Here is a 72,089-nt window from a genome sequence, read left to right on the forward strand (position 1 = left end):
TGAATCACCGGCGGGATGGCACTCGGATTGCTCTGGGTTTCCGAAGTCGCCCGAAGTTTCCTTTTTGATTTGCCTGAAGAGGAGGCGATATGTTGCTGGGTGACTAATCTCGCCAAGTAGCATCTTGTGCCACCACCCTAAAGCTGTAATGGTATTGCCTTAAAAATGGTCACATTGTTTTGCACTGTTGGAATAAAGACACAGAAAACAGTAGTTGCACACAAACACATTTAATTAAGGTAGGTATGAAAGACTTATACACAGAAGATATTTAATGAAATCTTAGAGACACAAAATAGTTTTCGGGTATACAGCTGTATTGTATAACACTGCCGATATATTAACCCGTCATGAGAGTGGGCCCCAAAGGCAGTGAAAAGGTTACCGGGAGTGAGTAAGACAGCTGCCCTGTAGTCCCCCTCTTGGGGGATCTTCAGCTGTGCAAGGAATACAGGCTGTCCCAGTCTAAGTGAGTCAGAGAGCTAAGGGGCTGCCTCACCCTCTAAATCAGGACAGTGACATCTTGAGCATCTGACTGAGACACTGCAGTAACTGCAGCTTAAAAATAAGAACATTTGTCCCTAGAGTACTGTGGAACACTGAACCTTTGCAGGTACTATCAGTTCTTGGAAATCTGCAGAGAATCAAATGTAAGAAACAATTAAGATTTGCCACTAATTGTTTCAAAATATTCCCAGTTACACGCTGTAATCTGCCACTTTATGTCAGCTCAATGTTCACTTTTAACAAGGCACTAAATTCAATAACATGGTGGTTTGTGTATGCTTTTGTACTTTGCATCCTGTCCTGCACTTTTCTTTTTCTTTATTTTCAATTCAACCTGTGTAACTGCACTGCAGTCTTTCTCACACTATCTGTGAATAAGTTATTTTTTCTGAAAATATATCAACAGGCAGCTAGATAGACACAAGTTACACAAATTCTGACATTAATATTGATATATTTATATAGAGAGACAGCTAGTTAGATGCCACAAGTCAAACACAAGATGGTTATTTCTGAAATACACAGGCCCGGATTTGTGGCGAGGCTGCGTAGGCCCGGGCCTAGGGTGGCATCAATTAAGGGGTGGCATGCTGCCCAGCCACACAATTGATTTTCTTGCCAGAGCACTAGCGCTGAATGGCTAGTGCTCCGGAATCAAGGTGACAGGAGGCGCATGCGCATGCACAATCTTTGAAATGGCAGGATGTGCATGCGTGTGCACCATCTTCAAGCTTGACGCGATGCGCAGAATCTTCTGAGAGGGAGTTCAAATCCGGCCCTGGAAATACAAGACAAGTATAAAAAAAAGCATGCAAACTCAACTTTAGTTGGATTAACATAGGTCTATGTGCTTTATATTTGAGCACAGAGCCCAGTGGTTACCCTCACTAAATATAGTGTTGCCTTCATTTTGTTCACATTGGCCTTTTAAATCCACTTGTATACCTATATCTGTATTTAAAGGGATGGTTTACCTTTAAGTTAACTTTAAGTTTGTTATAGAATGGCCAGTTCTAAACAACTTTTCAATTGGTCTTCATTAATTATGTTTTATTGCTTTTTAATAATTTGCCTTTTGCTTCTGACTCTTGCCAGCTTTCAAACGGGGATTACTGAACCCATCTAAAAAACAAATGCTCTGCTCTGAATTGTTACTGCAACTTTTTATTATTCATCTTTCCATCCAGGCCATCTCCTATTCATATTCCAGTCTCTTAATCAAATCAATGCATGGTTGCTAGGGTAATTTGGACCATAGAAACCAGATTACTGAAATTGTAAACAAAAGAACTACTAATAATAACTCAAAATCTGCAAACAATAATAAAAATGAAAACCAATTGCAAATTGTCTCAAAATACTATTCTTGATGTCTCTATATCTTCTAGAGTAGGCTGAACATGAGACAAGGAGTAAAGTTTTGCTGTTGCATTTTCAGAATGGGAATAGCATGTGATGATGCCTGTGTTGAGGTATTGTGTTGAAAAGTCACAGCACATCAACAGAAGGTAAAATTGTCTGGCACTATTAATAAAACACACAGCATGGGACTGGAATGTACACGTTCAGAGGAGAAAGTTGATACCCTTAGGTGAGTCCATTGTTAGGGACATTGATATGGACTGGGAGAAAGTGTATCTCTGGAACTAAAAGAAAGAAAGTACTTTATTAAACAGGGAGTTATAATTTTACTTTTCTGTACCATAAACCCCCAGTATTGTCAGGTGCAGCCACACTACTGCAAGTCAGGCATAAAAAGGCATACTCCAAATGTCACATGTACCCTAGGCTCCGTTTCTGTTCCATGCCCAGGATTTTCCGTGTAATGTTTTTCAGACTTGAGCGTATGCCCCACTGAACCCCTAGATTCTATGCACAATAAAAAGGCAACGTTTTTCTTCAGAAGAGACAGAAGCAGCATGCTAGAAGTACTATTTTAAAGGGGTACTTCACCTAGCCCTAAGGTAATTTTTATTACTGTATGTTCAATACCTAGCCGCTTAGCAATTGTACTTGATTTTTGTATTAAGTATTTGTATTTTGTATGTCAACCCCAAGTCCCAAGCATTCCAGATAATAAATCATATACCTGTACTACTACTGCATAATTTGTTATGATTTATTTATTTATTTTATTATATCATAAATATGTGGGGTACTGTCCTATGCGTAAATGTAGAAAAAGGGTAGGTGCACTCTCATTTTGTAGTGAAAAATATAAAATAGGTTTAGAAACAAAAAATGTTTCCTGCAACACATTACTGACCTGCTTAACTGTCATGCACAAACTAAACTAATGTTTATTCTACAGTGTTTCTTTGACCAAAGGACTAAGCAAAAATATAGGGTGCATGACCATTTTGATACTATTAAAATCTAACTAATAAGATTTTTAATTAATATTGTATATGACCCTCTGTGTCAGTAATTATGTGTCTTTACCCTCCCACCCCACTAAAAAGAAATCTTAATCAGGTGCAGTGGTGGTGATCGATACTAGTCTGTGTAATTATACCACTTCATTATGAGTTTATTTTTGGTCCAGTTAAAATTCTTTGTGGTTTTAGTAACAACTGCCCACTTGTCTAGAGGAGCTGGGATCAAATAACACCACTTGCATGTGAATGTTCCAGCTTCAGGGATTTCCTGTCTTTCACCTTCTACATCCTTTCTTGGAACCAGTATCTTTTAGGGCATTATTATACTCCACCATACACTGTGGATCTGCCTACTGGTGATCAGTGAAACCTGGGAGCCATGGGTAGTATCGCTTAGAGACACTGAAATCTTAGCTCACTAACACATTTTGAATAAGACCCCATTACACCATAGGCAAATGGGCAGGTTGCTGCAGGGCTGTGCAAATGGGGAATAAATACTGTACACTTAAATAAGTAAACATTTAAATTAGTTCAATATAGCAAAAAAAAAAAAAAAAATAGTCACCCAAGGGACATAATATTTACTCTTGATAAATGTGATGGCACTTGTCTTTCTTTCATCAATTTGAGTATAGTTATTAAGGATCGAAAGAGACTAAAGAACAATATTCATTTTGGAACTCCACTCCGACTAAATCCACACAGACTTTTGCCCCTATTTATCATGAAATTTTCATTGTCTCGATAAGATCGACTTTTTTTTTAAATTTGATGCCCAAATACAGTGACTTTTTCAGATTTGACACCTGAATACAGCAACTTTTTCAGAAACCCAGCACAAATCAGGGTATCTTGGGGACATCTTCCATTGATTTCTACATGATCTTGGCAGCTCTGAGTTGGCGTACTTTTTTTATTCGAACTTTTAACACCATTGGACTTAAATAAATCATGAAAAATGACGTTTTCCCCTTTAAAAGTCAGACTAGAAAAAATCAGACTTTAATAAATAGCCCCCAAGTATTTCATTGGCAATATTTCTAATATACCAGCTAGGCCAGCGTCGGACTGGGGGGCCCAGGGCCCACCGGGCCTGCAGCCTCAGGGGCCCGCCCACACCATCCGCCATGCCTTCCAGCCACAAAGTTGCCTCTGCACTATCCACGTCCCACCCCTGGAGCATTATCTCTTGTAGGGAGCGGGTCTGGGTTGGCGGGGCCAAAAACAGCCAGGGACCACCGTGTTTTTTCCCGGTGTCCTGCCGGCCCAGTCCAACCCTTAGCTAGGCTGTCAAATGTTGACAATATCTAGTGAAGCTTTACATCTAATTATTTTCCCTCCTAGCTGCATATATGAGACATCCCCTCAGAGACCAAAATATCACCAGAACACTCAATGCATTCATGCACGACTTCTTGTTTAAGCTCCCAGACAGTCATCATCATCTTCATCATCATTTATTTATATAGCGCCGTCAAGATACGCAGTGCTTTACTGCAGTTATAGCAAACAGGGAATAAATGGTGGATAACAAACAAGGATTACAGAGTACAATAGGGTTAGAAGGACCTAGAGATTAGAGTTTACAAACTAAAGGTTAGGGTACAATTGAGACATTAGGATTATATAAACACTTTGTCATTTTTGATACAGCAATGATTAATTAAGGTATATCGAATAAGCCTCTTTAAACAGGTGGGTCTTTAAGGAGGGCTTGAAAGTTTGGAAAGAAGGAGAAAGTCTGACAGCTTGTGGCAGAGAGTTCCAGAGAAAAGCAGAAGCCCGAGAGAAGACTTGTAGATGAGAATGGGCAGAAGTGATCAGAGAAGTGAGGCGAAGATCAGAAGCAGAGCGAAGGTTTCGTGAAGGAGTGTATTTGGACGAGATGAAATATAGGGAGGGGTTTCATTATTAAGGGCCTTGAATGTGAGTATAAGTAATTTGAATTTGATTCTAGAGTCATCTAGAGTCATCTAGAGTCGGTGGCCTGGACAGAATGTAATTTGTTTGCTGGCTTATTCTTCAACCTCCCCTTGAGTATCCTGGGATCAGAATTCCTTTTTATAAGATGTTGAAGGCAATTTAATTCTCTCGCCATTACATCGTACTAGCAGACAGGGTGAGTAGCCCTTTGCTCTAAATAACCAGAATACATCACTGCTCTTTTGACACATTGCTTGTCTTGCACAAGTTGGGTTCCAACCAAGATGACACCTCTGTCTGCACTGTGGTAACCTAATGTCCAAAGCCCCTCTGAATAACATCATTTTCCAGAAAAATCCAGGGTCATCATTAGATACAGGGAATATGCTTTGTAATGTAAATAACTACATTTTTAAATTTAAAGCAAGTCTGGTTCAGTATAGAGTAAACAAAAAAAAGTTATCAATAGTACCTAACAGCCTTTAGCTTTTATTAAGGTAAAATACAAAGGCAAATGGTAAAATAAAACCAGAGCATTGTCACTTCCTTGTGCAAACAGCAACTGTCCTTGGCAGAAAGTGCTATATCACATCTACCTGAGATAACATCACTTCCTGCTGTGCAGTTTAAATGTGTATCTAAAACATTTGTATGTCCACATTACAGAAGTGATTTCCTGTGCAAGTTTCAGACTCTAAAATTCCTGACAGCTGCATACTGGAGATTCTTTGTATCCTTTCCTACAAAAGTGTTGAGCTGTTTTCATAAACCACATTAGCGTGTTGCCTTATATACAGTATAAGAATGCAACAGTCTTTTGTCAAAAAACTAAGCAATAGCTGATAAAATTATCTGTCAGGAATGTTGTTTGGCAGAACTTGGCCCACCAAATAGCACCAACCAACAAAAACTGAATTAGGGGGTGGATTTATGAAAATGTGAGATAAGAGCTCATCACAGAAAAACTTACTCATTTTCTATATATTCCTATGCGATTTTTTAGAATCATATTTATCAATGGAGTTCACCATTTTATAAATATGCTTTTGAAATTCCCAAAGGAATGAATAGAAAGTTAGTTTTTCTGCGGTGCGTTCTAAATTCACACTTTGATAAATCTGCCCCTAGGTGTCAAGTAGGCTTGTTATTAATACCAGCATATTCTCTCCCCCTCTTTAGCCTATATTTATTTTTCTTACTTTTAATCCTAACAAGTCTCTTGATTTTAAAAACTGCGGATTCAGTACTGTGCAAAATATAAAGGTTCTGTTCATAATCATAGGCAAAATCATCAAAGCTTACCAAATAACATCAGATTTCAGCTTTCATCACTGCGGCTAACTGCTATTTAGTTGCCATAAGCTACTGGATGCAGCACAATGTGCATGTGATTCTACATAAACCCCCTATTGTACTTACACCAGTGCCAAACAGAAGCAAATTCTCACTCAGAATAGTTACTAGCAGAAAAATTGAAAAACATCAAATTCCTACTACTGGATGTACTACTTTATTAATGGATTATGTTTCTGGACACGTCATTATGATACACTAGGGGGCTTATTTATCAAAATCGGAAAAAATTCTCACAATTTCCCCCCCCTATTTATCAATAAATTTGGCAGAAAATTTCATGTGAGGGAAAAAACTTGATAAAATCATGAAAAAATCCAAATCATACTAATATTGATTGGGGATGCCCATATCGATCGGGAAAGCCCATTGGAGGGTCTCTCACACGGGCCAATAAGCCGTGTATGGCCAGATGCAGAGGCAAAGGAGAACTAACTCCCAAAGAAAAAATTCCCATCCACTACCCTCCATTGTCCCCCTTTCCTACTTTCTCTCAGCATAGTCCATTACCGCAAAAAGTGTCCCTGAATGTCACGCTGACTTATTCATACAGAGTAGCATAGAGGCGCTCATGGGCACCATTTTTCTGCATCTTTGGCTTCTCTTCCTTCACTTTGGCACTTTACGGAGTTCAGTGTCGATGGTCCCTTACCAAAGAAATCTAAAGATGCAGAAGATTGCGTTCATGAGCTCCGCTGCATGGATAAGTCAGAGCGACATTCAGGGATATTCATGCTAAATAAAGAGAAAAGCAGGTATGGTCTGTCTCCCCCCAAAGATAACACTTTATTTTTTTCACTTAGGATAGGATTGACACATGGACACTGCCTTGACGGGGCGTGTCAGTTTATGCATGCTTTGTACAAACTTTATGACTAAAAGTGTCTTTTTTAAGTAAGTTACAGTTCAGTTGTGCAAGAACATTTTTTTTTCAGGAGGTTATATATTGAGAGTGCTGGGGCTACCTTGTTAAGTATGTAAATTAAGCCTTGCCCACGTGCACCCAATAGGAAAGGTGAGGAGCGGCATTTCAGTTTGTTTGTTTAAAAATTATATATATATCAGTGAAACATGCTTGTATTGTATCAGTAATCTAGCCAACTGATTGTATATTAATTAATTGATTGGTATTAATCCATTGCATTCTAGGATATATAGTACATGCTATGTTAATAGAATGGTTTGTTTTATACTGACAATGAAATGACATACACCACCTGCAAATTCCCGTGCCTATTCGGCATGAGGAGTGCTTCCTTCTGTTAGCTGCTAAAACTACTTTATGAATTTCTCTGTATTACTTTTCAATTGCAGCTACTTTCCAGATTGTGTGAGGTTAGTTGTTGAATAATTCTCTTATTGTTTGGGAAGGGAAAATAGCAGAGCTCTGAGAAATCAGTACAATACACAAAAGGCAACCTATGCCATTTGCCAGATGTTTCACACTTGTTTCAGCATTAAATTTTGGCCCAGGATTACCACATTACACTGTGTCTGCATATTCCAATGCACTACTGTTATGCAAACCTGCTGGAAAACCCCTTTGCTTTGTCCTCTATCCCATATGGGATATATGGCTATTTCCTATAGAAATCACTTACATTTTTTTTTATTGAAAAGAGCGGCTGATTTGGTACTTTTTGATTCCAGTGAAAGCACCCTTTACAATGTTTTTAGAAATATGCATACTGCCTACACTTCTGCTACAATTCATATGTATTGACTGCCCTCTGGTGGGAGTATGCAAGATTGAACTTTTTTTTTAATTTTAGATAAATGTAGGTTAATATGCAGGATAATATGGGTACAATGAGAGAGAAAAAAAAAATCAAACCGTGATTTTACAGGGAAAAAGCAGAGAAGTAATAGGTAAAATGTACTAACGATGCCATAGAAAATTTTGTGCTTAACTTGAGATGTGTTTTTGTTACCCTTGTTGTGACTTTGTTTCCTGCCCTTTATTATTATAATGTCGTTATACAATACCAACATATTCTGCAGCACTGTACAGTGCACTAGGAAGGAGACAGACACGCATTATACAGAGCATCGTACAGAAATAAAACAATAACAAGAATATAACAAGTATCAAAACATGACATCAGAGGGTCCTGCCAGTGACATCTTACAATATAGCATGTTTATGGAACACTGCAGAAGGGAGGTGGCCTTGAGAGTTGTTTGGATGGATCATGACAGACTACTCTGAAAGCATGGGTTTTAAGGGACTACTTGAAGGCAAGTAAGAACCATGATCTGGAGTAGCTGATCACGGCTAAAGCTGGCCATAGATGCAAAGATCCGATCATACGAATCAAAGTCTTACCAGTCAGATTAGTTAAAGAACAGATCAGCAATGTTCTGCCCCTGACAGCAATCGTACGATATCTATGCCCAACCAAAGCTAGTGACAGTCTCCCACTGAAAATCGTACGATCGGCAATACACGCAGAGATATTATCGGCAGCCGACAGAAATTTTCTAACCTGTCCGATCGACCAAACGACCGATCTCCGCTGAACGAAAAATGTCGGGACTCTCCACACACGGTTCGAAAATCATACGAATCCTCGATTCGTACGATCAGATCTTTGCGTCTATGGCCAGCTTTAGACAAAGTGGGGCATTGTTCTAAGACTATTGTGAATCAAGAGAAAAGTACAGAGGATCTAGGTTCTGGAGTGCTTTGAATGTAAGCAGTATATTCCAGACATTTTACTCTACTGTGCATGTGCATTCCTAAGTCTGAAAGGTAAGTAAAATGGTGGAACAGCTGGTGCATTTTCATTTCTAAAAGGAGCACTGGCTCAGGGAAGAAACATATTGGCTTCCCTCAGTAAATCATTGGAGGTGCCTGCCATCTATAGTGTAATGAAGACATTGATATTCAGAGGTTGCAATTGGTCTTAACGTTTTCACGTGCCTTTTTTTTTTTAATTTCAGATTTTGTTCAGCAGCCCTCTACTCACAGAAGCTAACTGGTTACTAGGATTTAATTTATACTAGCAACCAGGCAAATTAACACTAACAATAAAATTGTAGCCTCACATAGTGTTTAGCTAATATTGACCCCCATTAGCTGGAATAAAAAAAACAGAAAACATGGGGAAAACTTTAATTGGGTGTTTTTGTGCCCTAAAAAGTATTTTATTGCCAAAGATTTGCAGTTTGGTAGCTTGGAATAGAAAGATATAATTACCCATTTTGATTTTATCAAAATGTCTTCTTTCTACAAATATATTGCAGTTTCTCTTAAACATAAAATGTAGACAGCCTGCTGCTTTAAATATTTATATGCATACTAGCTTGAGCTTGTCACACTCCATGTGAGCTGCATGTATGCCCTTCACTAGAATAACAAGCATTAAGATGAAGGGAGCACTTTTTATCTACTGCTGTCCTCTCCTTGAGGCAGATGTAGAGAAAATAACCTGTGTGTCAAGGGCCTAAATATCAAGGGCCTAAATAACAGTGGAATAATAAAAAATTTAGAGATGTAAAAAATGCTCAGTTACTGCATCATCTTATTGAACCTTTTCAGTGCCCCATGATATTTACACTTTGTTGGCATTAATTGTCAGACATATTTTTTAATATTAAGTGCTTTTTCACACACATATGAATTTATGTGCAATGGAAATGACTCAGTCTCAGTTTTCCACTTACCCATTTCTCTTCCTACAGTTCACTTTGTGGATTTGGTGATTTTAAAGGAATTGTTCAGTGTAAAAATAAAAACTGGGTAAATAGATAGGCTATGCAAAATAAAAAATGTTTCTAATATAGTTAGTTAGCCAAAAATGTAATGTATGAAGGCTGGAGTGATTTGATGTATAACTTGTCAGTCAGACACTACTTCCTGCTTTTCAGCTCTCTTGGTTTACACTGACTGCTTACCCTGGCTACCAGGCAGTAACCAATCAGAGACTTGAAGGGGGGCCACATGGGTCATATCTGTTGCTTTTGAATCTGAGCTGAATGCTGAGGATCAATTACAAACTCACTGAACAGAAATGTACGATGTGGCCCCCCTTCAAGTCGCTGACTAACTCAGAGTTATAGAGCTGAAAAGCAGGAAGTTGGATTCTGGCTGTTTTATTAGACATCCAGTCACTCCAGCCTTTATATATTACATTTTTGCCTAACTAACTATATTAGAAACATTTTTTATTTTGCACAGCCTATGTATTTATCCAGTTTTTCTTTTCACACTGAACTATTCCTTTAAGCGGTAGCAGGTTTATTGAGTGGTATTGTGGCCTTCAGGGGTAGACTAATGCACTTTTTTTCTTTACAATAGATCTTCACACACAAACTGATTGTCTCGATGCAGAGGAAATAAATGCAGTTTTATTAGCATGTTAATTATACAAACAGTTCTTAACACTGTTATTTGAAAAAGGTCAAAGATAAAGCAGAACTGTTTCACATTTAGACAGTTAAAGCAGAAATGTCAGAGAAAAGATCCATCACACATTAAGCTCCAGTCCATTACCCAGCCTCATTTTATCATTGCCTTTTGATACCAAGAGGCAGAAAAATCAATCAACTTTATTCATATACAATAGTTAAAAATGACCTACCTTTACCATAAAAAAACATAGCATTAGGGAAGAAGAGCCCCTCCAGTATATAGCATTCAATAACATCCAAAGGCCTCCATGGAATGTTGGGAGGGGCTTCTCCTTCAACGTGAAGGCACTCATCTTCCTGATGCTTCTTTCTTCAAATTTCCCAGGGCAGAAGTATGCGCAGTAGAACAAAATAGCCGGCTTTTCCGTTAAAGTCCGACTTTTCGCTCTACAGCACATGCAAACCCACGAGAAGAAAGAAGAATCAGGAAGGTGTTCACTCCGTGGTGCTCGCTGGAGGAACCCTGGGCCATTGCAGTTCCGGTGCAGGCCAGTACTTGAAGGTGTCAAGAGTTAGGCATCCACAAGTGATTGTTTTTACTTGCCTGAACAGTCCTGGGGTTTCAGGTAAGTAAATACAATCACTCCTGGGTGCCTAACTTTTGACACCTTCAAGTATAACATGACTTTTCTTCTCCTTTAAGGTAAATTACACAACTAAGCTCCAGCCTACAAAAGTCTAGAAGGCATTCTTTTCAATACATTGGACATTTAGTTGATATTTCTAGTTTAGCTCTGTTCAACAAACTTAAAGGGATACTGTCATGGGAAAAATGAATCAGTTAATAGTGCTGCTCCAGCAGAATTCTGCACTGAAATCCATTTCTCAAAAGAGCAAACAGATTTTTCTATATTCAATTTTGAAATCTGACATGGGGCTAGACATATTGTCAATTTCCCAGCTGCCCCAAGTCATGTGACTTGTGCTCTGATAAACTTCAATCACTCTTTACTGCTGTACTGCAAGTTGGAGTGATATCACCCCCTCCTTTTCCCTCCCCAGCAGCCAAACAAAAGAACAATGGGAAGGTAACCAGATAACAGCTCCCTAACACAAGATAACAGCTGCCTGGTAGATCTAAGAACAACACTCAATAGTAAAAACCGATGTCCCACTGAGACACATTCAGTTACATTGAGAAGGAAAAACAGCAGCCTGCCAGAAAGCATTTCTCTCCTAAAGTGCAGGCACAAGTCATATGACCAGGGGGCAGCTGGGAAATTGACAATGTCTAGCCCCACGTCAGATTTCAAAATTGAATATAAAAAAATCTGTTTGCTCTTTTGAGAAATGGATTTCAGTGCAGAATTCTGCTGGAGTAGCACTATCAACTGGTGCATTTTGAAAAAAACATGTTTTCTGATGACAGGATCCCTTTAAGGCAGGTGAACAGAACCATTTTCAATAAATCCAAAAGGCCAGGGAAAGCGTTCATATTTGCTATAGGAATGGCATATATTTGCACTACTTTCCCAGAAAAAGTGGTTGGAGCTATAATTATCCCATTTTCATACTTAGGTGGTTTCTGGCTGCTGATGTGCATTTACACCCAAGCTAAAGTGTACCATGTTTGTACTCCAGGCTGGGTCATGGACTGAAAATATACTACAAAGAAATATACATAACATTGCAGATCAACAGGATTAGCTCTGTTAATATGGCTCATGTTAGTCTCCCACAGTAGATATTATGCAGCACTTATTGTAACTTTTCTTCATAAACCTTTATCAGGGCAGATTCGCAGAAATTACAAATGCTGGATATCTCTGAAACATACATCATACACATATATATGTATATATACATAAACGTTATCAAAACCCATCTGCTAAAATAGAAGTATAGCATTTACCATGTTTTTGTTACTTACATTTTACATTTATTTTTAAGAAAGATTAGCAAAATTTGGATGGTTTGCTCAGAGGAATATAAAAGAGGAGAAAATCATTGATCACTAAGTGCTGTTTTGTGCAAAGGATGAATGTTTTTGGAAAGCTTATCAAAATATGCAGGGGAACATTTTATTTAAAACTCTACAACAAAGCACCAATCATTTTAAATAAATATGTTTTATATATATTCACCACTTTGTAATGCATAAATTCTAAAAAATCTAAAACTCGTCTATTTGTTTTATTTTGGAACATGAAACACAGAATTGGGTGGTTTCCAAAATTTATTTTTTAGAATTCTGGTCCTTTCCATTTTCTTTTACATTGACAGATTTCCAAATCATCAATTACTATAGGGGATTCTTTGTTACTTTGCTGACTGTTTTATAGGTGGTTCCATTCATCCTGATAGTCCCATGAAAATCACTGTGCTATTTTCAGCATGTAGGTGTTATATTTCCATTATATATCATTCATTTTCAGGAAACCTTGAGGATGCCTCAGTTCCCCAGTGTCGCCTACCTGAAAATCATTACATTAGAGCATGAACTTAAGCTTGAAAATCAGACCTGATAACCAGCATCGCATACAGCACCTTTTGGTTAGATGGTTTCCCTTTTTTTTCAACTAGGTTATCCATGTTCTGCTATAGAATTAAACAAAGGGGCTTCAGATAGAAGACAATATGTATAATAAATATGTGAAGTTGTTGGTAAAGTAAGAAGCAGTATCACATTAGTGTAGAACCACACAGTATGTAAGGAATACCACCTAGCATAGATCTGAGCTTTATGGATTTAGAACTACACAGTTTGTGATGATATTAGAAAGCACCATAATTTGGTTGCTTATGAGAAGAATGTTTAGAAGGGTTTGTACCATTTTGCTCTGGATATTGTGGGAATGAAATCTCCAGAATTTAAACATTATAGCACCAGTTCTAAACTGTTACCTGATGATTTTAATTGTTGGGGATTAGTCTGGAATTCTTTTGGCCCTCACTGTGTACCACATAAATCTGGGCCATGATGTTGTAAACTGCCCAAGCACCTTATTCAAGAAAAGGAAAAAAATGAAGGTGTGGTCCAGCTTATTAAATAAACAGAATCTGCAATATGACACATATATATATTAATTAATAACAATATATACAATATAAATAAATCAGTCAAGAAAAATTGCCAAGGTTTTAAATATGTAATAACCTACTAAAAGCAAGGTAATATTCCAACAGAATTAAGTGAGCTCCTATATGCACAAACCAGACCTAACAACTATTCTCTTCATTGTGCTGTTACTGTCATTGTATATGAGAGAAAATACTGTATGATACAAGCTCTCATATCCAACCATTATACACAGGCATGGAACCTGTTATCCAGAATGCTTAGGGCCAGGGGATTTCCGGATAAGGGGTCATTCCGTTATTTGGATCCCTATCCCTTAAGTCTATTAAACGTTGAAACATTAAATTAAACCCAATAGGCTTGTGTTACCTCCAATTACATCTTAGTTAGGATCAAGTACAATGTATTGTTTTATTATCACAGAGAAAAAAGATATTGCTTTAAAAAAAATGTGAATTCATTAAAATGGCGTCTGTGTTAAAATATTAATAATGCTGAGGATAGTGGATATTGTGGTTCTGGTAATTACCCTATTCAGAAATAGCCTACCTGAGACCAAATGTCTGAATTATTAACTTTATCTGCAAGGATGCCACTATAAAATAAAGGAAAGCTGCCATACACAGAAAAAAGATTTCTAGGTTATGAAAGTATAAAATAAATTAATAAGAATGGTTTGCTACTTTATAGATACAGGTATGGGATTGATTATCTATAAAGCCATCTCCAATAGACTCCATTTTATTCAAATAATGACTATAAAACTAAAACCAAAAACTATATACTTTTAATCTGTAAAATTAAAACAGTGCCTTGTACTTGATCCCTGATTAGATATATTGAATTCTTATTGGAAGCAAACATCCTAGTGTTTGAATGATTTCTAGTAGACTTAAGGTGTGGTGATCCAATTTACACAAAGATCCCTTATATGGACAACCCTCCTGAGCATTCTGGATCCCAGGTTCCATGTTTGTACTTTCTATCATGGTTTTTGGGAAGCAGCTTACGTCCTGATGATCGGGTAATATAACTATACATTTTATATATATCCATACATTTTGCTTTAGCATCACCATTTAGAAAGGGAAGTAGACAAAGATCCTTCTTCGAGTACAGAAATGTTCAGTGGATTTTTCTGTGTAGGTATATTCCAGACAGATTTTCAGTGTAATCTTTTAGCATTTCCCTCAGATACAGTATAGTTAATACATAAATTGTATAACTTCAGATGTTGCATAATATTTGCATATATGCTCATAAGGATTGCTTAAGATAGTGTTTACCAGTAAGTAGTTGTGCGATCTAGTATTCAAGCAATGCAGTGCTGATAAAGGCCATTTTCTAATTTATGAAATGGAGACGTAATTGTGCCTTTACAATAAAAAAAAATCAAACAAATCATCCACCTCACAATCACCAACAGTGTTCTCTTTGGATCTCACACGCTTAGCATTGCTTCTTCTCTTATTTCATGTTTCATGTGTCTCTCGTCACTTTAAAAGTATGTTCATAAAAGGTTATGCATTTTAAAGATGTAGGGAAGGGAAATAAAATCCTGCACAAGAGTGAGGAGGAGGGGCCTACTAAGATTTTTGCCAAAGCAAAGGGATTAAGATATACACTGAAACCTCCTATATTTGTGTGTTTGAATGACAATATCTTGAACAATAATGAGTGTATTTCTTTGTTTGCACAGCATAAAGGCTAAGGTATGAATTGAAGGACTCATTAAAATATGCATTAGTTTAGGCAGGATGAGCAAGAACTGCAGAATTCAGAAGTCTTCAGAGGGATTAGATTTAACAAGCACAAAAGCAGATAAACTACAATTCATAATCAGAATTGTTTGTACTCAGATGACATTCTAAAAGAAAATACACCACTATTTTACCTGCAAAAATGTACATGGAAAAAGTGATTTTATGCAAATAAACATTTCACCTCTCCTAGAATTGTAGGACACATAAAATACTTTAAATCTACAAACTACAATTTAAATATGTATTTACCATATGACAATAATGTCACAAAATACAATAGTGAATTCCATGCTTATATACAGACATTGAATGGAGAGTAGTAAGCAAACCCTGTACAAGTACAATGAGTGCATGACCAATACCTCAATGTTTTTTCTAATGTTCCCAAGCAAGGCCAGCTATAAGAGTTGACATTTATACAATTTGGGGATGAAAAAGAATTTAGGTTCCCAATGTCCAGAGTCAGAGTTTCCTTGAATAAATTCACCGTGGAAAATGTCACCAAAACTAAACCTATTTCAATGATTAAATGTACAAAGCATCCCCAGTATATATGATAAAGCCTGGGCCTTAAGAACTGTACATTAAAAATTCAAAGTTTAGCACCTCTTAATTTAGACAAATGACAATCACAGAGATTGGCACATATTGCACAGTACAGGACCATTAAATTATGGCCTTATAACAACAAAATATAGCAGACATGTAGACAAAGAGCCTGCTACTTCTACAACTGGACAAATTAAGCAAAACAACCTGACAATTCAAGGACAGGACAGATAAATTGCACCATGCCTAAACGTTCTACAGTGCTACTGAGAGAGGAATACACCTGCCACCACCACAAATTGACCTCTGTCAATCAGAGAGGGTTTAGGTATTGCTAAACTAAGACACTATAAAGTCTATGGTCATGCCAATATGTCTAAATGCATACATATTTTTGCTTAGATCTGCCACAATGATGAACTGGCTGTAGTCACCTAAGTTATTTGTAGTATCTTGCTTATTGTGTACTGTACTATCCTACAGCATGTAATATAATTTTGGCTCAGGGGGTTTCATTGTGGAGAAAGTGTGTGTATGTTATGAAGTACATAAAGTCAGTCTGCTATGGTAAATGGGATGTACAAATGGGATGCTGTCTTGCGGCTGTCCTCCCTCAGTCAGGCCCCCTCCTCAGGCTGGGACACAGTAACACAACAGCTACAGCCACTGCCAGGAACAGAAGAGGATTCCATAGAGCAGCCTGAGAGAGAGAAAGATAGAGCATAAAAGGGTGACATACTGTCTGCATTATTGCTGTTATAGTATTCATCAAGACACAAGCACAGTGCCGTGTTCCCAGTGTCTCCTGAAAACGATGAAACCTAATGAGCAAAAACTTTGAAATTAATATAACTGTGGTTACTGCCAACACATGCTCCCTCTTAAAGTAATGTATTACTAGGTATTCAGTGGTAAATCTGTGAAGGTAATGTGGTATACAATTAGGTAGGCATATGTAATTACAGCTGATGCTGTTTTATAGACTTGCAACTTGTAAATTTTATAACAGTAAACATCACGTGTAACAATATCGCAAATTCAGAACAACACATGGCAAAAAGCAGATCACACCACATGTGTTTTGATCTGGCACCATCATGTGTATGTTTGGTGTACAAATTCATTTAAGCATTTTGTAAATGATAAATTCAGTCTACTCTCAGTCTACTCTGTCTTCAATATATATATAGAGAGAGAGAGTAAACACATGATGATGTTGATTCACAGATAATCTTACCAGAATATTTCTCCTTATTGTCATAATTACCTTCTTTCTTATTATCATTCCATCAAATTAACTACCTTCATTATCTTTCCTTGTCACTATTCAATCTAAAGACTTCTGTCTTTCTCTGTTTCTACTTTCTATATACTACCATCTTTCCTTCACCTATATTTTTCTTCTATTATTATTTTAATAATTTGTCTTCTTAGCTCCACGTTTAGCATTATTGCTCACTGTCCAATACAGTGCCATTCCAAACTTCTATCCTGGAGGTTCAAGCACTGAATCAGTTTTGACACAGAGGCTTGCATTCAAAGCTGAATCACCCCCAGTGCATGAAATCAGATAGCAGCCTGTACCAAGTAATATTGGGGAAAGCACCATGCCTAAAACATTAATTTTATTATTGAGTTTGATGCATTGTCATTGATTAATTCTATAATGCTAGGAGACTAGGCAACGAAAAATAATAGAATGAGTTTGAAACAAGTAGAGTGCAAAAAGGGAAATTGTGTAGCTGAAGAGAGAGCAAAGCACAGTACGGTATTGAAAAAGCAACACGAAAGAACCTGAACAAAAGACCATAGGGATCATTTACTATTGGGACAAAACACCACAAAAAGCTCCCAAATACAGAAAATCCTTTTAAACAAGCAGTAGCTAAATATCTAGAATGAGCCAAATGTCATGATAATATGAAGAAATAGATCAATATAGAGTAATGTTCTTTGAAATGATGCAATCTTTGGAAACTGTAAAGAGGGGAGAGTATTTGATAATTAGTTACATTATCTGTACATCTCAGTCATCAACAGTCATTGCAAATGTTAACATATGACTTTGCTGAGCATCTAGTTATATGTACCAAAAAGCAGTGGCGTAACTAGATATTACTAGGCCCTACAGTAAAATTATTTTTCAGGCCCCCAAAATGTCTAGATGACCTGCTTTACCAATATTTATTGAATTAGGGCCTCATGGGGCCCATATACCTCCTGCCCCCCCCCCCCGCTTCCTCTGAGTTACGCCCTTGCCAAAAAGTATATAAAGGTGATTAGGATAAGAAACAGATTAATAAAACGGAATGTGAAACCACAACAATCATACAGGTTTGACAAATATATAAGAAAATAAAGTTATGGGGAACAGAAGTTTGACAGCGTAAACTATGTTACCAAGAACATTCAGGTATATATTTCATGGACCCAGGGAATAATTAAAATTATTAGTAATTTGAAGTAATTCACAAATGACTGGATATATGTTTGATAACCAGAATTATTTTCATAGATTGTAATTAAATGTAACTATAATAAAGAAATATTTTACAACACTGCAGATTTCTGATGAAATTACCAGGAACCAAATGAAAATTGTTAAGAGCCACAAACTCCGTAAGATTCAGTAAGAAAATTACCAGAAATCATTCATTTACATATTTAAAAATTAATGGTTGAGCACAACTTTCCTTTTTTTGTTATAATTTGTACAGGAGCAGTAGCCAGCTCTATGTTGTACTTCCCACCTTTTCCAGCTATAGTCAGGTGATCCCAGTGGTGGCGAGTAAATGCTAACCGTGTTTGGGAGTTTTAACATTGAAAGCAAGTAAGATGCAAGTAAAACTTGTTTAAAATGTATGATGAAGTAGTATATTTCTTAATGAATCAGAGGAAAGTTGAGTGTAGGTCTGGCCAGACCAGGGATACATTTGACTTAGTTGGCCAACTTAAATATTCTGATATACAATCCCTGTTGTTTTTTTTTTAAAAGGGAGGGAATTTTTTGTAGCTCCAGGTACAAAATGTCTCAATGTCCTTAATATATTGGGTTTAGTACAGAGAAACTCTTATCTTTGTCTTTATGAGTTTTATGATAACAGCCTCCTTGCACCCCCACTTAATTGTTTAAAAGTCACTGTATTAGAGATGAGCACGTATTTCCCTTTTTTATAGTTTATAAAGGAACAGTGGCACAAAATGTCTCAAAGGTATTCTGTCATGATTTTTATGGTGTAGTTTTTATTTCTAAATTACACAAATAATTCACTCTACCATGTAAAATTGCACTCCTGAACCAGCAAGTGTATTTGTTTTTCATTTATAACATTGGTGTGTAGACAGCCGTCTCAGGTAATTTTGCCTGGGCATGTGGTTTCAGAAAGAGCCAGCACTTAAGGATGGAACTGCTTTCTGGTAGGCTGTTGCTTCTCCAACTCAATGTGACTGAATGTGGCTCACTGGGACTTGGCTTTTTACTATTGAGTGCTGTTCTTAGATCTACCAGTGAGCTGTTATCTTGTATCAGGGAACTGTTATCTGTTACCTTCCCATTGTTCTGTTGTTAGGCTGCTGGGGGGGAGGGGGGTGATATCAATCCAACTTGCAGTGCAGCAGTAAAGAGTGACTGAAGTTTATCAGAGCACAAGTCACATGACCGGAGGCAGCTGTAAAACTGAAAATATGTCTAGCCCCATGTCAGATTTCAAAATTAAATATAAAAAAACCTGTTTGCTATTTTGAGAAATGGATTTCAATGCAGAATTCTGCTGGAGCAGCACTATTTGATTTGTAAAAAAAAACATGTTTTCCCATGACTGTATCCCTTTAATAAATTGATAATGAGTGTGACTGGGGCCTTAGAGACTGTGCTCTGAAAGCCCTGACAGAGGCTTCTGGGACTTTATGCTTTTAATTCTGTGCTGAACATATTTTGTTTCTTGTTACACCAATGTGCTTGTTGAAGCAGGACTGATAATCCTGTGTTGATTCAAGGTTGCATTGCAAAAATTGTGCCAATGATATGCCCCCCCCAAACTGAACCTTACACCAATAAAATTCAAAGCATTATAAGTAATAACTTTTTGTGGCTTGACCCTAAATCACCAGACACCAAAAGAGAGTACAAAACTGGGCAGAACCTGGTCATGTGCAATTTCCTTTAACCAAACTACCCAATTACTTTAAGAAAGCTTTGATCAAAGGTAAATAGAATTCACATAAATAACAAAATATTTCTGTATAATACATATTTTCTGCAAGGATATTATGTATTTAAAAATACTAATTCCAAATAATTTAATTTGAAGGATAGTAGTTAAAGAATACAAGGAACACACAATACAGCATGGAAGACATACATAGCGTCAGGCATGAAAGCAGAGGAAGCAGAGACGCTCCTTGCCGTGCAAAGCAATACGTGCAGGGCACAAGGAGTCACAAGGATACTAGTACCTGATGTGCACTAGGACGTCTCAGCCCACCAGCACCAGAGCATCCCCACTACAATAATAAGTCCTAGGAGGGGAAGGGAAAGAACAGGAGGGTCAGATCCACAGGGGGCCTGAGAGAGAAATTAAGAGAAGGAAAATAGTAGAATAGAGTAAACATTGAAGTAGAGGTTAAAGAGAAATTGAAAAAGGTTAAAGAGAAATTGGCATAAAAGCCCAAAAATTAAAAAGTGGCAAAGGCAGAAAGATGTGTTGGTTTTGTTTTAAGGTGAGATAGTGAACATTAAAATGAATAACAATGTATCAGAACAAAGGAGTAGAGAATGGTGAGGAAGTGAGAAAAGAGCAACCCATAGAAAATGTAAAAGTCTGCAAAATAATGGAATAGCAGAAACATGTAACAATAGAAAAAGTAGCATAATACAAAATATGAATAATATTAAAGTAGGAACAATAAGGATATTAAAAGAATAAGCAAAAAATGGATCGAGACAGGAGGCATAGCCATTGCCATAAAGGGAACATAACATACATGATTGAGGGTGACAAGTATACAAAAAGGAGAGGGCAAATGGTAGGTACCGGTATATAAAGATGCATAAATTAAGGGGTTATTGATGTTTTAATGTATAGAGACAAATAGAAAAAAAAATGATTTCAATGAAAAACAAAAAAGTGGGAAAATGAAAAAGAGATACAATTTATCCAAATAAGATGGACAAATAAAAATTAACATGAATATATTAAAAACATAATTTTTAAAAAAAATAATTCAAGTATAATAACATTATGATGTATTTATAGTGGCAGACATAGAGGTTAAAGAAAAGAATATAAACGACAATTATTAACATGTATTAAATGTAGTTACAAGAGTATGTGGGATAGAAGAAAGGAATGTAAAGGAACTTGAGGAAATTAAAAAAGCATATATAAAGATTCAAATAATGGAGATAAAGGGAATTTGAGTTTTATGGGAGCAAGCCAAGGTAAAAGTGGGCATGTTAAAGTCATTAAGGTAAGGAGGCATTAGTGAGATTTCATAATTATAAGAGGAGATGCATAAATTGGTAGATTTAGGGATGTATATGAGATTTATACATTTATAAGAGCAGGTGTAAAGGTGTAGATGAAGTAAAATAAAAGTAGTCATGATGGTGGAACAAATGCATCAAGAAAAACATGAACAAAATGGAATTAGCGTGGTTAGAATGTGTGGAAAATAAACCAAGAAGAAAAACAATATCATGATGGGAAAAGGAAGAGATAAAAAAGTAAGAGCAGAAGTGAAAGAAGAAATAAGAAAGAAAAATATATTGGTTATATAGGAGTCATCAGGACAGCAACTGTGCTAAAATCACGTTTTGAATATATGTAAACCTTTAATGAACATATGGAAACCTGCTTGCTTCCTAGATTAAGGACTCAGATGGGGAAATGTATTAATTCTGTTTTTTGAAAAAGCTACCCTCTAATTTTACATTTTGCTGCAATAGGTACTACTTTAATGAACACATCATTTGAAAAGAATGTTTACAAATTGTGTAATATGTTGGTATGACATACTGTCTTCTAAACTAATTCTTGAATAAAGTTCAAGCAGGTGGTTAAAAAAACATACTATAGGGGGCACATTTACATAGGGTGGAATATCGAGGGTTAATTAACCCTCGATATTCGACTGTTGAAGTTAAATCCTTCAACTTCGAATATCGATGTCGAAGGATGTACCGCAATCGAATCGATCGAATGATTAAATCCTTCGAATCGAACGATTTGAAGGATTTTAATCCATTGATCGAACGGTTTTTCTTCCACCAAAAAAAGCTAACAAAGCCTAAGGGGACCTTCCCTATAGGCTAACATTGAGGTTCGGTAGGTTTTAGGTGGTGAAGTAGGGGGTCATAGTTTTTTATAAAGAGACAGTACTTCTATCGAATGGTCGAATAGTCGAACGATTTTTAGTTCGAATCGTTCGATTCGAAGTCAAAGTCGTAGTCGAAGGTCGAAGAGGCCAATTTGATGGTCGAAGTAGCCAAAAAAAACATTCGAAGTTTTTTTTATTCTTTTCCTTCACTCGAGCTAAGTAAATGTGCCCCTAAGGGTCTAAAAGTACATTAACGCAATTCATATTGTTAATGAAAGTTATATGGAAAGGAGTTAATATGTCCCATTTCATTACTTCAATATAGACAAATGCCTTCCAATACAAGAAAGTCATTTTATAACTAACTTTTGGCACCCCCAAGAAGTAGGAAGAGGATCGCTCTGTGGTTCTCACTGATAGGAGCACCGGCCCAGAGTGTCAGGTAAGTAAATGCAATCACTTGGGGGTGCCTAACTTTTGCTACCCCCAAGTATAAAATAACTTTATTTCTCCTTTAAAGGGACCTGTCACCCAGGCATAAAAAGCTGTATAATAAAAATCCTTTGCAAATTAAACATGAAACACATTTTTTTTTGTTTTATTAAACCATCCATACCTGTTATGAATGTATTTCCAAATCTGAGCTGTCAATCATATATTGTCTGCCCACCTCTATGCCTGATGTAGACAATTACTTTTACTTTCTAGATGTCCTGACATTCCCCTTCCCTGCTCACCGTCTATTATTGTGCAGCCTGTGCAAGAACATAGACATTATCCCATCCCATCCTTGTGCATTCACAAGTTTTTGGGGTACCTTGCTATATACTCAGAACTTCAGGCACACCAGTCGCACAAGCAGCATGGCAAGTAACATGTATGCAGTATATTATACATATATATATTTTTTCCTTGTCCACATGCATTAAAAACAGTATTTACCCCTTCCCCATGCAGGAAACAGCCAAGTGACAGCAGAGAACAAAATTCAGGGCAGGCAAAGTGGGGATATTGAATTGGGTGCAAATAAATATACAGTATGTGAGCGCAATACGCTACTGCAATTAGAATACCACAGTTTATTGTGTGACAAAGCAGAATTGTAAAATTCAGCAGTGCTGGTTTCACCTGTAAGCCACTGTCCTTCAATCTTTGAATCTCCTCTCTGCACAGTCTTAGCTCCTCCTGTAACTTGTCTTGCTCCTCTTGACTTAATCTGTGACGCATCTGCAGCTCCTCAATCTCAGACAAGAGCCCTACACACTGGAAAGCCAAGTGGGAGGAAACGCAAGTCAGATTGTAAAGCTAGAATACACATGGAGATGAACAGAATTAGAATTTATGGTTTGATTTATTGAGGATTGTTATGAAAAGATTGATTCTGATGATTTCACTTTTAAATATAATCCTGAAAATCAAAAGGTGGATTTGATCAATATTAATATTGATGAAATTTAATTGAAAAACAAAAATATGTCATCATATCCTAGTCTACTATGGGGTTTGACCTCAGACTAACTGTTTATTTCCAGGGATCAGACATATTGACAATGATAAATTGTCCAAATCAATAAAGTGGACCTATCAATGCTTTTTTTGAGGACCTGGTTTGTGTTGCAGTGTGTTTGCTTTCAGATGTGGTGTGCTCAGACATCTTTTGTATATAAAACCACATTTCATCTATTGTGTTAAAGGCGTTTTAAAAAAAAAAAAACATTTTTATTTCCTAGTATTACTGGTCCATTCCTTGAGGGTGTAATATATCTGCTAAATAATAATCCTTATAATAAAAAGTATGCAATGATAGGTATTCCAGTGTTTGCAAAGAGCTTTGATGCAATAATTCACTACATCTACAGCAACTCTTTGACTAATGCTACTTGGGGCTGAAAAATTGGTCAGCCCCTACACTGGTATTAGTCTCTTATCCTGACTGTACCCAGAACCATTGTGCATTGAATTAATTTTTCTGCACAAATTAGCATTGTCAGCAAAAATAGAAACTGTACTTTGAATGCCCGCCTCCAGGTCATTAATAAACAAGTTAAAAATCTATGGACTTAGTACAGAGCCCTGTGGTACTCCACTAACAACACTGGTCCAATTAGAAAATGTTCCATTTACTACCACTCTTTGTATCTATCTTTTAGCCAGTTCTCTATCCAGGTACAAATACTATGTTCCAGGCCAACATTCCTTAATTTAACAGGTAACCTTCTGTGCAGTACAGTATCAAATGCAGATTATATTCATTGTTGAGATTCCTGCTCACCGCCTCATAAAAGCCAATTAAATTAGTCTGGCAAGATCTGTAGTGCATAAAACCATGCTGGCACAAACTCACAGTGTTATTATTTGCAAAAGAGTTTAGTATCTTATCCTTTAAAAAACGCCTTCAAAAACTTTCCTACCACTGATGTCAAACTAACTGGCCTAAAGTTTTGAGGCTGAAATGGATCACTTTTTCAATAGTGGCACCACATTAGCAATTCATCAGTTTGTTGGCACCATGCCAGACCTCAATGAATGCTAAGAGGTTAAGAGGTTTGGCGATCACAGAGCTAAGTTCATTTCGTACCCTGGGTAAATATCATCAAGTCCAGTGGCGTAACTATAGAGGAAGCAGACCCCGCAGTCACACGGGGGCCCAGGGAACAGGGGGGGGGGCAGGACTGTGGGGTCTGCTTCCGCTATAGCTAATTAAAAAACCTTCCTCCCCAGCCACTATGTCTTACCGGGGAAGGGGGAAGCAAGTTGGGCAGAATCGGGGCAGGATGTGAGCAGGGTGGAGGCGGGATGGGAAGTGGGCGGGAGGATGGGGATCGGAGTGCGAAGGGCCCCTCTGAAGATTTGTTTGCAGGGGGGCGATTGCACTCTAGTTACGCCAAAGATCAAGTCCCGTAACTTTATTTATGTTTACATGTTTTAGACTCTTTTTCCTCTTGTGTGAACCATGGATCAGTAGTTGAATTAATAGAATTCGGAGTATTAAGAAGAAAACCTTCATTACTCGGTTCCTCAGTGGTGTAACCAGATGAAAAATAAGTTTAGAATCTCTGCTTTTTCTCTGTTTTCATCGACCAACTGCCCCCCATATGCTTTTAAGGGTCCCACTCCTTCCTGTTTCATTTTTTTTACTATTTACATACTTAGAAAATAATATTAGATTCTTTTTACATCTCGCTGCAATACACTTTTCCATCTCAATTTCAGCTTGTCTGCTTTTTTTTTTTTTTTTGCATTATTAACTGGCCTCCTTGTATCTGATAAATGTTTCAGCTGTCGCAGCTAATTTAAATGCCGTAAAAGCATGTCATTTATTACCAACACCAACTCTTCTACCAAACGACAAAGGTTTTGCTTTGTGACAGCGTTCCTTGCTTACAAGGGAAATATACTGACGTGTATATATTAAACAGCATTTTAAAGACATACCAGTTTTCTTCTGTGTTTAAAACCCTGTGAAAATCCTTTCCCAGTTAATATTGTTCAGAGATGCCCTTGTGCTGTCAAAATTTGCACATCTAAAATATGGAGGCTTATTTATTAAAGGTTGGATTTTAGTGGTTTTAGAGGTTTTTAAAACCAGGACTCACAAACTCCAAAATGACAGTTTTTTTATCACTTTTTTTTTTAAAAGACCCAAATATAAAAAGTGAATACGTTCAAAGCTCTAAAAAAAATAGGAATCCTTCAAAAACCCCTAAAAAATTTTAGGTTTTCGGACAATGCCTAGCGAATAAAGAAAATCCAAAAACCTCTAAAAGTTTAAATTGATTTAAAGAGGCTCAATAAGATAAGTGACTTGTATAGCACCTCAACAACTTTTACCTGGCAAAGTTTTGCTTTAGAGGTTTTCGTGGTTTTTACACTTGATAAATGTAGATTTTCTAGAGCATTTTAGAAATACAGGAAAACAATTAATTTTTTGAGATTCGTAGAAAAAATTGCAATTGTGTTTTAGTTGAGCCGTTATAGAGCTGCTTCTTTATTGTAATCTAAAAAAAAACATGTTATGATTATTATTCCCTAAATGCTCACCCACCCACATATCAGTAACAAACTGTGCAACATAAACCATTTTGGGCGTCATTGTGTTTTTTCAGCAGGTGAGTATACTGGGAATAGACCTGAAGAGTAACTCACTTGTCCTTGGCTGAACATAGGGTTGCCATCTCACCCTTTTTTGCAACATACACTTATATGATATACACAGTTTACCTTTAAGACCTGGGAATCTCCACCCATTTCATGTAGCAAGGCTTTCCTATGCTCACCTCACTCCGTGCAAGCTGCACTTTCTCTTCTGCACTCAGTAGCTGACTGTGCAGCCTCTGCCTTTCTTCCTCTTTAGTTAGTTTCTGCTTTTGTATACTCTCCTCAGAGACCAGAGCCTCTTCTGCATTCACATCACCAGTCAGGGGAGTAGATTCTACCTGTTCATATTGAGGAATTTTGTTTTCTGTCAGCTCTTCTATATCTTTCTCATGCTCCTGTGTTAAATTATTTACCACATCCTCTGGATCAGTGTCCACATCCCTGAGGAAAGAGAATCAAAAATGGGGCATGGCATTGCTAGAACAATAGCAGTCTGTGATTAATATCTGGAAATAAAAAAAAAGAAATTGATATGTATATAGTAAGATTATCTAAAGAAAAGTAGACGCTGGCCCTTCAAAGACAGCTGTTGAGGCAAGCCTACATAGCAATATAAAACTGAATATCTTAGAAACCATTTAAAATAAAAAATGTATGTAAATTTAAAGTGCTCTGAATACATGTACACCAATTCATATTTTGAAATTTAGATCCCCTTTAAGATCACAACAACCTTGAATATTATGCTTGTACAAAAATCATTCAATGAATCTTGAAGGCATTAACTGAATCAGCCATCACAAAATCAACCGGCAGTGCATTCCACAACCTCACTGTCCTCACTATGAAGAACAACCAACGTTGTTTCAAATGAAAGCTTAGTTCCTCAAGTCTAAACAGGTGATCTCTGGCCCTGCTTTCTATCTATAATGTCCTGTAATTTACTTGTAATGAGTATTTATGTCCTACCTTTTCTCAAGAGAAAATAATCCCAATATTGATTTACTTCTCTCATAGTTTAAATTATCTATTGCTTTTACCAGTCTAGTTGTAATATCTCCAGTTTATTAATATCCTTCTTCTCTCCAGCTTATTAATATCCTTCTTAATGAATGCAGCACAAAACTGCACTACCTGCTCAAGGTGAGGCTTTACCAGGAACATATGAAAAATTATGTTTTCATTCAAATTAATGCTCTTTTTTTTGCAAAACAAAACTTAATTCTGTTTTGTAACCATTAAATGACACTGTCTAATGTTACAAGGCTTGTTATCCACAAAAAAACACAAATTCTTGTTAATTAAGGATGCCCCAACACACTACCATTTAGAGTATAGTCATATTTTTGTTATTTGTACATTAAACCTCATTTGCCAGTTTATGGCTCCATGTTCTAATATAGTCACATCACCTCTAATGAATAGCATCTGGTATTTGACCCTTGTTTTCCCTTATATGTTATATGAGTCACCCACTCATCAATAGTTATATTATTAGAATTGGGTCTATTAAAAAGGAAACCTTTATTAGCTAGTTCTTCTGTTGTGGAGACAGGTCAGAATGTCTGCTTTTTTGCTGCTCTCATCAACCAATTGACCTCCCTGACTTGGGTCTCATCCCTTCTTGCTTCATTTTTTTAAAATATTTTTTATTATATTTTATCTCTATTTAGATTTGGCCTCTTTATACTAGAGTCCTGCAGTGGTTAGATACCTGTGGGTTACCACCCAAAAAGCAGGTGAGACTTTGGATGCGGGTTGGTGGGTTGGGTTGCAGCAACAGCAATTCCTGTTTAATGGTGGGCATCAGGTTGTGAATCAATTTGCCAATAATGCAGTTGTGGGTTGGGTTCAGTTGCCAGTCCAAGCTGGTAAGCATGCCTGGGTCAAAAATTGGTTCCATGCAGGACTCTACTTTGTACTTAATAAAAGTGTCAGCTGTCCCAGCAAATTTGAGTAACTTAAATGCATATTTTTTCTTACAAACCTGGATGGATTGGATACATTTTTAGAAAAAGTTTAATGCAATTGGAATACGATCACTAACAAAATCAGACATGAGTTCTGCAGTTTGTTCATTTTTGTAGAGATACAAATATATTTATTTTCCCCTGGTTCCTTTTTTAGGTACCTTGTAGGGAATTTCTCCCTTTGCTTTTATTGAATCATAGCTTACCATGTAATTATACAGAAGTAGGGGCAGAAGCTCCCACAATCCCTGAGATGCTTTCATTTTTGTAATCCCACAAAATATGTAAAATTGTAGGAATAATAAGAAAATCATCGAATACCTTGTAACCTCTTCTCCAAGCAACAGGAGGTGACTCTTCATCTTACTATTGCTCTCCTGAAGGATGCTCCGCTCCATCTGCAGATGTTGGCACTGATCTCGCAAGAACAGCAATTCTCCTGTCCCAGAGTAAGGAATATACAGTAACATACATGCATAATATGTATAAAAATATTCTACAAAATAATAGAGAGCTAATTTAGTGATATTGCTCTTAAACCATGTTTGAGGTCCACAATTTGGTCAGGACATCCTCCCCCCAGCTCATAATAAGGTTATAAATATATAAGTATGCTTTATTAGCCATTTTGGTATAGTTACATGAATATAAGGACATGTAGGGGCAGATTTATCAAAGGTTGAGGTGAAGTTTCGAATTGAAAATTTCGAGCTATTATTTGTGCACATCGACTAGGGAACAGTCATACTTTGATTCGAATTTGAAAAAACTTCGAAATTCGAAGGTCGAATTTTTTTGAATTACTTTCTCTTTAAAACTTCGACCATTCGCCACCTAAAAGCTGCCGAAGTGCTGTTTTAGCCTATGGGGGGGACCTCCTACAACATGTATGGAGGCAATTGGGGAAGTTTGGGAGATCAAAGGTCGAAGTTAAAAAAACTTTGAATCAAAGTACGATCGAAGCACGATCGTACGATTTGACCCCAAAAAAACTTCACCCTCCATTCGATTGGTCTCTTTGAATTCGAAGTTCGACGTTTTTTTAACTTCGACCTTTGATAAATAATGCAACAATTCGAATTATGCAACTTTTCAAATTGTCACCTGCAAAACTTGACTTTATCAAATTATCACCTAAACAATTTGAATTCAGCGGATTATCGAATGAAAACCAGCGTCAAACAGCCCGAAACTATTGAGAATCATGACGGCAAAAAACATGTTTCAAGTGTTAAAGGGACCATCTGCCACTGACTTCAACAAAATTTTGACAGGTTTTAGCTGAAGTATTTTGGAATTCGGATTTTAACAGCTTCAGAGTATAATAAATTCCGAATTTTTTCCCCCTTTAAAACCTGACCAGAAAAAATTAAGGCTTCATAAACAGGCCCCTTAATATTCCTCATATTTAGGATACATATCTGTAAATATAAACACAAGGTACAACAGATAAAAAAAAAGCGCACTTGCATATTAGAGCCACAAAATAATATCTGTAGATGCCCACACACACAATGCACCTATCCTATGTGTTATAAACTAACTTACTGTGTTTTCACTATTTGTAAAGTGGTCTCACATTCTAGTTATGTTTATATTATATAAAAAACTATATTGGATGTTTACTAAATTGATTTCACAATAAGTTGTTATTGTTTGTTTATTACACGTGTTTATATATTTCAGTATTTAGAAGAACCTTAAAGGACCAGTAACATCAAAAAATGAATTATACTAAAAATATAATGCAGTGTTGCCTTGCACTAGTAAAACTGCTGTGTTTGCTTCAGAAACATTACTATTGGTTATATAAATAAGCTGCTGTGTAGCAATGGGGGCAGCTATTCAAAGGAGTAAAGGCTCAGGTTACACAGCAGAAAGCAGATAAGCTCTGTAGAACACAATGGTGTTATATGTTATCCACTTATTATCCTGTGCCATATAGCCTTTTTTCAATTTCCGCCATTGCTACTCAGCAGCTTGTTTATATGAACTATAGTAGTGTTTCTGAAACAAACACGTCAGTTTTATCAGTGCAGGGCAACAGTGCATGATATTTTCATTACATTACAACACTTAAATTTGTTGGTGTTACTGTTCTTTTAACCTAACATTCTGTTCAGGTTTAAAGTAAAATTTTGAGCTGCTGACAGATTTTACCTGTTCCAATTGGCTGATTCCTCAAACTGTATTGCACTAGTGACTGAGTTACTTGCAGTAAGAAACAAAAATTAGGTTGAGGAAACCTTTACTATATCAAAAACTAATATAAAAATAATAATAAAATCAATATGTGATAAAGAATTATTTCATCCACTATAGTCTGGGTGCGTGTTTATATCAATGAGTCTTTCAAAGCTCTCTTTTACTTATGACTTTTCTATAAATTATTTATTTGGATTTACTGATAACTGATTGGAGGAATTTGTGTTACTGTTCCTCAGAAATACATGAAGGCAGTTAGCTATACAACGTCCATGGGAAATACAGAAGACTGGTCATGCTAAGTAGGTGGGTGGCGTATACAAAAAAGGCTGTGGCAATTTGCAATAAATTAGTGGTTTTAGAATATTCGACTACTGTTACCATGTAGTGTGGGTGGGGGCTGACCTACATGCCCAGTACAGCTTTTCATATTGATCTCTGCTCTCAGGGTGGTTATTTCCATCTCATACTCCTGTCGTGTCTCTTGCAATTCATGAAGCTCTGCACGTAGGCGGCACAGTTCCTCCTGCAAGGATGCAATGTCGCTCTCTCGCTCAGCTGCAGCCTCCTCTGCACTCTGTCTCAGTGACATAATCTCCTCTTGTGCACAGCGCAATTCTTGAGATACTTCCAGCAATTCACATTCCTTCTCTTGCTCCAAGCTGTCAACCTCCTCTTGTACAGATCGGAGCTGGGCTAAAAGAGTGTTAGACCGACAAATTCAAATAATCAATGTAAGAGCTCCCTCTCAGTGTTCCGTTTAGACAGTACAGATATAGGATATTTTCACAGGAATGCTTGGGACTGGCATTTTCTAGATAAGGGGTTTTCCACAATTTGGATTGCCATAGCTTAAGGCTGTTAAAAATATTATAACATAAGTAAAAATTATAATATAACCAAAGTAAACCAAATAGGATTGTTTTTCCATCAGTATCATTTAAACAGCTTGTTTACAATCAATGACAAGGTACTGTTTTATTATAACAGAAAAAAGGAAATAATTATTACAGTATATATTTGTATTATTTGCTTAGAATTGAGTACATGGAAGATGGCCTGCCTATATTTTGGAGCTGCCTGGATATTGGATTTCAAGATCCAATACTTGTACTTGGATTTTTTATCATAATCCTTTTAAAACCCTACATGATGTCCTGATTCTTTAGATGGTAGTGTATTGTAGGGTTTTGATTTAGGGCACAGAGCATAGAGAGTTCAGGACCCACTATACTGAAAATGAAACCTTAGGCTGGTGCAATAAGTTCAGTATATAAAATATGTAATTTTTAACCAAATTCATTATTGGGGTTTTTGAAATCTTTGCTCCATACCCTGCAGTCTCTGTATCTGCTTGGTGAAGATCTCTGCTTGCTGTGCACTTGCCAGTCGCTCCTCCTCCAAGATACCTGGGAATCAGAGTTAAATGATCAGTAAGGATTATTAGGAAATACACAGATAGAACATGTAAACATCTCTTTACTTTTCATTCCAGATTTGCTAAAAAAATTCATTAAAATTATATGTACAATTAATCCGTGTGTTCCAGATATACTGTGATTCTGCCCAGTGATGCTAATGAGTTCAACAGAATATTCACTATATACTGTACAAACTCAAACAAAACACTATGACATTTACCAGGTTAGCCCTCCTTTATATCAGAACTCCACACATCAATAAAAAAGTTTCCCAGGTTTATTTAAATATTTAAATATTATTTAAATATTCCCAGGATATTTTCAGGGTGAACAATTACCGGTAATACTAATAAGACATAATTATGAAATTCACTATACAAATAGATTATGTGACAGTTTTATCTTCAAATTATCAGACAAGATTAAAAACAATTGCACAATCACAGTTTCTATAATGTGTATTTCCTGCACATATAACTTGAAACACTTTTTATATCTATATAGGGTCACTTACTCAGAGTTCCCTATATTAATCCATACTTTGCAAAATAATTTGAAGTGAAATGTTGTCATATAATCTGTTTGTATAGTGAATTTCAAAATAATGTCTGATTAGTCATGTTAACTGTTCACCCTGAAAATATTGTGAATATTTAAATAAACCTGGGAAATTTATGTATGGTCTTCTGATATAAAAGATCACTACCAGTGAGACAGTGAAGTTATGTTGTGATGGCTGATTCTGTTAATTCTTTTAAGAGTGGCTTTGATTGTTTTTTGGACAAGCATAAGATCCAAGGCTATGGGATCCGTTATCCGGAAACCCGTTATCTATAAAGTTCCAAATTACGGAATGAACATCTCCCATAGACTCCGTTATAATCAAATAATACAAATTCTTAAAAATGATTCCTTTTTTCTCTGTAATACTAAAATAGTAGCTTGTACATTATCCAAACGAATATATAATTAATGCTTATTGGAAGCAGAAATAGCCTATTGGTTTTATTTAATATTTACATGATTTTCTAGTAGACTTAAGGTGCGAAGATCCAAATTACAGAAAGACCTTTTATCCAGAAAACCTAAGGTCCCGAGCATTCTGGATAACAGGTCCCATACCTGTACTAAAATTTACAATTAGAATAGATATAAGAATGTGCAGTTTATGTGAGTGTATGGAAGGTCATTGTGATTGTGTGTATGTATGGATGCTGAGTTTTATATGGAGGGGGTTGAACTTGATGGACATTAAATAAACCCAATAGGCTGGTATTGCTTCCTTTAAGGATGAATTATATCTTAGTTTGGATCAAGCACAAGGTAATGTTTTATTATTACAGAGCTATAGGAAATTATTTTTAAAACTTTGGATAAAATGGAGTCTATGGGAGACAGCGTTTCCATAATATGAAGCTTTTTGGATAACGGGTTTTCAGATAATGCATCCCATACTTGTATCCCATCCCTCTGAAATTACCTTGCATCTCTAAGAAGCTGTCTTCATGTTTCAACGCCAGTTCTCGTGTTTCCTCCAGTTCTGTCAGCAACTGGATTATCTGGCTCCTCAAATCCTGGCTCTCCAGAATGATGCTGCCTGAACCACCTTCTGACCCACTGGGGACATCCCCAGACTCAGACTCTAGGTCAGGAGGATCCTCATCTTCAGAATCTATAAATAGACAAAACTATTTCCTGGACTATAGCTTAATAACAAATCTGCACAAGTGTGGCCCATAACAGTTTGGCTCGTTCCAAAAATAACAACCATGTCTCACATATTTCAGTATTTCAAAGTCACAATAAATCTACAGCACCGAAATGATAGCTCAACATGCTACAGCCTACTTATAGGGCAACCAGCAGAAAAAAGTATTTTCTGCTACATGGGTGGCCCAGTTTTGAGAGAATGCTTTGATTAATAGACATTCAATGGCAAATCAGAATTTGATGGGGTTTATTGTAGCTGCAAAGGATGTACATCTTTCAGTCAAATCCAAATAAATATTAAACCTAAGGCAAAGCTTTTCATTTATTTCAGGACAGGTACTATAGAAGAATTTAAATTTGTAAATGTAAACAAATGAATAAATTATTACATGGGTACAACATAGCTCCATTAGTGCTATGGAACAATGCATTGTACACTAGTTTAATGTAATAAAATAAGAACCAAGAGAGAATATATTTAGCTGTTTATTAGGTAAACATATGTTATTAAATGGGTTGTTCACCTTCAAACACTTTTTTCAGTTCATTTGATTTCAGATTGTTCACCAGAAATAAAGACTTTTCCCAATTACTTTCTATTTTCTATTTGTGACCATTTTTCTAATATTGAAGTGTAAAATTTGATTTATTTCACCTTCTAAAGCAGCTCTGGGAGGGGGGGTGCCAACTATTTAACTGTCTAAATTGATACATTACATAGTAAGTTAGTTTGAAAAAAAGACAACCTTTTTTTTTTATATATAACCTGCCTAACTACTAGTTGATCCAGAGTTGATACATTTTTTATCTTTGTCCCTGCTGAGCAGAATCCCTGAGTTCCATTAAATGCAGCTGTTAGAATTGATTCAATAGTTGCTAATGTTCCAAAAATACTGCCAAAAAAAGTATCAACTAATTGTATCAACTAAATGTAGTAGATTGTAACAGAATGCTCCTGGATCACTGAAACCCCAGAGACACGAACATGAAACTTCAAACTTTTGGGAAAAGTTTTGGGAAACAGTAAAAAATAAAAGATGGAAAGCAACTGAAAAAAGTATTTGTTTCTGGTGAACAATCTGAAAACAACTGAACTGGAAAAAGTGTTTGGAAGGTGAACGACCACTTTAATGTTGCCTGACCTGCATGACTGGCCTCCTATAAGTCTTTGGGGCAATATCAGTTTTCTTTTCTCCAACCTTATATTGTGTCCCTTAGTATATTTGACCACAGGCTCTGCTTTCTCTTTAGTTATACCACTGAATTGTGAACATTTTAGAATGCTTTTTAGAAGCACATAAAAGCAACACACTGATAAATATTACTAACAAAATGTAATACATCTTTATTCCTTATTACTCATCAGTATTATGGTAATGTAGTGGTAAAAACATTTCTCGTAGGTGTGACATTCTGTGCCAGTTCTCAAGATAGTACCGCTTTCACTTTGCATAATCATGTGAATCTGATGGATAAACTCTATGATGTCTATATTTTACCTTTCCACTGCAGATGCTGCAGATAATTCCTTAGACACTGTTGTTAAACCTGCTTTATATTTACATATGCATTTATTAAATATTACATAGTGAGTTTAACATTATATATCCCCTACTGGCTGCTTTGAGTCCTAGCCCTTGTTTCTGATGAATAATAAATTTGATTCTGCTATCTGCATTGCAGCAAAATGAACCAAAATTAAGGCCTGTGGGATATTGCTTGGTTAGTTTATGGTTGCCTTTAGATACTGACTCTAGAAATAGATTCTTATGAATGCTGTGAAAAAGCTTCTTCATAAACTGAAGGAAATTAACCGGAAATCTAAATTAACTATAGAAACAGATATCGCCAAACTAGAAGTGTCACAGGGAAGCAAAATGAAATGCAATATAATGTATGTCACAACAAATGTTTTTCAAGAAATTGCACAGGATTCAGCTAACAATACTGCACTATGAAACTAAATAACCCTTGTTTTGCCCTGGTTTTTGTGAAGCCATGTAAAGTTAACTTCTACTTTGCCATACAGTCTCTAGCCTGTGACACACAGGGTGGTTTTCTGGGGGTTTTGAGTTAGTTTTTTTGCCTTGAAAACTGTAGTGGGAGGTAAAACACTCAAAAATCACAATGTAAGACACAAGACAAAGTTTGGTTCATAAAATATCTTGTGCTTCATGGTACCACAAGTACCACTTCCTGAGCAGCATCTTGTTCCCCCTGCAGAAATGGTGTCTGAAGAGTTGAGAATAATCCCTGCAATTTTCAATTTAAATTTTTATGTTATGAATAGTCTATACATCCTTCAGCAGAGATTGTTAATTCATTACCCCTGTCACCAATTCCTATTATTATTTTTTTGCTACCAACTATTATGAGCACAAAGCTTATTATTTACATTTATATGTGTGAAATCTAGACTATATTGAGGTATGTTGCATAGTTCACAATACAAATGCACCTCTTCAAGGCCACTAAGTTAAAATTCACAACAGGCTGCAAACTTTGGGGGTAGGGGCTGCTGATCTGTTTTGATTGTGAACGTGAAGTAGAATGTGGCTTTACTTTCAGTATAAGACTTTGCCATGTCTAGTGCAAGAAATAATACAACAGCAATACATATTTCTAAATTACTCATGAATGGTGTCATCTGCAGCAAAACTCAACCACGTTATCTGGCACCTCAGTCAACTCCTGATGTCCTGCTTATGGCAAATGGTACGCTCTGTTTTTATGAGAAATGTACAAGAGTGGTGAACCATGCAATTTAAATTAAATAACAAATAAACTTGCAATAAGGGGTATCTTCAAGTAAATATGGTCATACTGTAAAGTCCAGGGATACATCAGAGTACGGAACATGAAGGAAACCACATAAATTGCACATGGACCTATTAAGTGACACAATTAAGAAAGAGTCATATGATCCAAAACATATTTTGCATTAAAAAGTAGCAACACGGTTCTGCAGTTTGATTGGCTCCCTTCAAGTTCCTTATTCTAATTCACAGTATACCAAGAAACAAACATGAATGCAATTGATGAATGAATGCTTGGAAATAAGTAATCATCACTTACATTCGCCATTCAGCAGTTCCCTGGCAAAGGAATGGCTTCTTCCTGTGATTTGCCGAGGGATCCATCTATTGGTAACTCCCGAAACTGGACATGATCCTATGTGACAAAGGGTGAAACACAATACAACAGTCAGTAGTGGATAAAGTGAAAACAGGAACTAAGTTGTACGGAGTAGGATTAATTCATATTATATAAGGAATGACTAATTGGTCACCAAGAGGTGCTGTTGGATAGGAGGAGTCCCCAGAGAGAAGTTATATAAGGGAGAGATTAGGGGACAACATCCCCTTTGGCTGATAAAAAGATTAAAGGTATGACACTGAACAGCTTGAGGCCTGCCACCTGACAGAAGTACTAAGGAGAAGCATTAGGTAGGTTAAGGTATTGATAGGGTAGTTTGGTTGAGCTTTCTGTAGTCCGTGAGAGGCAAGTGTAGGTTGTATAGCAAGGAGCTGAGCTTCAATGAGGAAAGAGCGAAGGACCAGGGTCAAGGGTAGATAGGGCCTAGTATCACAGCACACTGTGAACCCTGTGCTGAAAGTCTGTTAATGTGTACTTAACAGTGTATGTCCCTGACAGCAGCCTAGTGATAATAATTTGGGGAAGGTGACTAATAAAGAATGGGTCTTGAGTTCAATTGTGAGACATGTGGAAACTTCTGTTTACTACAAGAAAAAGAGAGAGAGTCTGCCAAGGTACACAGAAAGCAACTGGACATCAGGTTACAACGTAACTCTAGAAACAAACACAATATTTTAACATTACATTAAATGTAATTAATATTTCTGGATAACAGGTTTCTGAATGATGGATCATCTTCCTTTATATGCATGTTTATATCACTGCCAAAAGAACTGCACACCATAGAAACACGACTAGCAAAAAATGGCTTGCAGTATGACTTCAGTCCGCCTTCACTAGCTGCACTGCACTGTATAGAAGAGCACGGATAGGGAGGCTGCTGCAATGTACTGTATTCTTAATGCCTGTTCCCATACAGCAGGGATTCTTAATCTGTGGATTGCCATGCTGTTTAGGGTAGTCTCCTTGATGCAGAATTTTTATAACTGCTGAAGACTGGGTAAAGGGCACCTGTTGGCCAAGAATATTATCCCCAACCAAAGGTGCAGGCTAATAGTGCCCGCACTCTAATTGGTGGTAAAAGTAGTTTTTAAAAAAAAAGCTTTTAAAAATTGCCCCCTCCAGCATTAGGACACTTGCACTTCGAGGGAGCTCTCGTTTTTGAGCGGTCATGTCTTGCATAGCACATGCGCATAATGTGCTTCTGACTTCACGCACATAATGAGCTGGTCGCGGCATTCGCTCATTATACACATGCATGTGCCCCAACATGGCTGTTCGTAACGGGAGCTCCCTCCCGGTGCAGGTGGCCTAGCGCTGGTGGGGGGAATTTTTTTTAAAAAAAGCTACAGTTACCCCTAACCGGAGCGTGGGTTCTATTAGCCTGCACCTTCGGTTTGGGGAAATGTTTTTTGCCTACAGGTGAACTTTAAGAAAGAGAGAATCTTAAATTTAACTTTTTTAATATGATGTAGAGGTATTGTAGGATAATTTTTCTCTAACCCTATGCATGGATTAGGAAGCTGTGAAATTTCTCTCTGGGGAAATGTGGACAGAGTTAAGCAAATCATTTCTTGAAAAAGAGGAAACGTTATACTGCACATACTGCTTTTAGCTGCATTATGTGGACAGAACTATACATTCTTTGGCGGGGAAAGGTTACATTGGTGATGACTAATCTACATTCATTTTCTTAAAACTTTCTAATCTACAATGCATATATACATATGTAGCGCTATAGTAAATTGTGTGCACCTTACTCTACTATAAACTCCACTCCCAATAAATGTGCTCCGGATGAGGCCTTAAAATCTTAGGGAGTGAGCCCTCGGAGTTGTGTGGAGGCAGGGTGTAGTGCAACTGTAACTGGTAACAGGGTGCAAATAATTGGGCGCCAGTGGTTCTTATAACTTAACCATTGAACAGATTTATTGAACACATACAATCCTCAGTGGAGTGTACATAAAGGATAGCATGCAGGATCATACATCAACATTGGATAGGCAATACTCACAGCACATTTGGTCACAGTAAATTCCCTCGTGAACAAGGACAATGTATGCAGCCTTGAGGCGGTACACCCAGATTTCCTTTTCCCTAAGTGGAACCTGAGGGAAAACTCTGGGTCCACTTAGGTCTGTACACTATCTCTGGGTAATTCTGGGTAATTAGTACCCGGGATCTTAATCCCACTCACAATCCTAGGAGGAGCCTCAAGCTGCTCAGCTAAATATCCTGACTGTCTGTCACTCCTAGAGTGACCTATAAAGGTGAGTAACCTATCCTTACTAGACCTGACCTGTCTAGGTTCCACTCCAGCTCTGCCTACCTGCTCAGGCTAGAGCCAGCACAAGATGAAAGCATGGCTTCAGAGGCTTTTATACTTTAGCACAGTGCCATCTACTGGTCACTGTGAGAAACACCAAGGGGATTGCCTAAAGCTGGAATAGGAATCAGTTCCCCCTCCTAACTGTATTTTAGGACCCAGTTAGGTGGCTATAACACTAGGGGGCTACCTGCTAAATAATACTAGGGATGGCTATTTTACACATTCCTACACATACATATATAAATAAATCACAATGGTAATATTACGATTTTTAACTGTTCAAATAATTCTTTCTTGGTTGACAATGAGATGAACGAAAAACCCTGCAGCAAAGAATAATTCATTTTACAAATCATATTGTCAGCAGTGAGAGCCTAGCATTGAAAATCAACACTTCTTTTATCATCAATGTGCCTTTTCACATGTTATTTCCTTTGTAAAATCAAAACTGAATTTTTTCAATTAACTTAACTTAACTTAAGCCTAATTACAGTAATTCATAAAACTGAACCACACAAATTAAAGTTAGATCATCTGGCAAAAGGGCACAATTTAACTATATTGTAATGATTTTACATGGACTAATTATTGCTTTTATCAGGTGTGGGCAATATTTTTTATGCAGAGTGAAGCACAGTCACTTGCATAGTTGCACCTTAAGCAGCATGCGGATGAACACCGTCTGTACAGTGTGGGAATATATGGGTTATATCAGGTTAGCATTACGTAATCATACTGTAGTGATAGCGATCTAGAATTTCTGGATAATTCAATTGCTTATCAGCTAGATTTGCAGATAAATCACAATATGCAATGATCAGGAGTATTGGGGATGAGGCACAGATGGGAGAAGAAGAGACAAGTTAACAGTACTGGGTTTGTGTAGCATTAGGGAACAAGAGGCACGATAGGTTATTATGACAGCATGGGCTCTATTGTAGAAAGGTGAGGAATGAGATGTATTCCATGGAAGAAAATAAAGCCAGAGTGATGTTAATAGAAGAGATTAGTGAGAACGGGAAATGCTGCATGCAGTATAACTGACCTGCCATCTGCTGTGCTCTGCCTACACCTTGACCATCCACATCCTCCATACTGCAGCTGTGCCACAGCCACGCGCAAACACAAGCAAGGGGAGATGCAGGCTGTGCCGGGCAATAGGATGCACCACAGCAATATCAGAGCTCTATGGAGAACATGAGAGGCGGGGAAGCTGAGAATAACAGAGATTGGAGCAGGAGGTAGCAGCAACAACAAATGAATAAAGAGGATGACTAACCAGTAAATGGCTTAGTGAAGGTGTCTTAGTGAGAGATATGCAGAGGAAAAGCTCATAGCAATCAGTGAAAATAAGAGGCGGGGGCTGGGAGTGCTGGAGGAGGGGAGTGCAGACATGGTTGGGGGGCAGTTGCTGTTCCTATTCACCCCAGCTATTAATCCTGAACAGTAGAGGGTGGTTTTTACTAGCAAGGGGTGTGAAAATTAAGGGAGGTCTTGGGTCTTAAATACTGCTACACTGCCTGACTTTATCAAATATCTCCATATTCTGTCTTGTGTTGCCAGCACTGCAAAACAATGGAAGCAGTGTAAGCCTAGTATCTAGCAGTCACTTTTAGGGTATAAGTAGCTTGTATATTGTTACATCCCAGGTGCATACATTTATATTTATCAACACTGAAGCTCATCTGCCACTTAGCTGCCCAGATTGGGATTGTCAAGGTCCTGCTGCAAGTATTTTTTGGGCTGCATATTTTTGTGTCACAAGAAAACACTAATACGTTACATACAATACTCTGTCATATTATTATTATTATTAACATGTATTTATATAGCGCCAACATATTGCGTAGCACTGTAAAGTAAATGTGATTATACAATGTCCTAAGTCATTAATGAACAAATTAAATAAAAGTGGAAAGAATACAAAACCCTGAGGGACCCCACTAAGAACCTTACTCCAAGTAGAGAATGTACCATTAACAACCACTCTCTGTACAAAATTCTTTAGTCAGTTTCCCATTCATGTACAAGCAACAGTGTGGGGCACTGTATCCAAAGCTTTGGTAAAATTCAAATCGATCACATCTACTACAACCCCACTGTCCAACTTCCTAATAATCCCATCATAAAAATCATTTCTTCTCTACCAGAAAAAAATAGAGTTTGAGAAAATCGGAAACAGAGGAAACGCTAAAACTGTACTTGTTCATACTAATTTTGAGTAAACCTTAATGTACCATATCCTGGGTCAACCATTGACATGATCAAGCTGAGACACCTTTGTCCTTTTGGGGTGGTTCACATTCATACCATTAAAGGAACAGTTCAGTATAAAAATAAAAACTGGGTAAATAGATAAGCTGTGCAAAATTAAAAATGTTTCTAATATAGTTAGCTAGCCAAAAATGTCACTGATAAAAGCTGGAGTGAGCAGATGTCTAATACAATAGCCAGAACCCAACCTCCTGCTTTTCAGCTCTCTAACTCTGAGTTAGTCAGTGACTTGAAGGGGGGCCATATGGGACATAACTGGTCAGTGAGTTTGCAATTCATCTTTAGCATGCAGGTCAGATTTAAAAGCAAACCGTTATGGTCCATGTGGCCCCCTCAAGTCTCTGATTGGTTACTGACTGGTAACAATCAGTGGAAAGCAAGAGAGCTGAAAAGCAGGAAGTAGCGTTCTGTTATGTTAGATATCCAGTAACTCCAGTCTTTATACATTACATATTTGGTTAACTAACTATATCAGAAACATTTTTAATTTTGCACAGGCAATCTATTTACCTAGCTTTTATTTTTATACAGAAGAATTCTTTAAGATGGAAAGGCAATGGCATGTCTGGTGTGCACAAGCTCCTACAACCTCAGGAAGCAAGTTCTTCCCTACAACTTCTGGTACAGCACATTATACATGGACTCTTTCTTTTCAGGTAGGCCTTTGTGTTACTGTTGAAGTAAGAGTTAACCACACTAATTTCACACACAAGTGATTGATGGTACAGACATCAATCTCTTTACAGTTACTTCAAATACTTTTATCCCTCACATGATACTCACACAATCTCAGCTGTAGTGTTCACAACACCACATAGGTAGTATTCACTGCCTTGGTGAAACAATCCCTATGACAAGCAAAAGCGATGTATCAGTCCAGGAATTCTGAGCCTGACCACTTGAGTCCCTATACTGACAGCATTGACACCACAGGATACTAACCCTTACTAGGCTCCTTGTGGGAGCATCTGGTGGCTCTACTAACTACCTGATCCTGTCTCTCATTCTCTCACTGTGAAAAAACTTCTAACAATTACTACTTCTAACAGAACTCCATTCCAGGCCCTCCTGTATTACCTCCTCCAGCAAAGGGGAAACAGCACACGTGGCCCCCTTTTTATAACTATGTAATCTTGACACCCTCAGAAAAATACTTAAACCCAGTAATGTGAAACATCTCCCCCTCCCAACTGTAAATCAGGACCAGCTCTTAGCTGCCCATAATCTTCCCAGGGGAACTACATGAAATAAACGTTGACAAAACCTTTACCCCCTATACAAAACCACACCTCTGCCTTTATAACTTAAAAATGAAATTATATATATATTAATGAAATTTTGTGCCTGGGAGTAAAGTCAATGCTTATGCTTATAGTGGATACAGGCAGTGGACATTCATCCAAGGATTATAACCCTTTGTTCCTATGAGTAGAAGGACTGACATCACAAACGAATCTCCTGCAGAGCTGAAAGATGGAGCCTGTTCTTCTGTACATAATGGGAAATTCTCACTAAGCTGTGACTGGAGTGTAAATTATTCTCTTAATAAAAGGCTTATTTTCTAAAGCCATGACATTCAGTCTAAACACTGCTTCTCCTTCGTTAAAATAATGCTTTTTACATTTTTGCCTGTGTTCAAGAGAATTAGGGATTTTCTGCATCTATGATGAGCTAACTTTAACGCGAAGTGCCTCATTAATTTGATCCCCTAAATACTGTATTACAATCTACTTCTTCTTTATTTACGTCTAAAAATGAATGGGTTTTTAAAAGAGTACTTTTATCATGTATGTTTCTGTCAGCTTGTTGCTCTAAAATAAGTGCTGAAGCCTAAGCAGCCTGTACACAAAGTGTTTGTAGAATAACACTATGGCAACATGCTTCATAGGCTTAGGATTTGTGAGCAGCTAGCTATGTTTGCTAAATTTGTCTGCAAAGTTGTTAGGTCAAGCAGAAATGGTTTGTAAGTAGCATTTAATATTAATCTTTAATAATTAACTTTTAGCAGATGTAGAGTGTGGTCTTCTTTAGCAAAGAGAATAAGGAAAATACCACAATGTTTTGAGTTGGAATGAATACTTCCTCCCCCAAGTAAATATGTTACAGCTGAAATTTAATACATCTAACTTGTTTTTCTATAAAAGGGGATGTTACTACAGTTGCTCAGTCATGGCTTTTGCCAATTCCTCTTATACCATGTATATATTTAAGGGTTAAAGCTCTGTAAAATGATTTTAGACAAACTGTCAAATATGTAATATAACTTAACTGCAGGGAAATATGAATATATAATCATGTTTAAAAAATCTGCACTATTTCTAAATGATATACTGTATCCCTCTTTCTGCAAAATTTCTTTGCAAATTTAGTTAGCGCTAATACACCATTGATCTGTTCTCCCTTTGCTTAAATTATGTATTACAAGTCTACAATCAGAGTGGTGGCAATTTGTTGGTCCCCCAATGACTTTAATCGCTGAGGGAGGAACCCATGCTGACACACCGCTTTTTTAAAAACCTACCAGTCTGGCATATTTAAACACAATGTAGCCATTTTTCTACACAATTCCATCATCGTTGTGGCCAAGCACAGAGTTGTGTCAAAACCATAACGTCTAGAGTAAAAGTTGTGTTAATTGCGGACCAAGTATTCACTCTGTAGAGTCTTTTCAGCTGTATTTCACCAAAACATCATATTTCCCATCCAGAGCTGTTAACACCAGCTCACTCTTTACTAGACAAGGTTTTTGGTATTGGCAAACTCACAGGAGATATGGGTTATTTAAATTCAGTTGTGACTGACCCCCTGACCCTACATTTTCGTCAGGTTAAATAAGGAGGTGAAGGAAGACTTAGGATGTGGGGAATTAATACAAGTCAGCAGGAGAATGGAGTGATGACATAAAAGTTTTGTTGAGGCAGGTCTGACCAGGAATTTAACATTCCTGAAATTATTTCCCATAGATGTAGCAGTGGATCTGTGGAAATAGAAATTGAGAAACAGAAGGGTTATATTTAGGTGGGATAGTGTGGAAGTGGTGCACAATATCAATAACATCTCAGCATGCTCTCCCCTGGTTATCAGGTTGTTAAGTTACCTAGTGCTTTATTGTTTGCAATTTAACATGTGGATTAAAGTGAGACATTTGCATGGTTTAGAAAACAATGTAGCTTATTTTTGAGGGGTTCAGTGGGAAGTTTAGAGAGCTTGCACTGACAGTGGAATGAGAAGGACTACAGCACCCAAACTGGCTTTGAGATTTGGGGGCAATGAAGTGTGCAGAACATGTGGGAAGATGACTAGGCCCTAATACATAGGTACGGTATTCAAATGTTTGGGAAGAATGGAAAGTAGCAAAGTAGTAGTACTGTTTGGTGAGTATGGCTTCCAAGGTGACGATTGGGAAATAATAGTAGTAGTTGACTCAGTTGTATGGGTCAGGGATTTCACCAGAAATGAAAGAGATACAAAGATGGCAGGTGTGTCTTTAGTTGAGTAAGTAAAATGCAGTATTTTTTCAAACAAGCATTAAAAAGCTATCGCATTTGAATTGTTCATGATGAGAAAACTGGTTTCCTTTAAGCTATTGTAGTTTCTTCTAATATTGTATTTTTTAAGTTATGAAATTTTTTACAGCCTGCCATTTTTTGAGGCATTCTTAATTACTGCATTTGTCCTGCCCAGTAGATGAATTCAGTATTATTCAGTTGAGTTGGGGTATCACTAGGGGGATGCATAATTTGTTGACCAACAGAACAGCTGGGAAGGGGCATCTGTTTTGTGGTATATCCACAGATGGTTCCTAATGGTGCAGTCTGCCGAAGGAATTTACAGAGACCGCTTGCCTTTGTCCATTGCAGCTTTATTAAAGCACACTCAGTGATACAGTGGCTTCAACAGTGCATGTACATTAATGCATTTCATGCCCACACACAAACTGGCACTTCCTCGCACCATTAGGAATCATCTGTAGATTTACGGCATTACGAGATTTGAAAACTCGTTTGGTTCTCACGAGTGCAGCTGCCGAGGAGAGGACACGCTACGATACCGCTGGAATTGGTGAGCTCCGCGATTACTTTCTCCTAATTCTGTTTGAAGCATCTGTTTTGTGCTACACAAATTCCCCGACCTAGACCAATACCTCATGCAATTGTTTCAGTAGCCCATGCACTTTTAATTAAAAAGGTGAGAAGACTGATACTTATTCACAAAGATACAAGGTTAGCAGCTGGACGAGTGGACTGTGCTACCATTTTATTTGGTGGAGTTGGTGGAATCATGGATGCTGGTGACATTCGCTGAGTTGGTGCTGTTGTGAATAAGGTTCCTTGTTTGGAGATGTGGACTACAAATATGTCACTGGTCAATTCATATTGAAACTTTCATGAGCCACTTGCCATTATAACTCTGTATTTTTGTTTGTTTAGTTAGGTAATATGTCAGTTAGTGAAAAAGACTGTTAAACTTGTGTATTGTTTTTAAATTTATTAAAATATGTGGACTTTTTCTGATTGAAGAAGCTGTCACGTGTATCATTGTCACGGTGGTAATTCAGGTGAGGGTAAGTAAAGTGTTTAAAAATTGGTTAGAAGTTTGGGGGAACAGGTTGCAAGTTGTCCCTATCAATGCCATGGAACCCTCGAAGAGGTAAGTTATATAGATATAGTTAAGTTGGGTTGAAAAAAGACCAAAGTCCATCAAGGTCAACCCCCCCAAGTGAAACCTAGCGCACATACTTACTCACACCCACTAAAACTATATGTACCAATATCTATATTAATTGTAGTTATCTATAAAAAAAAACTAGATCCTTCTCAATTAAGGAACCCCCCAACACACCGCCATTTAATGTATAATTTGCATTTATATTATTTCTGCCAAAGTGCATAACCTTGCATTTATCAACATTGAACCTCATTTTCCATGTTTGCTGTACAGTTTTACAATTTAGTCACATCACTCTGTAAAGTGGCAGCATCCTGCATGGAACCTATAGTTCAGAACAATTTAGTTGAAAAGCAAGGGACCAATTACAGAGCCCTGCAGTACTACTCAAACAAAAATGGTCCAATTAGAAAATGTTCAATTTACCACCACTCTTTGTTATCTATCTTTTAGCCAGTTCTCTATCCAAGTATAAATATTATGTTTCAGGCCAATATTCCTCAATTTAACCATTAAACGTCTGATTGGTACTGTATCAAAAGCTTTAGCAAAGTCCAAGTAGATTACATATACTGCAATCACAGTCGAGATTCCTGCTTACTTCCTCATAAAAGGCAATTAAATTAGTCTGGCATGGTCGTTTGCTGGCGCAAACTCATAGTATTATGACTTGCATTGAAGAGGTATTATCCCTTAATACCCCTTCAAATAGATTTCCTATCATTGACGTCAAACTAACAGACCTATATTTTTGAGGCTGAGAACGGGATCCCTTTTTGAATAGTGGTACCACATTAGCAATTCATCAATCTCTCTCTGCAACATGCCAGACCTAAATGAATCCTGAAAAATTATGTAAAGAGGTTTGGCAATCACAGAACTAAAGGTGGCCATACAAGGGCAGATTAAAGCTGCCGATATCGGTCTTTAGACCGATTCGGCAGCTTATCTGCCCATGTGTGGGGGCTCCAGATGGGTCCTCCTGATTGTTAAAAGGCCAAAAATTGATTAGTCAAGTTTGATTTTTTTGTACGATCCAGGACCACATCGGCTAGCTGATCGGATATTGCCCAGCATATCGGGTTAAGATCCGCTCATTTGGCGACCTTGCCAAACAAGCGGATCTTATAGTGTATGGCCACCTTAAGCTCGTTTAGTACCCTAGGAAGAATACCATCCTGTCACAGACCTTTGTTTATCTTAACATGTTCTAGTCTCTTTTAAATTTTCTCTTGCTTCAACCCAACCATTCATTTTTCATCTAGAATCTAAATTGCCGGCAGGATGGCAATCGGTGCGCTTCATTTTCTGAAGTCACCCAATTTGCCTCACGAGGAAACTTCGGGTGACTTTGGAAAATGAAGCGCTCTAAGTGCCATCCTGCTGGCGATTTAGATTCTAGCTGGCGGGAGGCAGTTCGGGAAGATTAGTTGCCTTGAAGAAAAGGTGATTTATCGCCAGACGACTAAATCTCCCTGAATCTGAGCATGTGTCTCTACCCTTAAAGATAGTATTAGCCAGTTTATCTTGTAACAGGGAGTGACAAGTGATGGCGTTGAATGTGAAGTACACCCTGTTGGTGCAGCTGCAGGACAGCGGAAACAGGCAGTGAGCTGTAGTGTAGGGTAGAGGAGTGATATTACCTGGCACTTCCAGCTTTTACCAGCCTGCTTCCCTGCTAACTTTTAACTGCTGTGGCCTCTTTAGATCCAAGAAGTTTTCATGCCAATTGCTGCTTAGGAGAGCAATCAAGTGCAGGTAAGTCACTGTAGGTGTTAAAATCTGGATGTAACATGAGGGGAACAGGGACAGGGTGCAAGTTCACCCTAGAGATTTAGAGCTAGCTGAAGTTAGGGTTGCCACCTGGCAGGTATTTTACCGGCCTGGCCGGTAAAAATGATGGTTGATCCCAATGTTATTAATAGGGAAAAAAGATAAGTATATAGGAAAGCCAGTATTTTTTTCCTGAAAAGTTAGCAACCCTAAAGTAAAAGTACTTGCTCTGAGAACAGGTTGAGCATAGGTTTGCCACAAGCTGGTAAAACTTATACATTATGCCAATGTTATTAATAGGTACGTATAGCACCTGTCTAGTACCTGTTCCGCTGTTTCTGACCCAAAAGCAGCTCATGCAATTGAAGTAGTGAGGGCTGTGGAGACGTACAAAAACACAGATGTTAATCTTCCATATCTCTGTCTGTATGAATACATCACATGCAGGCGCAGCAGCACAATGACTAGACGTGCACACTGGGCAGCAGCATCACTGTGTGACTGTCATATACGACACAGGAAACAACATTCCAGGTAAGACGTTTCAGTGATATTAGTAACACTATTATATTCCACTGTTTTAATTCTCAGTGTGATGTAATACCCAAAGGCCTGGTTTTGGCAGTTTGCTGCACCGTGTTGTTTACTTTGGGTGGCGCTAAAACACAACCCAGGCAAAGAGGAAACACACACCTCCCCAAACCCAGCGAGCTCGCGGCTTTCCCTGCCTGGTGGAACGCTTCTCTTATCGGCCACTGCCCCATACAGGTGTTCATTCCTTCCGTGCCTTCACATTCTGAGCGACTGCAGGACTCTCCAATCACAAGTCGGCATGAGCGGACTGCCACCAATCGGCTGGCGGAGTTTGCAAATAGCGCTTTTGAACGAGGCCAGAAATGCAGAAGGCGCTGCCTGCGAATGTTAGTGTCACTGTATTATTCCTAACCCTTCCCCATTCCGGAGGGCTCTGAAAGCCGTTTCATCACACACAGTCTGTCTCTGGTTCTGTACGCGTAGAGCATTTCGGTCTATAACTGGGTTTAGGGGTATAAGTTGGATAAAGACCCCGCCTGTCAGTTCTGTAGTGAGGAGCCCGGGCTGCCTGCGACAAGACATGGCTAGGAGGTCTCCCGGCTCTGGCAAGGACGAGGACTTCACCTTCGTTAGCCCCATGGTGAAATATCTTCTGTTCTTCTTCAACACGCTTTTCTGGGTAAGTTGATTGCAAGGTGGGTCCCCTGTCCTTCACAAATAAGCACATCGCTTTTCCCTTAATGACGCCAGGGCCGCCATCAGGGGGACATGGGGTACTGCTGTACAGGGCACGGGGCTGAAGGGGGAACCGGCTGTGCTGCACTTTGCAAAATAGCCGGCCCCCCTTGACAGCCCTGAAGCTGTGCCGCCTCACCTGAAGACCCGAAATGCTGAAGTCCTAAACAGCTGAACAGCCGAAGTGCTGAATCTGCGAAAAGACCCGAAGTCACGAAAACAGCTGAAATTAGTCCTTAAGTGGGGGGAAAATACCCAAAGTCACTAAAGGAAACAAACTTATAGGGGAGCCCTGCTCACCAATTATTTTTTTTAACTTCTAGGTGGGCCCTGACCACCAATATTTTTAAAAAAAAACTTTTATGGGGGGCCCTGGCGCCACAGTTTATTTTAACTTATAAGGGGGTCCTGACCATCAATAGCTTTTTATAGCTTGTGGGGGGGGGGGCATTACCTTTTTTAGCGCAGATGTCTGTGTGTTTTTTTAACTGTGATGTGGAGATCTGGGGTGGGTCCAAGGGGCCCCATGATTTCTAATGGCAGCTCTGATGACGCCTCGTCTGAAGGCATGTGTGGCGTTATACCGGACTGGCAACAATGCTGCTGCCTAAGGTCCTGTCTGTTGTCACAGCAACAACTTTAGGATTTCAATATCCTCGGTGTCTAGCTGGCTGAGTGGAAAGGCAGGCTACCATAGAAGAGGACCTGTAGCTTTTATTAGCAGATATTTCAGCCCAGAATGTTGCACGCAGGATGATGGGCGTTGTAGTTCAGCAGAGTGAGCCAAAGGTTTGTAAAGCATCTTTGCCGATCTGTGGACAGTCGACACTTTTAAGACTAAACGTGTGATTTTGATAGACTGAGCATGTGTTTAGTATGTATTCCTCCCTGTGCCTCATTACAAGGTTTCAGATATATGGAAACATTTCTGTTTAGGCACTTTGCATCAATCATATTTAAGTTAGCATGTAAGTGCTTCTAGAAGTATCTAGGAGAGAACATTTTTTTTCCCTAAATACTCAACTTAACTGGCCGCTGCTTCATGCTGTATCCTGGGTACTCGGCCTTGGTGCAAAGTGCAAAAAACAGAGCACAATCTGCCATTTTTATTTTTTCCTGCACCTTGTGTTCTGTCTTACACCTGAGACAAATTGCTCTATTTCAGACCACAGTGACCTGCAGCAGCCTCCATTTCTGCCTGACCACCAGATGTACCCTCTGCATTAGTACCGGCACACACTCTTCTACTTCTGTTCAGGGGCTTCCTAAATTGCCTTCTTATTTTCCAAAGACAGAGTATGGTGCACACAGGGAGCATAGGGCTGGCAGAGTACGACACACCCAAGGTGCATAGAGCAGGCAGAGTATGGCCCACACAGGGAGCATGGGGCAGACAGAGTATGGCACACATAGGCAGAGTAGGACAGGCAAAGTATGGCACACACTGGGAGCATAGGGAAGACAGAACAGAGCAGGAGACAGGGAAACTCTAACACCACTAAGATGAACAGTTCATACTGTGCTACATACAGTCATAATGTGCTAGTGCCCCTTAAAAGTCTGAACAGGTGAACAATGTGGGCAGTTTCAGTCTGTGTCTCAGGTGTGAACAGTACACTTTAGTGGTGTGAACAATAGAGGTGTTACATGTGTGAACAATAAAGGGATTAAAGTCTGAATTTGAGATTTAAACAATGCAGGGGCCAGTTAATCTCTGTACTGATACCTTTTAAAGTTTACACATTTTAAGCAGACACAGCAGGCAGACTTTCATGTGGGGACCACACAACGGGGGGTCCGCCTGTTGGACAGCCCTGTTTTAGATGATGAGCTCTATTGAGCAGGGCCCTCTCAACCTCTTGTATTAGTCAATAGTTCTATGTTAAGCATGGCTGATTTAAAGTGCTACTTTTCCCATTTCTTACAGAGATACACTAAAGCAGGGCATACATTTTTAAGATTGACTCATTTGGCAAGGTCAGTCTGGCCATCAATATACATCCAAAAGGTAGATTGGGATCTACCAGTAGACCTTTAGCTGGTGATCAGTAGATCTCAAGACATTGTCAACAGCTTGTCTAAATCACCCTAATTTTTCATGCTTTTCATTAAATATTTTTTATGTTAAGGTAAGAAATAGATGTTTAAATATAAAAAACATACATTTGCTCATAAATGAATATCTAAGTAATATTTTCCATGGAACAGAATGCTAACAATGCTTTTATGGATGTAGATCATAATGGGACAACATCACTAAAAGTAGACCTCGCCTTAGTAAAGTTTGGGCACTGCGCCTTACAGGATTGTGGGACCAGCTGTTGGAAGAGCCCCATATATGGCTTGATACGTTGTCATCTTGGCCAAGACGGGCCAAGTCAGCAGCTTTTATAAAGCCAGGGTTTGGTCAGCTCAGGGGCTTATGAAAAGCTATATACTAAAGTGGTGGATCAATCAGAATTACCTATCCTGTCTCTAATCAGTATGGACACAGCCATTCTTGCTTTATTGTCTAAACGGCTGACATACTGTCTATGACGTTGCACAGTGGAGCCTTGGTGCTACTGACCTCCATATGTGATAAAAGGCACTAAGGTTGCCCACATACTAAGATGTTTGCAGGTGGCCAGTAAATACTACCTGCTGAATGGTTGCTTTAAGTTACTGCCCAGGGCAAATTTAGTGCCATTTATTAAATAACCCTATGAGTGTCTTCTAGTCATTCCATTTTATTTTTTGTTATTATATGCTTCATAAAAATCTGACATTTTCTTGTTGTAAAATATTTATGTAATTAACTTTGTTTAATTCTATGTATATTTTGCATCACATAATAATACACTTTGTGTTATTTACACTGGAGCTACATGGGTAAAACTATGCTGTGAGTAAATTAAAACCAGCCTTTTGACATACTTATAATGCACCTGCCTTGACTGGAAGCAGAACCCTTTTCACCCATTTGTATTGGATATATTACCTGTATAATCTCTACTCCTTTTTCTGTTTTCTTTATAAATACTTTCTGCAAAGCTAATGTAAACTGAGATATCCTATTAACAAGACTGATGATAATACGATATGATATGGATAACTGTGCTTATTTTCTAAGAGCTACATGCCTTTATACCATTAGGAGTATTTAGCCGCTAAATGCTTTGTTGCATGCTTATCCTGAGGGGTAACTTAAAGGGGAACTCTGGGTTCCAAACCAAAATTTGATAAAGAGGCCCACATAACACAGAAACCCCTATAATACTAATCACAGTTACCTGCAAGAACTACATAACCCACAATGCATTGCATCATGATATCCAGTTTCTTATTGAAGTCACATGCAGGGAATTGCGGGTTTGGAGGATGCAGTCTAAGGACAGCTGGCTGTTGATATAAGAAAAAAGTAGTCAGCCAGCTCAGCAAAGTAGTCAGACAAAACTGTCCGAAACAGATTGATGTATTATATTGATGTATATTGAAATGTTGCTTGAAATTCTTTTTAATTTTCAAAAAGCATAAGTTGTGTTTTTGTGGCGTTCCCCTTTAAACTATGCCTCTCACTCCCACCCAAGGAACATAGGAACACTAACTAAATCTCTACTGTGCAGTGAAGCCTAAAAGTGTTATAGTAAGTGATGCAAAGGGAACTAGAACCATGAAAGAACCAACATTTCGGAGAACAAACCAGAACAATCAAACAGTGAAAAGTAGTGAAAGTGGAAGCCAGGTTGGAAAGATTGTTGATAAATGCTACTGCTCTCATGCACACGCTACACAATCATTTGCACAGCTTTAACCAGATTGGCTGTCTAGAGGATTTATGGTATGCAAATGACATGGCATGCCCAAAAGCTCTACTTTACTGAGGTTCAGAATTTCTCTATTCCTGTTGTTGAATTTCTACATCTTCACAGAGGAGGAGGGGGTCTCAAATATAAAACAGAAAGTAATTGCAATAAGTCTTTATTTCTAGTGAACAATCTGAACCAACTGAACTGAAAAAAGAGTTTGAAGATGAACAACCCTTTTAAGAATATTATGCATTGGTGTCTTGAGCAAGCATGTCACTGTGCACCATACAGTCCCCCCAGTATCACTTCACATTGTGGAGTTCCACAGCATACTGGCGCAAAGTTTTCTTGATCTAAAAGTATTCATATTCCCTGACAACTTTGCCTGGTATTCAGTTCTGCATATTGTGGTTTAACCATGGCCAGCTGTTAGAGATCTCTTGGTTACAGCCGCTTACAAATGTAGCATCTCTTCTCGGAAACAGAATAACTGAAATTGGGACTGATATGAGAGATAAGAAGCAGTTATTGGGTATCATTGTATACATTAAAGTCAGAATAGTGATGCCCAATATGCAGCCCTCCTACAGCTATAAGCTGCAGATCTCCTCTGGCAGCCACTGTAACTACGCCTTCTCTTCTGTTTATTTTTGCATATAGTAATACACATGTTTCTATATTGTTTTTATGTGGCATGCTGCATGGTACTCTTCCTTTGTTCAGTGTTTGGTAGAGCAGTGCAGTTTAATAGCTCAGCCTTGAAGTGATACCAGTTTCATCAGCTGGGCTTGTGAATGGAATGTATTTCTGGGGAACTGTACTACTCACCCTCTAATTAATTAAAGCTATACTCTGGTATAAATTGTCACATTTTATGCCAGGTTGGCGCACCCTTGTTCTAAATCACAAACCAGTCCAGTGTTCTTCCCTATACTGCACTGCAATGCCATTGTTTTCTCTTCTGCCAGGTATCCCATGTGCCACCTTTGGCAGGCCATATGTAATACAGTATAGTACTTCTTAGGAGTTTGCTATCCAGCTTAAACTGGTTTAAAGGTTACCTGTATGAGACCTGTAACGCTAGCATCACCTATGTTCAGGAGCAGGCATATCACCTGAAACGGGATCCAATCTTTTTTTTTTCTTGTTTTTCTCTTTCATAAAAAAAAAAATACAAGGCACAACCTGGTAATTTATTGTAGCATGCCAGCGCCGCAGATGGCAACATTAGGAGATGGGTCATTGACCAGAACAGGAGGCTATTGTACTATTTTCTGCCCTTCACTGCATGTGTCTGCATCTGGTAGTGTTTCCAAATTAAATTTAAGTATATCAAACTTCAGCAGCATTTTCAAAATTTACCTATTATCCCTTATACAGGTATGGGACCTGTTATCCAGAATGCTCGGGACTTTTCCAGATAATGAATCTTTCCATAATTTGGATCCCTTACCTTAAGTCTATTATAAAATCATGTAAACATTAAATAACCCAATAGGCTGGTTTTGCTTCCAAAGATTCATTATATCTATCAGCGAGTAAAGAATGAGACCTGTTTTGCCTTTATTGCATTAGTTATATCTTATTTGGATCAAGTACAAGGTACTGTTTTATTATGACAAAGGAGACAAAAGAAAATATCTTTTTTTAAATATTGATTATTTGGATAAGACGAGTCTATGGCAGATGGCCTTTCTGTAATTAGGCGCTTTCTGGATAACTGGTTTCCATACCTGTACTAGTATATTGCTGGCATTATGGCGTGGCCAGTGACTTTTGTCTTTAGTCTAGCCTAAAAAGTTCTTCAGTCTTTCTCTTTTAGATATATTATAAAAATGTTTTTAATTATTTCCACTAGAAGTTCCATTTAGTTCATAAAGTTGTTTCAGATAGCTCTCACGTTACTCTAAAATAAAAGATCTATTGCAAAGTGAGTTTGATTTTGGTAAAGGTTTTCACAATTTCTTTTTTCACTGTTAATATCGCATAACTTTGTTACTCCATTATGAAATTAACATATCCTTTCAGATACGAAAAAAATGACACTGATAAAATTAATTACACCCTAGACTTAATAATCGGTAGCATACCCTTTGGGAAGAATACTGAGACCAGGCGCTTCCTACTGCCATGGATGCAACTGTGAATTGAGCAGGTGTAAGGAGTGGGCATAGAGTTTAGTTATGCTCCATATCCAGGGGAGGGAACAGAAAAACAAGAGGCATGTACATCACCCAAGGTGAAACCATGATTTTTGAAATTGCTACTATTCCAGTTCTCAAAAAATATTTGGGTATATATTTGCATTTTCTCTGTTTTTGCAAGGACAGTTGGATGCCTAAATTCTGTGGCAGCCTGCATTTTTGATATTGAGGGTTTTTTCCATGTCACACACTGTCAAACACGGTGACAGTATCCTGAAAAGTAAATTTAGAATTTAAGTGTATACAAAATGCCAAATATTTTAGAGTATTTTATAAAAAGTAGCCTTTAGAGATATCTATAGCCTATATGTGATGTAAAGCCTTTTGCTAGATGTTTGCCGGGTAGTAAGCAATGAATATGGTCATCCTTTTGTCCCTTCATTTACCCCAGGTTATTTTTGCAGTGTTATATATAATTGTTGTTCCATCTTATTGTAAAAGGATAGGATTCATATTCTAAAGTCTGCTTTCTGTACTACTTATTGGGTGCCTTTAGCTGACAAATGAATTGTTAATCTAAAATGGCCAAGTGTTCCATGAATGGATACAGAAGGTTATTTCCATCAGCTGCAAATCACTACTCAGGAATTCTTTTTGTTTTTTTACTTTTAACTCTATAGTTTTCTGGCTTGTGTTTTCCACAAATCAGTAATTTCTTTCCTTTTTTAGACTATTCCTTGCGTTACTGTTTTATACTCCGCACATAGTTCTTGAGAGCATCATAGATCATTTTTAGGAACGTTACAACTTGTGTTTCCATGTCTGAATCACTTACTGAATCTGTGTATTTATTAAAGTAAATTAAGGTGCACAACTAAAGGCAACAACAGCTAAACATTCATCCATCAGGTCATATGTTCTGAGAAGAACATTTTGAATTGGGGATTTGAACCACATTGCTTTCTGTACACCTGTGATGGAAAATGTTATATAGTTTGTATGTGTTGGAAAAATATAAATGCAGATATATGTTTTATTGTTTACTGTCTGAATGTAACGCTGAAGGTGGAAAGCTGGGAGGTTCAGATGTAATACTTTTTTTAAAATCCTGCTCTTATCTGGTTACTTGTTTGTTTCATAACTGAGGTGAGGCTCAACGTCTGTAGAAATTTAAAAATGTTTTTATTTTTTGCATTTGTCTCTGCACTGCAGGTAATATCCATGGTGATGGTGGGTATTGGAGTTTATGCTCGTCTTTTAAAACATGCTGGTAAGTATACTGACCCACATGTTCATTGTTTTTATAGTACCGTCTTCTGGTGGGAACATGCACTGGTTATGTCTTGGAATAGGCTAACAATTATTTTTATTTTTTGCTTCCTCTCAGATAACATAATTTCCTGTACATAAGCTTTTAAAGGAAAACTATACCCCCCCCCAAACAATGTAGGTCACTATAAAAAGATATTGCATAAAACAACTCATATGTAAAACCCTGCTTCATTTAAATAAACCATTTTCACAATAATATATATACCGTATATACTCGTGTATAAGCCGACCCGTGTATAAGCCGAGGTACCTAATTTACCTAAGAAAACTGGAAAAATGTATTGACTCGTGTATAAGCCTAGGTCATTTAAGCCTGGTGAGATTGTCATTGTTATTACTTTTTTGTTTGCTCTTTCAAATAGTAATAATGGAAAAGCTATTAGAACTAAACCATTATTAATTTCAGTTCAAATATCATTATCAATGACTGTCATTAAACTGCAAAGTGGGTGCTTTATATCTTACAGCCACTTACTTAGCTATAATGATGATCAGCAATTAAATGAAATAATGAAACTGGAAATCACTTTTGGGTATTGCTAGGAATGTGTGAATAGCCTGTGATTATATTGATTTCGGATGTGCAAATCAGGCCAGTTTGCCAGCAAATCATGCTAAAAGCAGATCTAGCTTGAGTGACACAAAATTGGCAAAAATGTCATGATTAGCAAAACAGCGACAACTGATGCAATTTCAAAACTGTGGGCATCTACTTTTCACTAATTACCGTAATTAATGATCCCTCTGTCACTGGAAAGTCTCACACAGTTTGCTATTAGTGATGGGCGCGTCCTTCCCTGCCTGTCTGTGACTGACTGTGTCGCCGCCCGGCGTTCGCTCCCAAAATGGCGGCGCCCATGGCCACGTGGCGGCCATGGGCGCCGCCATTTTGGGAGCGAACGCCGGCAGGGAAGGACGCGCCGCCCGGAGCTCCTGGACCTGCTCCGGGCGGCGACACAGTCAGTCACAGACAGTCCTGCTGGGGCCGCGGAAGGAGGTATGACCCGCGTATAAGCCGAGTTTGAGTTTTTCAGCACATTTTGGGTGCTGAAAAACTCGGCTTATACGCGAGTATATACGGTACTTTTCTAGTAGTATTTGCCATTGGGTAATCATAAATAGAAAATTGCCATTTTAAAAAACAAGGGCAGGCCCCTGGGATCATACGATTCACTATGCACACAAACATACCAAACAAACCATACTTGTTTCATCATTCGATCGAATGATTTTACTTTGACCGCAGAATACCCAAATTTGATGAAAAAAGTTTGAATTCAATATTTGAATTTGAAGTATTTAAATTCGATGGTAGAATTTTGAAGTATTTTTTACTTCGAAATTCGACCCTTGATAAATCTGCCGCTTAGAGTTGTAGTATTTCTGGTCAGCTGATCTCTGAGGCAGCACACAGACCATCACAAAATGGTGGTTCAAGAGATGTTGCTGAAGTATTCATTTTGGGGGTATAGTTTTCCTTTAAGGACTAGTTTTACTGTCATGAACATACTCCAGATTTTCATACACTTTCAGTGCTTATCTACTAATACATTCAATTCACCTTCTGATCAGATAAAAATAAGCCTCTTTATTTTAGATGTAAGTGAATAGTTGCTGTGCTCAACTATAGTAATATGATGTTAGATGTTGGAAATGAGAGAACGTTCCCTTTCTAGTGAAGGGTTTCATATTGCACTTCTCTTTTGGCAAACATAAAGGTCTCAAGTATAATTCCAGGTAAGAAACCTAACACTGCTCACAGTCATTCTGATAGAAGCCATAAAAGTGAGATTTATACATTTCAGTTAAAGGGGAAATTCATCTTGGAATGAACTTGAACTTGTTCTTCTAAGACTGTTTTGCAGTGGGTCATTTGTTATAAAATCTATATAATAATATGCTTTCATATTTTAATAAAAATGCTGTGCACAATTTGTGGTGCGCACAAAGATTTTTGTACTCATTCTGACTAACCCTCTATGCACACAACCCAAAAGATTTTTTGCCCAAACAACCAAAATTAATTTGAGGGTACATTGTTGGTGTCAGCATCACTTAGCAGCTAAAGAGCTAGAAATGATTCATAGTAATGATATATTATTATCTTATATTTTTATTTAGTCCCTCTCCTTTTATTTAAATCTTTAGTCTGTCATTTAAACCACTACCAGGCTGCTAAGTGGGACCCTAACAACCAGAAAACATTTCAAAAAATTGCAGATCAAAAAGCTAAATAAATCAAAAGCCACAAGTTGCAATTGTATAAATAACTGAGGATGAATACATTTCTGTGTATGCAGATTCCCTCGGGAGCCCCCCTGATTTGGATTGATTCTGTTCTCAAACTAGCCTTGGTCATTATCACCTTGACCTTGAGGAAGAACCATCTCATTGGTCATATGGGCAGTTCCTAGTTTATGTGTGCTGTGAAGCGATATCTCTATATCGCTATTATGCTTGTAAGTTCTTATGTGAAATGTTCCCAAGTTTATATAAACTTTGTTTGGGGTTCTGACTCTTTGTGAGTTCAGAATCCACAGAGCTTGTGTCAAATAAACTGCGTATCTTGACAGCACTATATAAATAAATGATGATGATGATAAACTGTATATTTTCACCTCAAGTATTCTCTGGCTCTTTAAGTTGCACAACATTACCATGATCTAGATTTATTAACGAATTGGCTTGATAAATATGCAGTTTTGCCTTGAGCTATCTCTGTTTGCTAAGCTCCCCCTTTTTTTATTAAGCCCTGGCATAAACAACAATGGATCTGTACTTCAATACAGTTTTCACATGATAAACTGTGAGATAAGTTTTTCTGAATTGAATTGCATCTTGTCCATATTTTCATGTGATATGCCTTTTTCTCACTTAATTGAGTCTGGCCCACTATGTTGAAAAACAAGAATGTTGCAGTACTTTATACTCTTTTTAAATACAACAGGATTGTGCTTTAAAAAGTTGTGTTTCAGGCTGATTTATCGAACATTTCTGCATAAACCCTACTAGTACCCCCCATCTGTTCCACCTCCTGCTGCCTCCTTTCCCAGTTTGTGCAGGGGAACTGGCAGCACACAGCACACTGCACTGTAGAATAAGAATAGCAGCTAAGCTGACCTGATATGGAACTGAAGCCTGTCTTTGCTTGAATGACTGCAGTCAAAGCTGGATTTAGGTCCAGTGCCACCATAGGACCTAAACCCAGCTCTGCCTGCCTTTGACATCTTTGTCTAGCCCATGTTCATTAAAGCTCTGACAGTGCCTTGCTGATCACCTGTTTCCTTGTTGCAGAGGCTGCCATGGCCTGCCTTGCTGTGGATCCTGCCCTGCTGCTTATTGGGGTTGGGATTTTAATGTTCCTTATCACATTCTGTGGTTGCATTGGATCTCTGAGGGAAAACATCTGCCTGCTGCAAACAGTAAGTTGTGTGTATTGGTTCTTAATAGCAAAGCAGATTTAGTTTTAAAATTATTAAAAGGAAAAAAGAATCCAGTGACATAAAGGTGGTAATTATTTATTGCAGCATTCCAAGCCTCAAATATACTTTTTTTGTGTGTGCTACTTCACAGCCAAAAATGAGACATAGGAGAGGTACATTATGTTGTGGATACTTAAACTACTTATTGGGCCATCACCATCTCTTTCCCCCTGTAAAATTAGTTTTCATAAGGTCTCTTTCCCCTTTTACATTTTTTTCATAAAGTAAAAAAAAAAAATTTTGCCTTCAAGTGTCATTTACATATGCCACCCAAGATGTATTTAGAATAATCAATGTGTATTAATGTGTTTACCATTATCTATGTATCAATGTCTTAAACAGAATGTTCACCTTGTAGGTGTACATGGGGTCTACCTTCAAGTGATAGGGTGGCTTGTAAATGTTATTATCATAACTGTGTAACTAAAAAACCCTGTTTTTGTAAATACATGCACTCGTATAGATACTAAATGACTAGTGAAACGGGACCAAGGAATCAGCCCCTCTCTTTTGTATTTTTGTACCTTGTAGCAGTAAAGTATAACTATATTACGGGGTGATGAAAAGCACAGGAGTCAATTTTTGTAACAGCATGTTACATTATTAAAGGAGAAGGAAAGGTTAAAAACTAAGCTAACTTTATCAGAAAGGTCTCTCTCTCTCTCTCGGACACGGGCTGGAGCATGCTCAGTTTGCTCCTCTCCGCCTCCCTTGTAATCCTATATGGCAGCTGCTATCCTAAACAAAGAGAGAGAGCTTCTAGAGCTGTTTACTCCAGTATGGTAATGAATTCGCATGCCTGGTGCCCCCCCAGCTTTGCGGCCTAAGCACATGCCTACTCTGCCTACACCTAGTTCCGGCCCTGTGTACCCGTGTTTGTTAGGTCTCCATAGAAGAGAAGCAAGGGGTTGATGTTGCAGGTACAAGACATTTATCCAATAATAACACACTGACTGTAATTTTTCTAATTGACCCAACATGGATACAAGTATACTGCAACAAATCGCAACCATGAGCTCCAATTTTTTTAATAAAGCTGCAGCCAGCTTTGATTTTTTTCTTGTTATATAGTGCTAATATTTTGCTGTTTTTCATGTGCAATATTTTTGTCTGTTTTTCTCCCCACAGTTCTCAATTTGTCTGACGCTTGTCTTCTTACTTCAACTGGCTGTGGGCATTGTAGGGTTCATCTTCTCAGACAAGGTAGTCTTTTATCCAGACATGGCAGTTGCTCCTGAATAAAGAAGTTCTCTTTTGAGGAATTACCTGGTGGCCTATGACATGATGTATCTGATCATCTTTTGAGATGTACATACTAGGGGGGTTATTTATCAAAATCTGAAAAGTTCTAACTATTCTCTGAAAACTACTCTGACCAAATCTGCACAGACTTTTCCCCCTATTTATCAATACATTTTTCAGAAAATTTCTTGTGCAGGAAAATTTTTTTTAAAATTGTGAAAGAATCAGAATCGTACAAATTTTTCAGATTTGTTGCCCAAAATCTGCAACTTTTATGGATTTGTTGCCTGAAATCAGCGACTTTTTCAGATTGGCCGCCCGCAAACCAAAAAATCTTTGATTATTGGATGATCAGGATATCAATGGGACATCTGCCATTGACTTCTACATGAACGTGGCAGGACTAAGTTGTTCTTTTTTATTTGGACTTTTAACACCATCAGGGTTTAATAAATTACAAAAGATGTCCCCTTTTTAAAAGTCCGACCAGAAAAAATCAGACTTTGACAAATAACCCCCTAGATGTTATATGTCTTCATAGCCCTACAATTTGATTGCACTGGAAATACTGTTCTAGAAAATAATTAATATGTTCTACAAAATAAGTAAACTCTTCATGGGACACCATATTGAATATAATGAAGAAATAGAGTTCAGAGTTCAGTATTTGTAATGATTAGTGAAAAATCTGGCCATGAAAAAGAAACCCATAGACTCCAATGGGTGAAAAAGTGCATTTGCTGCCATTTTGCAAATTTCCAGTGAAATGAAACTGGTCTGCTTGTTTGGCCTAATTGCATGTACAGGTATGGGATGCATTATTCGGAAATCCATTATCCAAACAGCTCCAAATTACAGAAAGTCTGTCTCCCATAAACTCCATTTTATTCAAATAATCCAAATATTTAAAAATGATATCTTATATAGGTACACGAATAGTGTGTCCTTTTTCTCTGTAATAATAAAACGGTACCTTGTACTAGCTCCAAACCAAGATATAATTAATCCTTATTGGAAAACAAACCAGCCTATTGGGTTTATTTAATGTTTAGAGGAATTTCTCATAGACTTAAGGCATGATCCATATTACAGATCATTACAGATCCGTTATCTGGAAAAACTCCAGGTCCGAAGCATTCTGTATAACAGGTCCCATATTTTAATTGGATCTATACTAAGCTGTAATGGGTAATACAGGACAGGTCTGATTGTTTAACCCTCAAATCAGGTTATGTCAGGCTCTGAGTAGTTAGTTTGGGGAAGATAACAAGTGGTAATGTTCTGGGAGTAAATTTGTCCATTGCCCCACACCTCCTGCAGTTAAATTGCTCACAGTTGTAATGTTATTATTGTATCAACTACAAGATGGGTATGTACACTGCTCCAACTTGTACTTCATATCCATATAAACTGCTTGTTCTCAGCATCAGCACTAACTATTGTACTATTGGTGAGCCATGAGTGTTCCTGACAGCACTCCCTCACTGCAGCCTACAGTGCACCCCTAACCCTATTCTTACTGTTCCCCCATAACACCACCTGTAAATGCTCCTAAAATCACTGCTGCTTTTGTACATTTAAAATGATTATATTCCCCATTGAAAAGGCTTTTAGAAGCCACCTTGGAGTTCCATGACCTATTAAAGCAGTTGGCCTGAAGCCTTTGATTTCTTTCTAGCTATTGTCTGCAATGGAGGCAATTACAGGTGTTTGAAAATCGAACTGAATTAGTTGTAGAAATATAAAAATGTCTTTTTCTTATTAACAAGGTATTGAAGTTTAATGGGGTTTATATCTGTTATAGGCACGTGGAAAAGTAAGTGAAATTATCAGCAATGCCATTGAACATTATCGTGATGATCTTGACTTGCAGAATCTCATAGATTTTGGGCAGAAAGAGGTAAGTATTACCTGACCCTGCCATAATAAGTAAATGCATTTTTAGAATATAGAATATTTAGAATATGAGTGATATCGAATATTAGACTATAAGTGATATGGAATTTATAGAACATAGAAGGTTATGGTAATTGGTAAGTAAAAGTATATGATGGCAATGTAATGATATATAAGGGACTCTTCAACAAACTCCATGGATCCCTTCAGAAAAGGAAGGAAATTTTATTTCAGGGTGTAAAAAGAGTATTACAGTGAGAATGGTGAAGTTGTGGAGTTCAATTCCTGGAACTAGGTATACTGAACGATAAAATATTTTCTGAGAAAGAAAGAAAATGCAAGTTTACTGGATTAAAATATATTGTATTATCAGCCTCATCTATTATGCATCATACAATTCATTCAGTAAAGGTTTGTAAGAGAGGTCAGTGCCAGGGATGTAAAGCATTTATTGGCAACCTGGAAACTGGGTATTCATATGGAGGTACCGCAGAGACACCTTTCTGTTCGTCCAAGTTTTGAAAAAATTAAACCGCAATGTGGTTTGACGGATGCAAAATTGATTTGATCCATTTATATCATTCCACCATTCACAATTTTATATCAAGTAATAAAAACACTAAGTACAGTATAATGTTCAAATAAGGTCACATTCCTGGTCTTTGAAAATTAGGTATGAGCTGATAATGAGCTCTATTACATTATTTAAGGCAGCACAATATGCTTTGTGAGTTACACCTTTATCTATGAACATACCATGTTATGTTTAGACTTTATAAAGTGGTATTGTTGAAAATTTATATGTGTAGATTATCTTCTCTGTATTTACATACACAGTAAAGTATGAACTTATAGCTTCCTGTGTGCAGTAAACATTCCAGCCTTGCACAGCTGCACTTAAACACACAGTATGTAAAATGCTGCCAGAGTGCTTGCCATAACGGATATGAACCGGAAAGATCAAATAAAAACAAAGCATAAGGATACTAAAGACTGCTTACACAAGAGAATAAAAGGTGATAAAGAAAAGTTGACATTAAATATTTCCAGTATTTACAGGAGAGCAACTGGAAACTTGCTTAACCTGCACAACACTGCTAGGGCTACAGAACTCATGATACCAGGTAGCGGTCAGAACAAGAAAATCTTTCATTTAACCCTCCCAAACCTCCTAGTAATGTGTGCAATATGTATGACCAAATTGTACCAGATTGGATCCTGCTAACATACAATTCCTCTATACTCTCCCATGGCTTATTTACATGTGATGCATGGATGAGTGCCCTGTGCATAACCTAATCATGTAGCCGTGCTAAAGATTCTGTACATGCTGTATGTTTCTCTCACCTTGCCTGAAAGCGGTTGATAAATATACAATCGTAACAAAACATGTATAGAGACTGTTTACAATTACTTGTACTGCCTTATATGTGTTTATTATCAGCTATGACTCGTTATTTGGCTTTTTATAATTCAAAAATTTACTGTAACTGCTCTGCCTCGTGCTAGTTTAGTTGCTGTGGGGGCATCTCTTACAAGGACTGGTCCCAGAACATGTACTTCAACTGCTCCTCAGAAAATCGCAGTCAGGAGCGCTGCTCTGTACCCTACTCTTGCTGCCTACATGATGAACATGAGGTAAGGCCTGGATTAAAATAATTTGAGTTTTAAATCAACAACTCTGCAGCTTTCAACACAAGCAGAATATGAGAGAGGATGTGAAGTTTGCATGCCTTTCTGTGATATATTGAGACATAATTGTTTATTCTTTTCTCTACATATTACCTCTTAATATGAACACATGGTAATTGTCACGACAGGCCAAATTTTAAGAGACATCTGCACAAATAACTGGGTGTAGAAGACCAGATGTGAATTGAAATGCAGCTGTTCTATACTAGTCAGTAACAGATATTTACATTGGGTTGGGAGGGTATTAAATGTTGAATTGTGGGTTCTTGAACATTTCCTTCCATTTTCTCAATAGTTTTATCTAATTTATCATCACTCTCCTTACTGGAATTTATAATCATCAGAAAGTGTTTGCCAGGTTAAAACTAGTTGAAGTCTATACAATGCTGCACTGAATTTTATTGGGAATCTGTTTTGTTAAATTGATGAATCATCAGTCATTGTAATCCCTTAATCACTGGAAAAATACATCATTCCATTTCAAAAAGGTAAACCAGACGTTGTTGCTGTTTATACTGGGACTTAATTAGAATTATTATTTAAAGGCAACATAATAATAATAATATTATTGAGTGCTTGGTACTTGTACAGAACTGTTATTTGTTTTTGTGGAGTTCAGTAGACTGGAACCTCAGTAGCTGAGGGCCCTTACGTTCAGAAGCCTGAATAATGTCTAAAACAGATTATCCTTACAAAGGCATGGGGTGTGTAACTGAAACGTGTGGCCATTGTGTTGCGTTACATTATTGATTCTCAACCTTGGAACAGATGATTCTGTACAGAATCAATGCATGCTTAAAGGTAAATAATGTAGTGCATTGTGCGGTATGCAAATTCAGTATCTTGACATTTGCAGAGTATATATTTAAAGACTCTGACTTTTCTAAGGCTATGTATTTATATTGTTTCCTTTGTTGTGTTTTTAACAAAACGCAAAGGAATAACAAGAAAGTGATGACTAATTGCCAGAGCTCTTGCCTCTTCAGCAAGCAGCCAACATGTGTTCTACAAATGGAAACAGCTATAGAAAGTGCATGAACAGTGCAGACTGTAAAGCAACTTTTGTTTGTTTTGTACCTACTTTTTTATTTTTGAAAAGCTGAGAAAGAGAAATTGTAGGGTATGGGAAGAACAGCACATAGGCTGTATCTTTCTAGATCATACATCTATATTTAGCCATAAATGAAACAGTTATTTGTGTAAAGCACAGTGTAGTTTTATCCTATAAGCAGGGGTCCCCAACCACCGGGCCACGGACCAGTTCCAGGCCGTGGGCTGTGCCGAACCGTGCTGCCTCTGGTCCTGGCTGCCATCTATAATAGCTGCAATGACAATGAAAATGGCTCCAATTACCTTCAATCCCAGCTCCCCAATGCAACATCGCTTAACAACAGCTGTGCAAAGCCCAGGAAACTTTTTACTGATCATAGCAATTTATTATTTTTTTTTTTTTTGGAAGCCTCAAATATACTGCATCCTGCCTGCACAGGGAGATCTCGCTGCAGGTGGCCACAAGTTTGGTTAGACACATGCACATAATGAGTCAGACTACTGGCTCACTTATTATGTGCGTGTGCATGACATTGGGGGTTCCTACGTCACACGTAATGTATGTGCCAAGCTTGCACGCTCCTCATAACTCACATTACAGTCCCAACATGGCTGTCCAAATTAGGAACTCCATCCTGGTGAAATAGTATGATCTCACTGAACCAGAGTGCAGGCTCAATAAGACTGCTCCTCCAGTGAGGGATGTGATTTTTTTATGATAGGTGCCCTTTAAAAGAGCAGACAACACTGTCTGATGTTTTGCAAATATGCGTTGGTAGCTGACAAAATGCTTTCATGTCAGATTGAATGTCCAAGATCACAAAATAACTGTAGCATTTCAATTTTTGTCCAAATCTGTGTTTCAAATTCCTGCTTTTTTTTTTTTTTAATTTAAATTTAGAGAGTTTATTTAGTAGTTTTCTTACTCCTTAACACCCAGTAGGTGGAAGCATTAGACCAAGCTATTAAGAGAGAGAAAATTTACTCATCACCTTTGAAAATGTAGTGTCCTCTGCACAGATTTTCTACCGTCCCACAAACTGATGATGAAAGATGATGAAAATGAAGACACAGTAATTTGACAATTTTTTTTTTATGGATATTATTAAAGGCGAATTAAACACTGTCAGCCAATTTTAACCTTAAAGGGGATCTATCACAAAATTGAACATTTAATATAAGCTTCATCTTCAATATAAACTTTCTAAATATAATCAATTAAACATTCTAACGTTTTAACCAAGTTACTCTTCACTGTCCCATACTCAACAACCTGTTTGTCTTTCTTTTCTCTTCATGCAGTAGGTGGAGTCAGCTTTTGATTGACAATTAGGTCTAGTACATCCTTTGGGGTTTGGATCGGGTAGAGAAATGATTGGGTGGGGCTGGGCATGACCCAGCTGTCTTAGTACATATTGGCACTAACACCAAAATAATGGTATATGGAAGACCTTAAAGAGTGAGTTTGGGGATCTAGGATCTAAGATTAAAGGAAGGTCTTCCAATGTATTTTTTCTGAAACTTTGCCCGTGCCACATGATACATGTTTAAGGAAGACATTGGGAGCTAAATGCGTGGTTTAAGGGTGCGTGCTTGCCGGCGCTGGGACCATGTGGCCTCAGGGCGGCCGCTTCATGAAGTCCGGCCCTGTGTGTATGTATGGATGCTATGATAGAAATTCTGTTGCTCTGCATACAGGGTGTGTTCCAGAGTTAGCTTTTGTTTGAGCTGCAGTTGGTTATTTGAGTTAGCTTTAAAACATCAGCTAGAAAAGGGAACCCACCTAAAGGACATATTAGACCTACCTTTCAATCAAAATGTAACCCAGCGCTCTGCATGAAGAAAGCATTGAGAGTGACAGGTTGCTGAGGGAAATTTTGAATATTAACTTAATTATTCTGTAAACTGTACAGAAAGTTAAATTGATTATATTTAGAAAGTGTCTTATTTCATTGAGATAAAGCTTATATTCAATTTTCATTTTGTGATAGATCCTCTTTAAGTTCCAGGGCACAATCCCCCCTATTATCCCCTACCGCAGTGATCCCCAACCAGTGGCTCGTGAGCGACATGTTGCTCACCAACCCTAAGGATGTTGCTCCCAGTGGCCTCAAAGCTGGTGCTTATTTTTGAATTCCTAGCTTGGAGGCATGTTGTGGTTACAGAAAGAATAGGCACTCCTGTAGCCTACCAGTCCATATAGGGAGTACCAAATGGCCAATAACAACACTTATTTTGCACCCCTAAGAAATGTTTTCATGTTTATGTTGCTCCCCAGGGAGACCCCTGCCCTACTGCATCATCCTAATTGCCATGGGCATAACTACAGATTAAGCAGACCCTGCAGCCGCAGGGGGCCCAGGAAGTACAAGGGGCCCATGAGGCCCAAATAAAGAGCAAATTCAACATCCATTGGTAAAATAAGCCAACCTCTGAATATGTTGGGGGCCCTCAAATGAATTTGCTGTGCGGGCCAGTAACATGTGGTTACACTACTGTCAGCAATTCAAATTTCCACCTTCTTGGCTGTAAAGCTATATAGCGATGTCTGCAGCCAGCATATTTGGCAGTTGCAAACCAGGAGTATACACTGGATCATAATGATAGTTCGGCTTCCAGTGAACATGTGTCTGCATGCCAGAAGCTAGTTGTCCATGAAGTCAGTATTGCTTATAAACATGTAATCTGTCCAGCGCATTATATACACATAAAATGACTGTATGATCACGTACATTTCTGTACATCTTGTTTTGTGATACTCTATACTTTTGTAGGCTGTGATCAACACCTTGTGCGGACAGGGAATGCAGGAGCTTGACTACCTAGAGGCAGGAGAGTTCATCCATACCAATGGCTGCATTGACAAACTTGTTAACTGGCTTCACAGTAACCTTTTCCTACTAGGAGGTGTGGCCCTGGGACTGGCAATTCCACAGGTAACACAGCTTTTGGTGTAAAGTTAATTTATGCATAGCGTATACTAAGTGTAATACAGTGCATTATTGGATGTCATGCAAATATGGAGGCAATAAAAGGAAAACTATACCCCAAATGAATACTTATACAACAGATAGTATGCATCATATTAAGTTGCATATTAAAGAATCTTACCAAACTGGAATATATATTTAAGTAAATATCTTACTTTGAGCCCCCATTTTATGATAGTCTCTGTGCTGCCTCAGAGATCACCTGACCGGAAATATGGCATTTCTAACTTTAACAGGAAGAAGTGTGGAAGCAAAAGGCAGAACTTTTGGCTGTTAATTGACTCATGCGACCTAATGTGCGCTGCACCGTGAATCATAGGATTCCAGGGGGAGGCCCTTATTTCTTAAAATGGCAATTCTCTATTTAGGATTACTCAAGGGCACATACTACTAAAAAATATATTATTATTAAGATCGTTTATTTACATGAAACAGAGTTTTAAATATGAGCTGTTTTATACAATATATTTGTATAGAGACCTACATTGTTTTGGGGGTGTAGTTTCCTTTAAGATCTGGCTAGGCCTTCCATTAGGCAATTAAATTAGGGGTGCACAGTTAATCCTACTGCATAATGAATTGTTGCTAACAAAACAGTCACAACAGAGGGGGAAGGGGGTGTTTGATACTAGTTATGTTATTCTCCATCTCACAAGGACCAAGCATGGGGTAGCTTCAGTTTCCTTATCTTATCTCGTGAAATAACACACATCTTAGATTATTTGTAAAACAATAACAAAAAGAATGATCATTGCTTTCATGTTGAACTGTCATCAAATGGGGAGAGGTCCTTATTGAATTTTGGCCAGCTGCCAGCTCTTAGCCTAAAATAGTAGTTGTAGCCAGATTTTTCAACCAGAGCCCTGTTCATCACATTGTGTAGATGTGTTTTTATAGAGAATTGTAAATGTCTTTTTGAATTTTTTTATAAAGCTGGTTGGAATCCTCCTGTCCCAGATTCTCATCAATCAAATTCGGGACCAGATCAAACTACAGAGCTATAACCAACAGCACAAAACAGACCCTTGGTACTGACAGAGGGCTAGTTGTGTCCGCCCAACTCTGCTTTGAACAATAACTGCAGTACACCTCCTGGGCCAGGAAAAGCACTAGCAGATTTCAGGTCACACTGATTGCCACAGAACTCTTTAGCTATATGGAAACTCTTTGGAAGAGCTACAGTGAAGCGCCATCGTCTCCTAGAAGAGTTTCCAATCGTCTTACCAAAGGCTGCATTGTGGCATTTTGATTTAATGTATTTTAGAAAGCTTTACACTGTGAGGAATAAAGTTTGCGCTTCTGTGGTCACCGAGAAGACATTTGCTGATTAAATAAATCAGGAGTAAAAGCATCTATACTGTCAATACAAGGTGTACTATTCAGAGAGGAATGTTCTAAATGCTTGGGCATTTTTTTTTATCATTGCCATTTATATTTATTTTATTTTACACAATAAATGATGGAGGCTTTGAATAGTTTGCTATTAATGGCAAGATTGTTAGCTTTTTTCTTCAGTGTATACTCACACAGGACCACACAGGCTTACCAGACATTTATTTCTATAATTGGGTATATATGTCTTTTCAGAAGATTGGATGATTCTTGCTATATGGAGCCTTTACAATATGTTGAATATATTTTATAATTTATGTAATAGAAGCCAGACACAGCAAAAAAAATTGAGTAAAACATACAAGCATGTCAACTGGATTTGTAAAGCACTGCAAAATATGTTGGTGCTATATAACGATAAAATAGAGTAATAACTTAATTAAAAGTACTCAAACTCTTAATAAAGAGGCACTATTAATGTTTCCATAAGTATGTACTGTATAAAGGTAACCGCACTTGTATATCTGAGCTAAGGCATTGATCATGGACTACATCAGAATTCTAACTCGTTCTAACTATACTTTCCAATTAAAGCTAACCTTAAGTCCATTTTCCAGCCAATGAGACTTTTCAGTCACAAGCTAATAATGCGTATTTTGTTTGATCAGCAGATAAATGGATGGTCAAATTGCAATGAACTGGAGAAAGTGCAAAACCATTCTCTTCTGGGTAAACCCAAGTTGTCATGAGATCATTCTGTTTTTATGGGGGGGGTTGTTTGTTTTTTGTTATGAGAGATTGATTGTTTATTTAAGATATTTTGTGAAAAACAATTAAACATCCACTATAATTTAGGTAAATGTTTATATTGATGACCTTTCCCCTTTAGGATCAGTATTTTCAGCAAAACCTTGCACATTTGAGATGAGAAAGCATCATTGTATTTTACTGTGCTGTTTTTTTTTCTACAGATGGTTCAGGACATGACTTAGATGTACAGAGAAGGTTTAGTTGAGTATGACAAGGAACAAAAACAGTGGCTTTTTAGTAGGGATGCACCGAATCCAGGATTCAGACAGGATTCTTCCTTTTTCATCAGGATTCGGATTCTGCCGAATCCTTCTGCCTGGCCGAACCGAATCCAAATCCTAATTTTTTATTCTAGTAGTCACCATTCTGCAAAAGGTTCAGGGTATAAATTCAAAAATACTGGAGAAAAAGAACCAAAGAGAAAATGATCCAATATATTTACATGTATTACATTTATCAACATGTTGGTTCTGTTGTTGTGCACTGAATATTTCTGCAGTCTGAATAGTTGAAATGATACAGACCTTATCACACAGAATCTTGCAGTCATTCCATGAATGGCTTTAAATATATTAGCTTTTCTGAAACAATCTATATAGATAAACATGTCATTGAAGTATGTTACAGAAGAGTATCCACCATTTTATTTCTTTGAAATTTCTTGCTCCAGGGCTTTAAAGATTTCCTTCTTAAGCTTAATAAAACTTCCAAAGATCCCATAGTCTGCCAAAATTACTATTAAAGGAAAACTATTAAAACTACAGTATTTATAACTATAACATATATACTACGTAAAACCCAGCTTCATGTAAATAAACCATTTTCATAATAATATACTTTTTAGTAGTATGTGCAATTGGGTAATCCTAAATAGAAAAGTGCCATTTTAATAAATAAGGCCTCCCCCTGGGATCCTACAATTCATGGTGCACACAAACAAACCATACATGTTAGGTCACATGGGCCAATTAATGGACAAAGCTCTGTCTTTTACTCCAGAACTTCTTCCTGCTACAGATAGAGTAGCATTATTTCTGGTCAGGTGATCTCTGAGGAATCACACAGACCATCACAAAATGTGGGTTTAAAGTAAAACATGTTAAAGGGCATTATTTACTTATATAATATGCCACTTAATATGATATAAACTGTAAGTATTCATTTTGGGGGTATAGTTTTCATTTAAGCTCGAGCACCACTTCATTTCCAGACCGATCTTGTTTTAAAAAAAC

The 72,089-nt window shown here is 37.7% G+C and overlaps 2 protein-coding genes across 8 annotated transcripts; one reads left to right on the forward strand and one right to left on the reverse strand.

The window, feature by feature from the left end:
• Positions 1–225: 225 nt before the first annotated feature.
• ccdc136.S (coiled-coil domain containing 136 S homeolog) lies at positions 226–40,476 on the reverse strand. Of its 6 annotated transcripts, XM_041588440.1 has the most exons (11): positions 40,395–40,476; positions 40,161–40,301; positions 36,706–36,801; positions 33,401–33,592; positions 31,834–31,908; positions 30,881–31,195; positions 28,616–28,733; positions 26,504–26,765; positions 23,355–23,489; positions 20,364–20,472; positions 16,524–16,608 (listed from the first exon to the last, which is right to left on the reverse strand). In XM_041588440.1, exons 2-10 carry the CDS (start codon positions 40,207–40,209, stop codon positions 20,374–20,376), a joined length of 1,341 nt encoding a protein of 446 aa, XP_041444374.1. In that variant the 5' UTR covers positions 40,210–40,301; positions 40,395–40,476; the 3' UTR covers positions 16,524–16,608; positions 20,364–20,373. The 6 variants fall into 6 exon arrangements, with proteins under 6 accessions (XP_041444375.1, XP_041444378.1, XP_041444376.1 ...); XM_041588441.1 differs by lacking the exons at positions 16,524–16,608; positions 40,395–40,476 and adding an exon at positions 226–1,285 and having other exon boundaries at positions 40,161–40,387; XM_041588439.1 differs by lacking the exon at positions 40,395–40,476 and having other exon boundaries at positions 40,161–40,387.
• Positions 40,477–48,308: 7,832 nt separating this feature from the next.
• On the forward strand, positions 48,309–70,202 carry tspan33.S (tetraspanin 33 S homeolog). Of its 2 annotated transcripts, none has more exons than XM_041588445.1 (8): positions 48,309–48,364; positions 56,244–56,301; positions 59,658–59,785; positions 60,974–61,048; positions 62,892–62,987; positions 64,493–64,621; positions 68,500–68,661; positions 69,649–70,202. In XM_041588445.1, exons 2-8 carry the CDS (start codon positions 56,253–56,255, stop codon positions 69,748–69,750), a joined length of 741 nt encoding a protein of 246 aa, XP_041444379.1. In that variant the 5' UTR covers positions 48,309–48,364; positions 56,244–56,252; the 3' UTR covers positions 69,751–70,202. The 2 variants fall into 2 exon arrangements, with proteins under 2 accessions (XP_041444379.1, XP_018111177.1); XM_018255688.2 differs by lacking the exon at positions 48,309–48,364 and adding an exon at positions 48,528–49,043.
• The last annotated feature ends 1,887 nt before the right edge of the window (positions 70,203–72,089 follow it).

The sequence above is a fragment of the Xenopus laevis genome, chromosome 3S (assembly GCF_017654675.1).
Source record: "Xenopus laevis strain J_2021 chromosome 3S, Xenopus_laevis_v10.1, whole genome shotgun sequence".
Classification (NCBI taxonomy): domain Eukaryota; kingdom Metazoa; phylum Chordata; class Amphibia; order Anura; family Pipidae; genus Xenopus; species Xenopus laevis.

What these genes read in the sequence shown, in the direction of transcription:
- ccdc136.S (XM_041588441.1), bottom strand. Translation starts at nt 40,209, where the DNA reads ATGGAGGATGTGGATGGTCAAGGTGTAGGCAGAGCACAGCAGATGGCA. An exon ending in GGAACTGCTGAATGGCGAAT is followed by an intron (nt 33,593 to 36,705) that starts GTAAGTGATGAT and finishes GTCTATTTATAG; the next exon opens with ATTCTGAAGATGAGGATCCT. An exon ending in TGAAGGACAGTGGCTTACAG is followed by an intron (nt 20,473 to 23,354) that starts GTGAAACCAGCA and finishes TTTCTCTCTCAG; the next exon opens with GCCCCCTGTGGATCTGACCC.
- tspan33.S (XM_018255688.2), top strand. Translation starts at nt 48,945, where the DNA reads ATGGCTAGGAGGTCTCCCGGCTCTGGCAAGGACGAGGACTTCACCTTC. An exon ending in TCTTCAACACGCTTTTCTGG is followed by an intron (nt 49,044 to 56,243) that starts GTAAGTTGATTG and finishes TCTGCACTGCAG; the next exon opens with GTAATATCCATGGTGATGGT. An exon ending in TAGATTTTGGGCAGAAAGAG is followed by an intron (nt 62,988 to 64,492) that starts GTAAGTATTACC and finishes GCCTCGTGCTAG; the next exon opens with TTTAGTTGCTGTGGGGGCAT.